Source organism: Amia ocellicauda, chromosome 13, assembly GCF_036373705.1.
Source record: "Amia ocellicauda isolate fAmiCal2 chromosome 13, fAmiCal2.hap1, whole genome shotgun sequence".
NCBI classification, from domain to species: Eukaryota; Metazoa; Chordata; class Actinopteri; order Amiiformes; family Amiidae; genus Amia; species Amia ocellicauda.
The window spans coordinates 12,726,492-12,798,580 of NC_089862.1; the positions used below are offsets into that span (position 1 = coordinate 12,726,492).

The window sequence follows — 72,089 nt, forward strand, 5'->3', positions numbered from 1 at the left end:
ATGTTACCTAAGTTCCTTTGAATAGCCTGTGCTGCTGAGATTGTATCTGCTGAACCACCTATTTTAGTATCATCTGCAAATTTGACAAGTTTGCTAACTATCCCAGAGTCCAGCTCATTAATATAGATTAGAAAAAGCAAAGGCCCTAGTACTGATCCCTGTGGAACTCCACTAACAACCTCACTCCAGTTAGAAGCAACTCCTCTAATCGACACCCTCTGTTTCCTATACATCAACCAGTTCATAATCCATCTACTTACATTACCCTGAATGCCTACAGCTTCCAATTTGAGGATCAGTCTTTGGTGTGGAACCTGATCAAAAGCTTTCTGGAAATCTAAGTATATCATATCATATGCTTTCACCTGATCTACAGCTGCAGATGCATGTTCACAAAACTCTAATAAATTAGTAAGACATGATCTGCCTCGTCTAAACCCATGTTGACTATCTCCAAGAATATGGTTTTCATTAAGATGTTCTACTTTCTGACTAATCGTTTTTTCCATTTCCAACAGTTTGTTCATATTCTCAGTAATGGTATTGTACATTCATAGAAACTTTCAGAAATGTTTTGCATTATTTTCCCATTGTTGCAGCATTTGAAAACAGAAATATCTGAAATATGTCCAGTTGAATTAGAAGCTCACAGTCCTGCAGAACTGACCAAAACATTCCAGTCAGTTTTTTGGCTCAACTCACAGACAGCTGTCTTAAGAATAGAGCCAGAGTGCACATACCAAGAGAAAGATAAGTGCTGTGGTTCAGCTAAGACTAAATGCAAAGAGGCTAAGTGAATTAGTTACGCAGCAGTCAGGTAATTATCTAGGCACTTGTAAAACAGCACCACACCTTTGTAAAGACCACTTATTACAAGAGGTCTCATTGAAAAGGACATTTAAAAGCATATTTAGCTCTCTGCACACTTTAAGACCTGTTCATTAGATCTGAGTTATAAGTCTCCTCGCCTGTTTATTATGTGTTGCTAGCAGTTCTTATGAACCTTAAAATGTCAATGTTACTGTAATGTTTATGTTCCAGCTGGGTGACCACATGAGTATCAGGTAAAGCAGGAAAGCAAGCATACAACAGTAAGTGAGTGGGACCTTCAGTTGTGACAAACACACTATAAAATCAAAAGTATTGGATAACATAAAATGATATCAACAGTTTCCTTCTTGAATCTCTCCCATCTTTGAAACTTGGCTAGATCAACAAACCCTCATCATAAAATGCCAGCAGTCTAAACTATCCACAAACAGTGGAGAATATTGTACCCTTCTTAGAAATATCCCTTTGTAAACCATGGGTCCTTTAATACAATCCAATATTGTCCCATTACTTTGTGTAATGCAATGTATAAATTCAGTTAGAAAGTGGTAATAGGTTTATTTGTCCTCTAGACTGTTTTCAAATTTGGTTTACAAGTTAAATGGTCCAGTTTTTTTTAAATAAAGGGTGTTGAGGTTTTATTGTTGTATTACATCAGTTTCTGTGGGAAAATGTTTGCATTGTTTCAGTCTAATCCCTTTTCTAGTCTAATGTGAATCCACTTCACGTTTTAAGTAACTTTTACATTAATCTTCCATTTAACACCCATGGTGGTTTTTCTGGCAAATCCTTTTATCCTGGGAGTGAATGTCCTGTTCATGCAATCATCCAGAGTTTAAATAATTTGAGAATAGATAAACAATATCCTTGTCCACATAGATCTTTCAAGCTCTCATTCTTCCTATGCATACTTGGAGTTCATTGCACACAAGGCTTATTCTATAAAGAAATGTAGTGATTTGTTTAGTTTTCTCAACATTAAATTTGATTAAATTTGAATCAACCGCCGCAGCTCAGACTTCACTCATTCTCCTATTGCATTGTCTGGCCAGCCTCGCTGACTGCACCTCAGCTTATAGGGGAAATATATTAGTGAACTGCTGAACCAAGTAGTACAGAGTTTAGTTCAACCAGTGCATTTTGTTCTTGACTGGTAGGGTTTAACTGTGAGGTTATAGCTATAGCACAGTTTACATTAAACAGAAATAGTCAAGGACAACACAAGACTGCAAGGATCACGTGACAGCTCAAAGACAATGAACACTCTTTATAAGGCTACATTTGTGGAGTACATCTGGACTCTGGTCATGTGAAAGAGTCAAGCAAAGATGGAGACAACAACCATTTATAAAAATACATTTTGTTAGTAGCCTGAAGCCACGTACTAGATCTAGGGTTATATGGAACTACTACAAAATAACACAATGGATAACTTTGTGTCAATGCTGTAGTTTGAAGGGTAATTTTATAATAACAATTTAGTAATGAATTTGCACATTTTTAAATGCTTAAGAAAACTTTGACTGAGAAAAGCAAAAACAACACAGGGGAAGAATATTTATCTAAAAGGAAATATATTGATTAACACTGTGTCCTTCATTTTGTTCTTATGTTTTTGTGATAATGTTCAGTAGTATCTTTCAAAATAAGATTTGTCAATTCTATTTAACTGATTGATTCAAATGGGGAGATTTTGGCACATACAAGTCTCATAAGCTATTTTAATTTCTGAAGAACAGACATGTGAAAATGTGAATATTGACCTACTTTGTGGTTGATTGATTATTTAGAGACAAGTTCAATAAGGGGTAATTTGTTTAAAAAAAAAAACAACACCATTGAGTTGACTTAAAGAGATAAGATTGAATTACAAAATGGATTAGGTTCCATGCTTCAGCAGCTGGGAAACTCTAATGCATCACATCTCGCGAGCAAGTATTTCAGTATAAGAAGGAAGAAGATGAGACATAAAATATGCAATACATTTGAACCTTTATTAAGAATGTAATCAATCTACATGTCTTAAAGCTGTACATGATAGTTGTTTACCTACTGAATAGCATGTTACTGAGCATGTTACCTGCATTTCTATCCTGGAGGAGTACTGTATCTAGAGCAGAACAATCGTCTAATGCTGTGAAAGAATCTCATCACCTGCAACAGAGACTGTGGCGTTCAGTTGCACCAGGTTCTGCTTTAATAATTTAGTCTGCATTCATTGAATACTTAACCTTCTCGTTATTTTTCTCATTAGGAGAGGTTAGAGGCAGGGGTGGGAGTTACACTTCACTCCTGAAAAACAAAAACAATTTGTATATTTGTAGATTATTTAGAACGGAGGAACAGAATGTGGAAAAATACATAATACACACAGGGATACACATACACACATATATACAGCACATGTGTGTTGGTGTGAATTTTAAAATACTATGCTTTGTTGTGTGAATGTTGTGTGAAACCAATGTCACCTTTATTATTTTTCTCTGTGCCAGTCTTCTTCACCCATGAAATAACACAGAGCACCTAAGCTAAGCAAACCCCTCACTCTCCAAAACCATTTGAAATTGTGATTGTAAGGCTATTTTTTGGCTAAAAAATTGTGTTGGTTTTGTGTGCATAGTAGACTCTGCAAAGAGAAGAACCTGACAATCAAGCTCCCTTTGTGTTCACAGCTGCTCCTTAGTATCAAAGCACTTTATTGATTAACAATTTGAAGATAAAATAATACAATTATGATCATTTAAAAAATCCTGGAGCAGGGAACTTATTTAAACAAAATTGTTACAGTTCACAGATTTGTATTTATTTATTATCGTTTGTGTATATCTCCACTATCACTGGTGTTTACTGTACCCTAAAATACTGTCTTTTTTAAGATCATGGTGTTAAAATGTTCCTTTTTTAATATTTTACATTTTTGGGGGTTAGCATTCCTTCATCTTTTGTGAAGCTGAAATAGACCTTTCATAAATGGTGAAAACAATATTTTTGGTTAGACACAAGCTCTCCCTAAATGCCTTTCACATCTATTGAACCACTTTCACAAAGTACATTTCTTGTTGGAAGGTAAGAAATGAACTTAGCAGCCACTTTCATATTTACCTTCATCAACAAGTTAATAAAAGAGGTAACAACAACATTCACATTTTTTCAAACATGCATTTTCTGTGTATGTTTGTATTTGTGTATTAATACATATCCACCCCCAGCTTTGTTTAACACTATTAACATACTATTTTAATACTACTACTACTACTACTAACAACAACAACAACAATAATAATAATAATAATAATAATAATAATAATAATAATAATAATATGTCGATTATGAACAGCAGCAATGTACTGCTACTACTACTACTACTACTACTACTAAATTCAGTGTTATTTCCAAGTCCCAACGCATATGACCTTTTTTATGTATGTTCATTCCTTTGTTTGTTTGTTGGGAGATGCAAACATCTCTGATGAATTTGTTTAGTTCTTGCGTCATCGTTCGCATAGTTCGCGTCCTTTTTGCGCAGACCTCCGCAGTTCTGCACAGATCCGAAGAATGCCGTCGATCCCATTGGTGGGGCGGCGCAGATGCAGGCAAAACTGCGCAACAGCAACGCGACCAGAGTGCGGCGTGCTGTGCCTTTAAAGCATTCAAATGAGCGCTGTTTGTAAGAGCGCAGCATCTCTAGCGGCGGACAGATCCGTGTCAGAGAGATACGCAGACACAGCTACATCAATGGCATGTTAACGATGGACTACAACTGGGTTTTGTGTATTACCTTGGTGCTGTCAAACTTCCAGCAAGGTAGGACACGTCATTTGTTTAGTACTGTGAGCTGCTGAAGTAGAGAATGCGGGTTTTCGCGGAATTCTGTGAGCTAAAGCATTGTGGCTTGACGTGAAAAACTACTAAGTAGGAGAAGCATCGCAGTGAGTTAAATACACTTCAGGTAAACTAGTTAAACGGGATGTAAAACTAACTGTCTGTTCACGTTAGCGTCAAAAGTGAATGTAGTAATTGGTGCTGTTTCAGGGGAAGATCGTCTGCAAGATCTTTATTTACAGTGCACATGTTCGTACGTTTTATGCAAAAGGTCAGTGCCGATCATAGTAGCATTAACATTGTATAACTACAGCATGCTTTCTTCTCTGTCACAATTGTCTGTTTAATATTGGCTCAGCTTGGAGAGGTAGTCAAGCCTACACGTGTCGCTAGGACTTGTTTGTCCGTTTTTTTTTATTTCCCAAAAGTGCGATTTGTATAGAACTGGTTTTGATGTATATCCAGTCAGACAGACAATAACGCAAAGTAATTAAAAAGGTAGACAATGAAAGAAACACCTGTAATACGAGCACAACTACAGACTGAGTCACACACACTCTGCCTTTTTGTGCAATATATCACGATGCTAAGCAAATACGGGAGTGTTGAGTTTGCAGATAACACTGGCTTCTTCTTCAGCTTCATATTTCATGTTTTTCAGCACCAGCCTTAAGTCGTCTGTGCTTATGGAGAAGTTATAATGCTCATCAACATAGGAAAAACAAGAAAGAGTAACCAACACCAAATAGCAAATCAACACACTGCAGTGTTTCATTTGTTTCTACACAGTGAGAGGCTTCATTTCTCCCTGGGTTATGGACACATATGTAACATGTTGACATATTTGGAACATGATTCCAGAATGTAGAATCCGAATCTTTAGGGGGAGTCGGGAGGAATGTGGGAATGTGTCTGCAGGGGGAATGAAAAGCCATAGAAAGCCAGGCAGTTTTATGTGTGTTTAATTGGGTTTTGTGTACCACACGTTTTTGCAATGGGGATTCTGTTTAAGACTAAATAATAACGATAATAACGGCAAATACAAGTTTTTGAGTCTCTGCAGGAAGTAAGTAAATAAATAATATAGAAACAGGACACCGAGTAGGACACGGCGCTTCTGTGTCACTGGCACCTGGAGGGGTAATTTGAGCTTAACGTAACGCATATATAACATGTCCTGCTCCCACCTGATCTGTGTTTATCATTTTCAAATATATAGTTTTAATAATTTTAAAAGTAATCGGGCTGACATTTCAGGCGACATGACCCATTAGAAAACACCAAGGTACATTCTCAAGGTATATTCTCAGTTTTCCTATGCTTTATATCAGTTTTACTAGGGCCTCACTATTAATTGACAGCCTTTCACTTCTAAAGATTGTGTAGGGAGGCTCGTTGTGTACATGAGCTGGTAGGGGTGAGTAGTCTTTCTGTGTGACCAGTAGGGTGCATAAACCTCTCATGCTGGGAGACAGGTATTGGTGTATAGGAGTTTTCACTCTACTGTGGTGGAACTGTGGACCTGCACCTGCTGCAATTACACCCATCCCATAGGACAGATGCAACCAAGACATTGTTGATGTGGGATGATGTCATTCTTAGCAGCCTTCCCTGGTGGATAGAAAAAGAGAAATAATTAACAGCGTTGTGTGCAATTCATAAGGGCTCTTATCTAATTAAGGATTATTGTAATGTAAACCTTCTAATGCAAGTAATGAATATTGGCAGATATATTATTTATTCTATGAAGTTACTGCGTGATTTGATTGTCTAAGAGATGGTTATCTGATGCTAGATTGTATCATGCCGCAGAAATCAAGTCAATAATTGCCACAGCCTTAGCTTTATCTTTTTTGTACCAAAGGTAAATACGTTTACTATTAATGAACAATATTGAACTATGCACATCACCAAATTAATGCTCAAGGTGAATAGTTTCAACTAGAACTGTATTTACATTAAAAGCAACCCACAGTTACCACAGTCTGCAGTAGGCGGGTGTATGACTTTTGAACATGCCATCTAGAACAGGGAGGCCAGAATTTATAAGACAAACTGGATGTGTGGCCTAATTGTATCATCCAGGTGTCTGCAAGAATGTCCCGTATACAGAACTGCAGATACAATGAAAATGTGCCGGGGCAGCTGCCTAAAACCCAAAGATCACATGAATGCACAGAGATGGCTACCGTAGTCCTAAAACCATGAAAACATTGTAAATGCATTCCTGTGTAGTGAAGAACACTTCCATGATCAATGGTATTTTATACTGGCTCCTGTACATGTGCCAGTGTAGCACTGCACACTGGCAGTGTAACACTTTGTTTGAAAAGAAGTCAATGCCTATCTCTGAACAACTCTGGGATGAACTAGAATAGTGAATCAGGAAGAGGTTGCAGACACCAATTTAACTCGCTGAGCTAGAAACTATCCCATAGGAGGGATGGCAAAATATTCCTCTAACAGTATATCAGACGAATTGAAGCAGTCATTAAGTACGGAAATGTTCTTCAGTACATTCGGTAATATAATGCATATTGCTGTGTTACCAAAAAAGTTACTTAATCTTCTAGTGGTTTTTCATCAGATGAAACATAAAACCAAGATCCTGTTGAGAATGACTCTGCAGCAGCAGTTGTTGATGCATGTGCTTTTTGTTCTTATAAAATGGCTATTGTAATGTTGATATTGTGGTCAGGAGATTCAATTTCAAATGAAAAATAAATGTTGTAGTTCAGACACTACTTTCAGCAGTGATTTGAATAGAAAAAATATATGAGTTCAATTTCAATTTTTCAAATCTATATTCTATCTATCAGTGATGGTCCCTTGATAATTTAATCATAAAAAGCATTTCCTAAAATCAGTCATGTACTATACATTCTCAGGACAATGTTCACTAACCAAAGGAAGTACTGCCGCTGTGCTATTTTGCGGTGGAGCTTTCATTGTATGAATGAAACAGTGATACTGTAGGAAAATAGAAATGAAATACTAACGAATACTACAAAATACTGTAAAACATAATATCGAATGTCTGAAAATATGAATGAAGCAGTAGCTATAAGGGTGATTGCTGCACCAAAGCCTTCACTTTGTCTGCTGGGATCGAGACACTTCACTTATGAGCGCACGACTTGCCAAACCAAAGATAGAGATGTACGCTGCTCTTTGCCCAGTAAATCCCAGTAAAGTCTCATATGGTCATTTGGATCACATACTGGGGCTAATGAAATGACTTGATCGCCACCAAAAACACAATACAGTAAATATTCTGTTATGAGGATCTTGAGCAATAAGGAAGGGAAGGGGAAGGCTGGCACTGCTCAGATGAGGGGCCCTCTTCATTGCTTGGCTCACCATAATGTGCACAAACCCCTCTCAGCTGTGTTGGCAGGCATGAGCATCGTTAGAGTTTTACCCTTTTGATTGGCTTCACTTCACTCCCTCAGCCACCACACTGCAAGTCATTCCTGGTGAGAACCCTGACTTCTGTTATGTGCTGTAGATGAATGAAATAATGACATATAAAGTGTTGTGTAGCTTTTTTGTTTTAATAATTTGAGTCACAATACTTTTTCTAAAATCCTCAGTGGAATAAACTACTTGTGTTTGTGTTCCATTTCCAGGCCTGACAAAGCCAGTGATTACACCTGACCAATCACAATTGGTGGTCCTAAAGGGTAACTCTGTCAAACTTTGTTGTCGTGATAATTCAAAGGTGAATTGGTATCTGGAAACCCCCCCAGGAAGTCGGCAAAGTCAAAGATCAACTCTAGAAGATGGCACTTATTGTCTAACTTTTTCCAGGGCAGACGCTATGCACAGGGGGAGGTATATTTGTGAAAATGAGACTTTGGCACAAAGCTCCATCTATGTTTTTGTAAAAGGTAAGTATTATTATTGTGATGATGATGATGATGATGATGATGATGATGATTATTATTATTATTGCTGTTCATTTTCTTATAGCCACTGCACCCCTGCCTTTAAGCACTATACTAGCCGCGTTCATCCTCAGCAAGACTAAGCGATTTGCTCATGGTGATGATTAAATCTTGAAAGTCTTGAAAACCAAAGCAGTACATTTATTACATTGCAATTATACCTCCAATAAGCCTGAGGATTTCCCAACATTTTCTTAAATGCTGTTTGCCCTAAGTTTAGTAATTCAGCCTGATACATGAGTGCAGTCTCCTTTACAAGTAGTCATTTGCAATCATTACATAGTTATCCCATTCATTTTCACCAGTAAGTGATTGAATCATTCCATAACTACAAAATACATATTAGAGGAATAATACACAGCATTTGTTTGATGGCTAAAGGCATTCAATTTGAATAGATTTTTTGTATCATTATTTCAGATACCTAAAGTATAAGTAAAATATGTTCCGTATTATTCAATTTAAAACATCATATATATATATATATATGTGGAACTAGATCTGATTAAGTGTGTCAAATTCACAACCACATTCCATGTGTTGAAATTCAGCTGTGTTCAGCATTTAGAGTTTGCATTTCTTTACTTTATAATACAGTAACTAATGTGTTCATGTTAGTTAATAGAGAAACAGACTATGGGAAGAACCTTCTCTGTATTATCAAAGCCAGAGTGGATTCACAAAATACAGAGTGCTGGGTCTCAAAAAATGTGACTTTAGAAATATATGTAACTATTTCTCAGAGATATGCTATTGATGCTTACAATATTGGTAAAAGTATTTACTTTTGTGTATTGGTATTGTTAAATACTGAGAATACACCTGGATTTTGTAGCTGAATTAAGTTTTGTTACACTTCAAATGTTACAGTACATTTGGAGGGAACTATAGATGAACATTACCAGTGTGAATTATCTGAATTTGTTAAAAAAACAATCCAGTTAATGTTAGGTCATTGTTCATTTTTTTAAGTTGTTATTATTTATACATGGAGTGAAAACTGAGACCGAAATCTCATTTACAGTTGAGCCCTGTTTTCAATACAAAAAACATAGATCTACACACATAGGCTAGATACATATTAAGAAAAAACATTCACAATTATTAACAAAAAACTTCCTTGTTCCGTGTATCGGGTGCAATATAACTAAAGGCACATTTCCTTTTTTGCGTCGAAACTGCAGGGGTCCAAAGTGATATATAATTAGTTGACCTTGTTTTAAAATACATTTTTGCATGGGAAATTAATACTGTCAAATACATTGGAAGTTTATGTATTTTTATATACAAACACAACAACCTGCTGCTCTCTTCTAGCATATAAGGAGGCCCAGCCTACCTATAACTACAAAGAACAGTGGTGAATTTAAAAGTAATGAACCATAGATATTATTATTATTATTATTATTATTATTTCTTTCCAGGGCGACTTACAAAATATAAGCGCAGTACGAAGTGCAAAAATACAGTGCAGTACAAGGCATAACTTATTACAAATTCAATTCACATTATACAGTGCAATTCAAAGCATAATACATTTTACAAATTCCAATTTACACAATATATGAGGTCTTACATCCTGGACTGTAACAGCTGATAAGTGCAGACAAGATGTTAGGTTGCAGTCAAGGGCCAGGGAAAGGGAGCATAGGGGAGATCAAAATAAACAATACGAGTACTAGTAAAGCAAGGAAAGTAGTATGATGAACGTTGTATAAGAGCTTTTGAAAGGTCCATAAACATAGTAGCACAATTTTCTCTATTATCCAAGGCGTTTACAATGTCATTCACAACAAGCATTGTGGCTGTTGTAGTACTATGTTTAGGTCTAAATCCAATTGATTTATATTAAGAATGTCTTTTTCACATAAAAACGAGCGTAATTGCTTGCTGACCAAAGACTTCGCAAGCCAAGGATGCCTAGAAATAAGAGGATAATGATCAAATCTCTAGTGTCACCTCCTCCACTTTTTCAGTAATAACATTACATTCATAGATTATCTGCTTAGGCAATCAGGATGAGGAATTACCCTTTTCCAATGATTTAAATATGTTGCAAAATTTAGTTGGGTTAGCATTACAGTCAGAGATGGTGTTTACATAGTACGAGGACTTCGCATTCCTTATCTTAGCAAGACATGCATGTCTTACGCAATGTAGTTGGCAATTTAGACATAAACCCACTAAAATGATTAAATTAAAAATACGTAAACAAATTTCACTATTTTCTATGTATTCATACAATCACACAATGTAGATGGAGAATACCAAGAAAACACAAAACATACTGACCACTGTAAACAAACTTTTAGGTAATGCTTAGGTTTAAAAAAAAAAAAAAAGGTTTTAAAACATCATTACTCTTCAGTTATTCTTCAACCTGTTCTTTACCATTTATTTAATAAAAAAAAAATCAGAAAACTTATTTCTACAGGAGTTTTTACTCCAGACTATACAAAAACTCATATTGATATAGTGATAGTCTCACCCAATAAATCATGGTGGAACCATTCCTCTAACTCAAATTGACGACAGTTGTGTTAATGACGTTATCCAAAATTTACTTTCCATGTGTTAACCTGTTCTTATAGCAATTTCCCATTGAGTTGTACTTTTATCTTTATCTGTGCAGACAATGAAAATCTTTTTCACAAATCAATGGTGAAGAAAATTGTGACTAAGGCTGGCCAAAACTCCAGTATTCGCTGCCTTGTGACGGACCCCGATGTTGTGGATTTGAAGCTCGAGACATGCGGGGGCCAGCCGCTACCCCCGGACCTGGACTTCAGTGCCAGTGTGGAGAAAGGCATCGTCATTAAGAACGTGCAAGTCGCCTTCCAAGGGTGCTACGTGTGCACGGCACAGCACGGAGGGAAGAGGGTCAGATCGGATGAGTACCAATTAACCGTAAGAAATGGTAAGAATGAGGGTTTGGCTCCATCGATAGGACTGTCAGACTCCTTCATAATAACTAAGTACAGTAATGATGTCTCTGCCTATGATGATGCTTGGGGGTTCAAGTGCATGTAAGTCTTTACACTAAGGGGAATTTTGCAAAGCATTAGGTGAAAAGAGATGTGCTTTCAGTTTCAGAAATGTATTTCTATGTTGAAAGTCTTACATTTTTAACCATTCAAAAACATGATTTCCTGTCATAAATGGAAGATCAGATATCCGTATTTCTTTTTCTTTTCCTGTGCATTTTATCCTCGTTTCCTGTTCTCAAAACTCAAATTGACATATTTATATAAGAACGTTTCTTTTTTTTTTTTCTGAGGGCGAGTATAGTATTGTATGCCCGAGGGAATAACACAGTTGTAACGGTGGATTATGCTGTTGCTGTGTGAGTGTTTTCCCAAGGTTGTCATGACAAGTTTTGATATCGAACGTATACACATGTAATTAGTATTACACATGATGTCGATTCCCTTTTGGCTGTCAGCATGCTCTGGAACAGGTTTCAGACTTCGCTTCCCTAAGGCATTCACAGCCATATGATACTATCAGTTGATGCAGACTCCTCAGCCCGCTCAGAATCTCTCAAAACCACGCAGATTCCCCAACCAGCTTTTCACTGACCCATTCACTGGTTCTTTTAGTTACTCTTGAAATTAATTTGAAATTCATATTGACAGTCTCCGTGTTTTCTATATTCACATAGCTGATGCAAGGCGTGGGGGATTTTGACAGTTACTAGTTCCATGGAAACAGCCCAAAATTCAAATGTAGCCAGGAGGTGAGAAGGCTATCTTTCAGCTTAAGAATTAATCAGACTTAATTTGTATGCAACTGACTAACATGACTTAGACTGCCGTAGATTTAAATAAGAGTCTAGTTTAAAGCAGTTTTAACCAGCCAGCCCCTTTTGATAATTTAATTCAAAAGCACAACTTTTGCACCACAACCCTTGTGCAAGTTATATTATTATTTATTTTAAGAATGAAAGTGAATAACTCCTACTGTAAACTAAGCAAAGCAGTTGGTATTAACTGAAGGATTTAATTAAAATTTAACAGTCACTGTATGCAGTTTTCAGCAGTAGTTCTGATGCTTTATCTGCCAGAAACCATTTGGCTGCTCAAAGGTGTGTTCTTGAACTCCTTGTTGTGTTACTGCAGGTGTGTTTCATAGGCAAATTTTATATTTAAATGAATATCAGTCCCTTGAGACAGGGATTTGAAGAGCAGAGTGTTGGTTGAACTCCGAGCTTTACATTATGCAAATATGTGTGCACCACACCACACTGTTTGCAACGCCCCTAAAAAAGCAGGCTTTTGTTTTTGGTTTTGTGCATTACAAAGTTAAGCCTAAAAATGCTTTGTCATATCTGATATAACATAACTCATATAAAATTAGCTGCATGTAAAATATTGTATTCATTTAGTGAATTGTATTTAAGAGTATTTCATTTCCTTTGCATTATTACTTAAAGGTACACCCTAGAAAAACAATTAGGCCAACTGACATAAGAACATAAGAAAGTTTACAAACGAGAGGAGGCCATTCAACCCATTGTGGTCGTTTGGTGTCCATTAATAACTGAGTGATCCAAGGATCCTATCCAGTCTAGTTTTAAATGTTCACAAATTTTCAGCTTCAACCACATCGCTGGGGAGTTTGTTCCAGATTGTGACGACTCTCTGTGTGAAAAAACAGAAAGGTATGCATGAAATAAGCTGGTTTAAAAATCTTGTCCTTCTTCTTTTCTAAAGTTCCTGCTCACCCTCCAGACATTTTTTTGGATACAAACAAAAAAGTGATTCTGACTAAAGGCCAGAAGTTTGAAGTCACTTGCAGGAGTGTCAATGTGAACCATAACTTAAGTTTGAAGTGGATTGCTCCTGTAAACATGGTAAGACATTAATTGAACTGATGTAGAACTAAAGTATTGATCAGGCAAGTTAAACTTTCCTCTAACAATGCCCTTACTGTATAAAGAGTACGAGCCCCTGCCAGAGAAGACAATTCACTGCTTGTAATTAGTAATGTAGCCTTCAAAATGATTGACCTACAAATGTTAGCCTATACATTATAGAACTATGATTGCAAAAATATCATGACAGTCAAAAGGAATTAATCATTGATTCTTTATTGGCTGCTCCATAAAGCATCCTGATACCCAACTCAGTATTTGAATCATTTTCAAGAATGTAAGTGTCACATCTCTAAATTAATCAACTCTGCTTTTATGTGTAAAGTGTTTTATTGTTTTATATTTATAGGCTCCTGTTATACCTGCTTCCACGTATACGCCAGGCCGTTTTGAGATGACGGCAGTCCTAAAGATTGATCAAGTAAAGGTTCAGGATTCAGGGATTTATCAATGTGAAGCCACAAATGAGAAGGGCATCTCTATGGCTTCCATTGAACTTGAGGTTTTCGGTAAGACTTTTTTTGAACATTAGAAAAATCTTAATTTGCATCCTTCTAAGTCATAGCTTTTTAATTTAATATGTTTCATCATCCTAAATATATTGTAGGCAAGGGTAGAGTTCTACTACTTTAGTTAGATAGTTTAAACTATGTAGCCTATATATATTTGGACAGATGTACTGTACATTGTAGAATTAGCTGCCTGTTGGGTTGTTCATTAGTTAGATCATTGTGTTTGTTTCATGGCTCAGCATCTCCTGTTTTCTTGTTTTCACTTTATTGTAGATGAAGGATTCATTAACAATGCAACATCAGGAAACAACACGGTATATGTGAAAGCTGGTGAAAGCCTAACTCTGAGTGTAGACTTCGAGGCATACCCAAGGCCTGAGAAGTTCTACTGGATGTACCTGAATGAAACTTTGCAGAACACCTCCGACCATGTCATTGTCACAGAAGACACTGGCTATAGGTAAGGTAATCCACCCTTAATACAGTGTGCTTGTAATAGTGTTCTACAGACACGCCTTTTCATGTCTTTTTCCCCATTAGCACTAAATGAATTAAGTGAATCCATGCTATTAGAGACCCACTGCTGATGAGTGCAACGATTAGCTGCACCTCCCTTTCTACTCCCTTTCCTCTTTCCATTAGTATGAGAAAAGAAAGATAAAAATGGCATTGAGGTCCCATCTGCACTTCGATGTGGAACAAGTGAACACGATTTTATTTAGGATGACATTGTGTATCTCAGTTTATGGCAAGTGCATTTCACAACCATTTGAAACTTTTTGGTCCGCCTCATTTCTGCACAGGCACGTCATTCTAACTAGAAAATTAAATAAAAACCGATGACCCATAAAAAATGTGCACATAGCAATGCTAGGCATTATTTCTGGTGGATTATTTCACCACCTGTTACTTGGGAAGATACAGCTGCCTTCTAAGGACTTTGAAATATTGAGGATTTTGTAGTTATTGTTCTGCGATGGCAGATTTTTGAGCAAAATACTTTTTATTTTGTGCAACATGTAAATGATCATCGGGCTTTGTGAGTTGAGCAGGTCCATACGTTTAATCCTCCCAGTAGTCTTTCTGGATATACAACAGGTTTGATAACCACGGTATATCATGGTATACTATGTTTTCTGTAGAGTTCTATCTGTTGATGTTTGGAAAGCTATCATTTGCATTGGCTTTTACATTGAATGTGAAAAAGAAAATGTTTTTTTTTTTAATTGGTTTGAACAGGTACACCAGCAAACTTAAACTTGTGCGCCTAAAGGGATCAGAAGGAGGGATTTACACATTTTGCACATCTAATTCATATGTCTCCTGGAATCAAATGTTTGCAGTTCACGTTCTTAGTAAGTTCAAAAAGGAAATGTGTAATTATATTATTATTTAAATATGTATATCTGTTTAATGTAAACTGATTGTACTTTGTGTTTGTGTTTGTGTTTGCTTCACTGTTCTAGTTAAACCAGAAATTATTTCTCAAGAAGGGCCAAACAATGGACAACTGCGCTGTGTGGCAGCAGGGTATCCTGCTCCTGAAATATCTTGGTATTATTGTGAGCAGCCGCATGTACGGTAAGTTGAACTGAACAAGGCAGTGAGTCACCCCAAGTACAATAACCTAAAGAACAATTGACAACGGTGTGTGATGATAACAGAGAGCACACAGATGTCTTAGATTGTCCTGTCAACATTGGCTGGCTGACTGCTACTTGAAGTTGAAGCTTTATTCACATTCCTTTGACTTGACCACTTTGCTTGAATCTAAATAAGGACTCCTCATTAATGTATTTAAAAGTTGTAATCTCTGTAGAAAGCATAGATTGTTTTGTTTGCTCTTTATTAAATAAATAACAAAGGTGATGATATTAATCTCATCATAGTGACAATTTAGTGACCTGTAGAAAAGTGTTCAGGCCTGCCAAAATAGATTGGGTATTATTTTTAAAATGGTTTGGTGCTCATTTAACCATTAAAATCTAGGACATCCTGAAATTAGCAATTAAAGGAAAAGATTAAAGGATTTCCCAGTAACTTTCCCTGTAAAGGTTTCATAGTAGCAAATCAATACAATATTGAGTACTATTTGCTTCTCATGAACCCCTTTGTGGTTGAATGTGATTCCATTATTTACCCCAAAATTACATTGTGAAGGAACATTCAAAACTACCTGTAAATGTAAACGTGCGCCTGTCTTTATGAAAGCGAAGCATGCTTTTCTTAGAAGTACCAGAAACTTAATACACATTTTCCTTTGGCAAATTTCAGTAAAATCGTTTTGCATTTTTTGTGAGAGAGCTCCTGCCATGGCTTGTATCGAAGGATCGCTAGATTCTATCCACAAATGTTTTTCCCCTGAATTTATAGTAAAGGAGATGAGTGTTTATTGAGGATACCAGATGCTGAAGTTAACCATTTTAAGAGTTCTGATTTAATTTGTCCCAGTGAGATGAATCAACACCGATGGATGCGTGGTGTAAATTACACATTCCCCTTTAACAGAAATGTAGCCTGTTTAGCTCAGTGCCAAACCAGAGCTCTTCCCAGTAGGCATACATACCATAATCACAATGACCTAATTAAACCATTCATGGCTTATAGAAAAACAATGTCAATAGACTGTATAACGAGACAATACAATGTGACTGGGTCTGAAAACCATTCAGGACAGTTTTAGATGTTTCATGGATTTTGCAATGGAGTACAACATGTTGTATATTTTGTGATTTGTAGTAATTATCATCTAGGAATAAACCTGAATTGGTGTCAGAAAGATTTTTATTGTTCGAAGTTTGTTTAAAACAATCCTAAATAGAAAACCAGATGTACAGCACATGGAGCCCAGAGATGTTGAATTTACTAAAGCATAATTTTTGGTGCCACACTAGTTTTGGTGACACAAAATTCATTCAACTAAGTATATTTAAAACCCTATGAGGTATTGGAAAATCTTTATGTATGAAGTGAAATTAGGGGTGTCTTACTGCAAGTAAAACATTTTCTTCACCACAAAAGAAAACTTTCTATTATCTGTATATCTACACTGAGTTCAGTTGTCAGGAAGTTTAGGTGATGGTGATGGTACTGGTTTTCTTTTCTCTGACGCAATGTTATGTTGGATTAGTCTTGATTGGCAAATCATGTGGATGCCTTGGGGATCACAAGGAAGATTGTATTACAAAAACAATCTTGCAGTATGTTTTAGAGCTGATGCATTTTCCTCCACTTAAATTAGTAGTTATTTATATTTTTGTAAACGAATCTTCTAATGAAAATGTGAATGGAGGACCCCAATCCTTCCGTGCACAATCCAGCTGACCTGCATACTGCCCACACTTTAAACCAAAACTTTCAGGGGTTGATCCCCTGGTGAATTTCGCCTGCGTTTTTGTGAGAAATATTTGCAGAGTCAATAAACTGTGTTCAGCAAAAACTAACAAGCAGTCACATCCTTGTGCGAAGAGGAAATAGCCTGAGGCAGAGGCTGACTTTATTTGACTGCATTTCTTATTGTGGAGATAAGAACAAAAGCCAAGGAGGGCACTGTTATAGTTATTTGCCAAAACTGTGATGTGATTGAATTTACAAGCTCTATTCTATAGGTTCAGAACCGAACTCAGTGAGGCAAGGATATTGATGATACAGGGAGTGCTGTTCACAACTCATGTGTATTTAGTTCATGCAAGGAAGGCAAATTAAATCATCTTGAGTTAGTTGTCATACTATAATCAGAAAAGCCATATATTAAGACAGTAGATGTCTACATCCCAGTTCCTGCAGAGCTCCAGTCCAACAGGTTTAATAGGCCACCCTCAAATCATAGCTTTATAAAGACATAGACCTGTTTAATTTTGATCACTTTAACATGTTTGAGTAAATTCTGTAATTCAGACAGCATGTGGAACAAACTCTTAAATAGCCTTCAGCTCAATGATGTGCCTTAAATGTATCAGTAACTTAAATCTCAGTCTTTAGAAATTGATGCCTTAGTGTGACCTATAAAACTAAGTAACTCTAACCCTCATTGGCCAGGGTTGGGTTGTTGAGATTAAATTCAGAAATTAAAACCGCAAAAAACATCAAAATTATGTAACGTCTACTGCTAAATAACAAATCAGTGCTTATGTCATTCTTAGCTTTAACGTTTTAAATGCATGCCTAAATTTATTCACTATTGTGATTTTAATGTAATGAAGCTTCCAAAATCAATGATGCATGTCCAATAAAATCTTGAATTGATTTAGAAAAGTCCACTTTTATCCTTGTAACAACGACAATGATTGTTGAGCGAGTGTGCTTTATATTGATAAAACAATGGGGGGGGAAATGCAAAGAGGTGGGAATACTGAATAGCCATAGCAACTCTTCAATCTCAGGCAGCTGTTGTGGGACAGTTTGGATAATCCAGATAATAACTGGATTAGCTGGATAAATAGGTTTCAGATAAGTGAGGTTCTACTGTAAAAGCATTGAAGGTTTATACATCTTACGAGATGGGTGTTAATTTAACACTAATATAATATAATATAATATAATATAATGGTATCTGGCAACACTGAAAGAAGTCCCATAAGAACTGTTGTGTGTAATTCACTGATCGCTGACACTTAAGAGCCATTCCTTCTAGAGAATGATGTCATTATTGGCTTCAAGTCATTACCCGTCATGCCTCCTGCAGCTTCAAAATACAGCTCCGACTACAGCTACAGCTGATGTTTTTTTATGATTTCATTATTGCCAAGTTGAATTAAATGGTAATAATGAGATAAAATGTCTCTTTTGCTTAATCAAGCTTGGGAGGAGGGCAACCCCATGCTTCACTTACCAAGCATGAGAATCTGGCAACAAATGCACTTTCCCAGCATCCATTACTTTGCATCACTCCTCCTAACCAAACACCGCCTTGGTTCATTATACCCCTATTATACAGCTGTTGGGCTTGTTGGGCTATTGGGCTCCTGAATTCTCCTTATGTCTTTAAAACCCTGAATCCAAACTATATTAAACCAAAAATCCACAAACAAACAGCGCCATGAAGTTTGCTTCTTTGAATACTTCTTTGATCTTTTCATTGTGTTTACATATCTTCAGTATTTAATCTTTGTTTTTGTACACTGTAACAACATGAAATATTACTATATGATTTGTAGTAATACCCGTACGTACTTATCTTGTCTATTTCTCAACTCTGGAATCCTTAGTGGAAGTGGAAACCTTAGTCAACAACTGTCTTAAATCTTGATGCATGAAACAAATGTACTTATTAACCCAATAACCATTTTCCTGTTTTTAAATGCACCAAAGCACTTGTTGCTACAAGTTAGTTCTCAGCAGAATAATTACTAGTTACTATTTATAAAGACATTCTGAAAACCTAACATGTGGTAATGGAAAACACAAGCATGATAATAACATGGGTAGTGTTGACTGAATCTTATGTGGAAGATTAATGCAGATCCTCTGGACTCGGCCAGTTAGTGCTTTTCACTTTTATCCCTTCACTTTGCAAAATTCAACTTATTTTGTGTCTGTCTCTGCCTTTCAGTTGGTTTATTTGCATAAATAATTGTATTAGTTCATTATGGGAAACAGTGCTTGGCTCCCATGGAACATAACCGTGCTGAAATGATTGTAAAAGCGGTAGTAATAATGAATGAAAAGTGTTGAACTCGCATTCTTTTTCACCAATAAATGCCACTTCAGGTTTTAAAATGAAAAATGGTCAGTTTTGTGGCAAGTCTTGTAATGAATGCTCTTATTGTTTTCCTACTGACCATTCAACATGTTTTTTTCTATTTTGACACCATTCACATTCTTTAAAATGCTGAGATTGTAATTGTTGTGACATTATATGTATTTAATCACAAGATAACACTGGTTAAAAAACATAAAAGGCAATCTACTTAGCATATACAATTATGGGAGTGTTTCCTGAATGAAAACCATATTATTATCTTTATTCTAGATGCTCTAAGCTGCCCAATGCCACAAAGGAAGATATGGAAGTTGGCACTCTCACTTTATCCCAGCCAGACTTTGGCAGGATAGAAATTGAAAGCACGCTGAACATTAGCAGACTGAATTTCCAAAATGTGGAATGCATGGCTCAGATTAGCGATGAGCAGGATTATCACATCTTCAGCGTTAACGGTAAGTGTTTGTTTGTTTAGTTTAGTAACATTAATAACTTGCTTAATTCAGGTTCAGACGGTGACCTTGATCTTTAAGCCATTCATAAAAGCACAATTTCTGCTGAGATGGAAAACAAAATCCATAAAGAAAGTCCTAAAATCTTTGATCACACAGGTAAATAACAGGACTATACAGTATAATTCAAGTGGAGCTGAATATGTTGTTTGACGAAGTATTTTTAAAAGTTTTAGACACTCACCAGAAGCTATATGGGTAGGGAAAAATGTTACTTCTTTGAAGAGCTCTTCTTAAGCATATTCACAGGGGAATGTACATGATTCAATACAGCTCAAATAGTGCATTTAAAGAGGCACTTTAAATCAATGATTTAATTTAGATCAGAATTAAAGCTATTACTGTGTGGAGTGGAGTGGTGTGTTGCTGTTAGACATATCCAGTGCAGCTCAACTTATTCAACTCCCAGACCACCCTCAACGTCCGTATTACCTCCTTTAAAGTGCAATAACAGTTTCCAAAAATAAGTACGTGGGGTTATGGGATTGGGGGAAATTGCTTAATTGGTAATTTACCTGCTCTATCGGATGTATTTACTTCTATGCTCCCATGCAAATCATATCTGTGACATTGTACTTTGAATCTGAAGCATTTTTTGAGAAATCAGCTGGAAAAGATCTTAAGAATTATTACATTATTAAAATAATAATACATTAATTAATTTCATTCAAAATGCTGGAACATAAAGACTAAAGGAGCCCAGCACCACAGCAGTCCACCTGTCACTGAGTCTGGGATTTCCTCTCTGAAGAATGATCTTATTCATGTCTTTTCAATCTAAATTTGAATTGCTTTTCAGTAAGAATTTAGGTGTAAGTGGCATTTATATGGTATGGCTTATGACATTGCCTTGATAGCCTGGAAAAGGCTTTATGGTGAACAAAGACAGACAGTTCTGGTATCAGCAGAATTGTAATAGAAATGCAAATTTTCGGTGGAGATAAGGGTTTGCTTGTAATTCTTTTGAAACGTCTCGAAATATCTCATCTACAATTTAAAGATTTAAGCTATTTGACTAAAATAACAATGAACAGATACAGAAAGTGCCAATATACACCGATCAGCCATAACATTATGACCACCTGCCTAATATTGTGTAGGTCCCCCTTTTGCCGCCAAAACAGCGCTGACCCGTCGAGGCATGGACTCCACTAGACCTCTGAAGGTGTGCTGTGGTATCTGGCACCAAGACGTTAGCAGCAGATCCTTTAAGTCCTGTAAGTTGCAAGGTGGGGCCTCCATGGATCGGACTTGTTTGTCCAGCACATCCCACAGATGCTCGATTGGATTGAGATCTGGGGAATTTGGAGGCCAAGTCAACACCTTGAACTCGTGATTCATCGGACCAGGCCACCTTCTTCCATTGCTCCGTGGTCCAGTTCTGATGCTCACGTGCCATTGTAGGCGCATTCGGCAGTGGACAGGGGTCAACATGGGCACCCTGACTGGTCTGCGGCTACACAGGCCCATACGCAACAAACTGTGATGCACTGTGTGTTCTGACACCTTTCTATCAGAACCAGCATTAACATTTTCAGCAATTTGAGCTACAGTAGCTCGTCTGTTGGATCGGACCACATGGGCCAGCCTTCGCTCCCCACGTGCATCAATGAGCCTTGGCCGCCCATGACCCTGACCGGTTCACCGCTTTTCCTTCCTTGAACCACTTTTGAGAGGTACTGACCACTGCAGACCGGGAACACCCCACAAGAGCTGCAGTTTTGGAGATGCTTTGACCCAGTCGTCTAGCCATCACAATTTGGCCCTTGTCAAAGTTACTCAGATCCCTCCGCTTGCCCATTTTTCTTGCTTCTTAAACATATACACTGAGGGAACAAAATGTTCACTTGCTGCCTAATATATCCCACCCACTGACAGGTGCCATGATAACGAGATTATCAGTGTTATTCACTTCACCTGTCAGTGGTCATAATGTTATGGCTGATCGGTGTATGTTTTCAGCAGGTAACCTATGAGCAGATAACACATTATTTATACTCTCTTCAGCTAATATTGAAATTTGTCACGTTGTGGAAAAACTGCAAGCAATTGGGCATCGTTTAAATGCCACGGCCTACATGAGCATTGTTTCTGACCATGTCCATCCCTTTATGACTACCATGTACCCATCCTCTGATGGCTACTTCCAGCAGGATAATGCACCATGTCACAAAGGTCGAATCATTTCAAATTGGTTTCTTGAACATGACAATGAGTTCACTGTACTAAAATGGCCCCCACAGTCACCAGATCTCAACCCAATAGAGCATCTTTGGGATGTGGTGGAACGGGAGCTTCGTGCCCTGGATGTGCATCCCACAAATCTCCATCAACTGCAAGATGCTATCCTATCAATATGGGCCAACATTTCTAAAGAATCCTTTCAGCACCTTGTTGAATCAATGCCACGTAGAATTAAGGCAGTTCTGAAGGAGAAAGGGGGTCAAACACAGTATTAGTATGGTGTTCCTAATAATCCTTTAGGTGAGTGTATTCTCACAGATTTTACTGAAAACCATTTAAATAAGGGAGCTGACAATTTTAAGATGAAGGTGAAAACTAAGACTGGACAGATGTTTGTGATCAAGTCTTGCTTGCAGAGAAAAACAACAGGTGCCTTTTGTACTCGGACAATGCAGCTGTTTCTGAATTAAGGAAGTTAGAAGTATAAATGTGCTATTCACCCACTATTTGTCTTTTCGTTAAAAGAACACAGCAGCCCTTTTCATTTTTCTTTTTTTTATGCTCTACGCTGTTTTTATCACTTAATTCAAAACTGAATAATGCAAATGTGAAGCTGAATAATGATTTAGGGAGAAAATAAGTAAGGGAGATGTGCCAAAACTGCCATTTATTTTTCAATTGTCTTTTGTTTAGTGTGCTACTAGGCTGTTACCTTGTTTGTTATTCACACAAGAGCCACATATGACCAGGCTTTAACAACTTTATTGAAGAGAACTGAGGAACTTTTTTCATCCCTTATTTGATACTATATATATTATTTATTTACTCTTCTTCCCTTAATTTTTTTGTGATCTGTTTCCTTCAAATTCCTGGGTAGATGAATCGGCTGGATTAATCTATGGTGCAAGTTCAGCAGTTTTTGGTGGCTAAGACATTATTTGTTGCATGATTTATTTTTTCTTCTTTAAGTAATTGTTTCCAAGCTCTTCTCCTTTCCTTGTGACCTATATGTTTGATATTAATTTATTATTCCAGAAAGTTGAATTGGGTCAGTAAATCAGGAAGAAACCAAATAGCCAAACATGAGAAATTGTGTTGAGGGAGGAGTAGCACAATATCCCTCAAGCCACTTGTTAAAAGCTGCTAGTAAGTGTACCTCCTAAGTTTAGGGTGGGTACATATATTGTGAAGCGTTCTTTTGTTGTTGTTGTCCCACAGTTTTTCGCAATAGAGCCTGTTCTTGCAGAGTTATTTTTGTTACGTGATCATCAGTAACCAGTGAAACAAACAAAATCCCACTTAATGTGCAATCAGCCGTTTTTTCTGGTTTTCTGTGTCTGTTTACTGTGGTCAGAAAAGGGACATTGAAGAGCCAATACAAATAACTCCTTAAGACCCCACACAGGAAAGTGCATTTTATTTTGATCTTCAGCAGTCCAACTGATGCTGCAACCACAAGACAAAAAGACAATTCTCAACAACCTTTACATACTCTGATGCAAACCAAAACATTGTAGTCATGTTAAAGCCACTAAACCATAGCTTTTGAAACAACCAAAACAACTAAAATGTCTCCTCTCTATGATAGTTGGATGACTGTTTAATATGGTTATGGTTATAGATTTTTCACCGTGTTGGCACATAAAATCAAATCAGTAGCGTAACATAACGTGTTGTTACACCCCGAAGCGTGCGAGATTTCAAGAAGGACATCTCCGTTAAAGTACAGCCTAATGCTCTTATAAGAACAGTACTGTAGAGTATTGAAGAAGGCAGGCTTAAAAAGCCATTGGCAGATATGCAAGGGATTTCTTCTTGCAGACGCTGCATTCTGAGATTTGAAATGGAGAGAAATCTTCTTAACACTCAAGAGCTTATTATACAAGGCTGGAGACAACAATAACAAGTGACAGACTTCTGTGCAGTCATGATACTAAAAAGAGACACTGAGTTCCATTTAAGTACTTTTTTTGTTTGTTTGTGTGTCCTGGTTATGAATATACAGATAACAAATTAGATGTTTCAGTAGTGCTGCACGTCCTATGATCGTATAGATAGCCAGCATGCACCTTGTTCTCGCACTAATTGTGACACAGAGTGGTAATCGAAGCAGCCTCTCTTGTTGCGCCTTTTCACGTGTGAAAAGACCTTAATCTTTTTACCTACAGTTTGCTGAAGCAAGCACTATCCATTGTAAATAGGGAGAAATCTCCTTAAGACTCAGGAGTTGATCATACAAGACTTGAGCAGCAGTAGGAAACAATAACAAGGTTGTTGTGTGTGGCTGTTTCTCCCTGCTCCTACACAGAGAGAAGAGTGGCCCATGAACTCTTCACCCCTTTACTGACTGGGTTTGTTGTGGCAGCAGCTGTGCTTTGTCTCATCCTGGTGGTCCTCGCTTACAAGTACATACAGGTAAATAAGCACAGTGAACAGCTTTTCCATGCAGCTCTCCAGTGTAGGAGAGTGGTCGAGTCCATGATGCAACACACAATCCTCTCTTTCTTTGCAGAAACCGAAATATCAGATTCAGTGGAAGGTTATAGAAGGCATAAATGGCAACAATTATGTATATATTGACCCATCACAGCTACCGTATGACCACAAATGGGAGTTCCCCAGGGATAAACTACGCTTCGGTGAGTTTGGAGATTTTTTTTAAATGTGATCTTAATGTAATTCCATCAGAATTCCTACTAAAGAAGGAAATAACCCTATTGGACCTTTGTGGGATTCTCTCACACAACACTCAATCTTTCTAAATATGTCATAGTCAGGAACTAGATATGAGCATATATCCCCACAACTGATTAAGTTAGCCACTCACAAATACACGGGCAAGCAAGGGTGTAATCATTACTAATCACTTAAAATAACCCTTTTGTTATTTTGGCATCACATTGGACAAGAAAAGTGGACAAGGGTTCGTGTCAAAGCACCATGATGCAAAGTTCCCACAGAATTAGGATTGAATTCTTTGTTGTTTTTGTTTTAAATACAATTAGTAGTTCTCAGTAGTGGTGTATTTGTACGACTTTTCAGGGTCACTTTATGTACATATCCAGTGATATCTGCGACAAGTTTGAAACGTGAAAGCAGAGGAAGCATAAACTTTTCACAGCCATGGCCTGTCTTATTTAGAAAGTGTTCACAGCATGCTCTCATTTTTTTGTCACAGTTGATCCAACTGGAACAAGTTTGTGCTGAAGAGTAAAGCCAACGGCATGCTACTATACAACATTTGTACTGGAAACGGGTCCAATAATAGTTGCGTGACAGGATTAATTTAAATTGCATTCCTGTCTAAAGCTGATCTTGTGGACAGTTCATGAAAATACAGAGTTTAATTGTTTGTTTGTTTCCTTAAGGTAAAATACTGGGCTCTGGGGCATTCGGAAAAGTGGTGGAGGCCACAGCATACGGAATGTCAAAAGCGGACACAGTGATGACTGTGGCAGTCAAAATGCTGAAACGTACGTTAAACCCATGACTTCTAAATGGGCCCTGTGGTCTTTTTAAACAAATTAAACAAGTTCTTAATCATTCGGACTGCAAAACTTCTGTTTTTACAGCAAGTGCCCATGCCACTGAGAAGGAGGCGCTGATGTCTGAACTCAAGGTCTTGAGCTACCTAGGACACCACATGAACATTGTCAATCTCTTGGGAGCCTGCACAGTTGGAGGTAGCCGCACGTTAATTGATGAAGTTTATCTAAATTATGCATCATGTTAATATATGCATCTGTAAAACCAATGGCCTAAGTATACACCTATTCATTATTTATTAATTCATTGACTGCTGTGTGCATGCAGTTGCCCCTTTAACCTGTTTATTAGTTGAGTGATCGTAACCGCTGATATACTGATGAGATGCACTCCGTTTGCAAATGCCTGAGGTTAGCAATAGTTTAACAGAAGCCATACAGAGAATTTAAAGGAACCCACGAGTCAGATAAGGTATGGTTAAAACGCAGTCTGAGTTTTTCAAGATAGAAGGCCGAACGATGGTGTGAAGTCATCTGATCTTTTGATCAGTCTAAATACATATCATTATATACCAGCAGCTATCTTAGCATCAGTGCTGTGCATTTAGCTGATGTATTGTTTTGCTTCTATAGTTTTTCTAATTTGTAGCAGAAACATCTTTTGCAAAAGCATTTATTCTGTTTGCTATCAATGTTATATTATGTTATTTTGGTTCAAACATCATCTTACATCTTCATTAAAAAGCGTTTTACTTTGGAGTAACATTGCGTTAACTAAGCTGATTTCAGAAAGATTATTTTCAGCTCACTGAAGAAAATTCCCACACTACAGGTTCTCCCTGGGCCTTTTCTTACATTTTGAAATTATGTAAATCTTTACCTTGGAAAGAAACCTGAATATGCGCTCTACTAACTGTGCCCAGGAAAGCAGTTTTTTGGTTCTGTGTAAATTAATGAATGTCTAATCTTGTAACAGCTTTTGTAGATTGCTTTGTTTTTGGTCCCTGTGGATCTTGGATAAAGTAAAAGGTCTCCAGGCAACAAATAATAAAAACTAAATATCTACTTTATAACTACTGGTTTGGGATCCAAAAACAGCTGAAATAAAAAGCAGCATTTTATCTCTGTACAAATGCTCAGAGCTACAAACTAATGGTTTAATTGATAACCCAAGACCCAATGATTCAAGCTGCTGTTGTTGTTGTTGTTGTTGTTGTTTTTAAAAGCCTTTTCTAATTATAATGCATTATCCTATTCTCAGGTCCAACATTAGTCATTACAGAGTATTGCTGTTTTGGTGACCTTTTAAACTTCCTGAGAAGAAAACGAGACATGTTTTTTTGCTCCAAATTCGGAGAAGACTCTCATTATAAGAATATCGTGAACCAAACCGAACCAACAAGGTAAGGACAACTTTTGCTGGAAGATATGTTTATTATGATGTTCTTCAATCACATGAATATCCCCAAGCAGCAGGATGTAGGTTTCATAGTTCAAGGCAGTGTGTCTGGGTTAATTACTTCAGACAGAATGATTAACTATGTGACCAGAGGACAAGTCCTTGCTCTGACTTTTCTTTTTTTCATGACCTCGGTTGGTTGTTGGTCTTCTTGAGTGCATTGTTAGCTGAAGTTGTACTACTGTGTGCTATGAACCTGCAGTTTAAAATGTAATTCATCTCCATTTGTGGAATTGCATGTCATAGTTTAACTAGTATGTTCCGAAATATTGAGCATGCTTGGCCCTGGAAACCTCTCGTTCCACTGCAAGAGCTTTTGCAAAGGCATGCTTTTCACATCATCTTACCACCTCAATGGTATGAGTAATTATTGCACAAAATTCACCGACAAGAGCCTACTTAAACATTAAATCACTAAAGTAATAAAACAGGAAAAGGCTGTTTGTGAGATCTGTTACTGCAGTTTGCACCACTGCCTAGTTCTATCCCGAAACTTCCTCTCTTTGCTTCAGTATGTCTCTGTGTCGCTTTGCACCCAAGGTTTCCCACCGTGAGCTCTTATTAGTACCGCATAAATGGTCTCGGATGCGTTGCGTGCTTTGCATACAAGGCGACCATTATTTCCATCAACAAGTGCCTATTTATTCATGAATGTAACATATATATATATATATATATATATATATATATATATGTAAAGAGCTCTGTAGACTGCTGTCATGCTCTTCGGCTCTCATTAGCTCAGTATTGCAACCACGGTCTCGAGCCGTAGCATGTGGGCAGGTCTTAGACTCTCACAAGCAAGTATTCCTCAGGTGAACACAAATGTGAGAATGAGGAAGAGAGACAGATGCATGGTAGTCCTTGCTCTTGCTTGGTGCTAGAGTGACACTTATAGTAATTGGGAACAGTGGTCTCAAATGTCTCCTCTCAGTGCTCAATTTAATAGAAAAAATAAAATATCAAATGAACAGAGGTATTATCCAAAGTTAACATCTCCCTGTTTTCTAAAGCACAGACAATTCCACATAAGAAGCCAGCATATCAAGGGATTTTATTATAAAATCTGATATGATGTGGAGTGATTTGCTTGAAAACATTTGTCGGCATGACTGAAAAATAAAAATTCCCCAATACAAGCCCTTAACCATAAACAGGAGATAAATTCAGCTTTATTTCACTTGTCTGTATGACTCAATATTTCCAGCATCATAAAAACTGTAAATACGCTGCCAGACTAAACCTAAACTATAAAAATAACATTGTATTTAACGTTTGGAGTGCTTTTCATTTAAAATTGCAAAGCTCTATGCAGCCCACTGTAAACACAGCAATAACGCAGAAGACTCTCCAGCACCCTGTTATTAATGTATTTGTCTGGTTTAAGCACAAGGACAGGAGTGCAAAAGATCCCTTAAATACACTGGGGCTAAATTGTATAACACTTTGTGAGTAATAGGATTTTAAAGTCAATCCTATACCTCACTGGCAGCAAATGAAGAAATGCCAAAACTGGGGACATGTGTTCAGACATTGAGATTTTGTTTAGAATCCGACAGAATGAATTCTGGGCCACCATGTCTGTGAATTAGCTGTGCAGGAACACCAGCTAAACGATGACAGCAGTCATTGCAAGATTAAATAATCAGAATGAACCAATTTCTCTATTTGTGGGAACAGATTGTAAAAAGTACAATGTTATGTAAATGTTTTTATGTTTTATGTTATTAAATAAGAGAGATCCATTGCCATTATCAACATTATAACCGTGGTATTGAGTCCAACCAACTATTTTGTTTTTGATCAAAGGGTAACATATAGTGATGATAAACAGCTAACAACAGTAAACTACCACAGAGGACAGCTGTCAAAACCAACATTGTACTAGACATTGTAAATGTGCTCGGGAAATTATTCATACTCAATTGACAACCTTTGTGTCACAGAATTATTAAAGCAGGGATTCAACAGCCCTGTTATCAGGGAATAGACTCTCAAAACATGTTTTATGCACAGTGTATAACATAAAATCATTTGTAAGGGAATTGGTTTGATCAAGAATTGAGGACTGCAGTTGACAAACCCAGATTATGGTCTTGGCAGCACAGACTGCAATAACGAACTTTGTTAAAGAAGGATTTAGGTTGTATTCTTGTATTAAGTGGCAAAGATATTTTTTTAGGTTCATCATATCCAATGTTATTTTCAAGCATTACGTTTTTTTAATTAAAATTAATTGTGAGAATAGATGGCATAGATTAAATATATGAAAGCGTGAATATGGGTGTATCCTCTCTTACTTCCTGTCAAACAGTAATCAGACTCAGAGAAAGAGACAGAAAGAATTGAGGGTTTATTTACTTCTGTGAGGTAACACTGCACCTTTAATTTAAGAAATGCAGGAAGCATTTGACATGAAATTTGAATCAAATACTGTTTAAAAAAACATATTTTGTTAGTTAAATAAATGAACAGATGTGTATTGATTGAAATTTGTGTGGACAGCCATTAGTTAATCAGTGTGGCCTTTTCTGCACAGAATACCTTACCAAATCAATTTGATAAAACTGCCTATGACATGGCTGATATGGAGCTTCAGCAAAGACCGTTTGAAGGTCGTGTGTAGTGTTTTTGATAATACGGCCTGTGGCAAGGAAACGGTCATTATATTAATAGCACCTCAAATTATTTGTGTTTATTTTCTTTCATAACCAAGGTTATATGCCGTTTATATATAGATGTAATTTGGTCTGTTTTGTGGGTGTTCATGTTCTTTTATTATAGTGCTAGTGTTAACCTTCATATAAGCTGAGACCAGGGGTGGCGCTAGACCATATTTTCTCTCAGCCCTCCTAAAAATAATGCAATTATGAAGTAAACGTCGTGGTCAAACAGTCCAACAAAACACCGCCAGCCGACCCTTGTGTTTTCTCTCAGCCACCCTATAAATAATACAACACAAGAATCAAAGAATGAAAAATGAACTCTGCAAAACACCATACCACCTCCCCCCCCCGTGTCGCCATTTCTAAAACCACAGTTTTATGCATGTTTCTGTGTTATAGTGTACAAGTTAGATAGATAACACTCTTCCAGATCAATTCGATCATATTAGCAACTTGAGAAACTGTACAATTTTAAACTTGCCAAATAAGGTGGGTGTCAAACTCCATGGGGAAGTTTTCCACTATCCAGGGAGACACACCACATCCGGACTACCTGAGAGAGCATACATGCTGAAGTTTGACATCCACCATTATTTGGTACGTTCTATATTTTAGCAAGCTGCTTATGATGTGTCGATCTGGAAGAGTGGTATGTATCTTACTTGTACACTATAACAATACCTAAAACCCATATTTTAGAAATGTCAGGGCCACTCCCTTTCATTCAGTTAAAGTAGGTGACATTTTTTTTCATCTTCTCCTTCCATGAATCCAGTGAAGACAGCAAAAATGGCTATATGATGATGCGACCCTCTGTTTCTGGTGTCACACCACATGGTTTCCCATCAGAGAAGAGAAGGACAGTGTGGAAAGGTGAGAAGAGTCTGGTTACACTGGACCAGAAATTCAAATTCAAATCTTGAAAATGACAGACTACACCTGGATTAGGTCATCCCATATTTATTATTTTCCTCATATAATACCTTAAACATAGAGCATTTTCTTTGAGTGTAAGTAAAATCCTAGTTTCCTAAGCCAGATTGTTTAACATGTGATTCAGAACCTGCTGTTTTAAATGCTGTTTGCTGGCAAAAAATATTTTTCAAACCACTTAGAGGTCCCTGACCCTAAATCCTGAAAATGATCTCCGATGTAGAACTGGGAATGCTCAATCCTGACTGGGAATGCTCTAACGGACCTTTAAGACAGCAGAGGTTTAGATGCACTGAATAACAGTTTGTCAATTAGTGTAAGAAATAAGAGGGGAGTTGGATTTATCTGGACATGCACTGCTCTGTATGCAAATTAAATACATAACACATCACTTTAGGGGCGTGGATTATCCAATAAAAATCACCCAGAAAGCATGAAATTGGATACAGATTTGCATACAACAGATGTCACCATCTAACAATTTTCAGCTATCATTTTTTATTTCCCTCTCTGATTAGGATCATATGGTGATAAAGACATCAGCAATGAAGTTTTACAAGATGACACAATGTCTCTGGACACCGAAGATCTCTTAAGCTTTTCTTACCAAGTTGCTAAGGGGATGAGCTTTCTTGCTTCAAAAAATGTAAGATTACCTTCCCTCAGTGATAAAGGTTCTAGTTCTGGATACCACTATTTTTAAATCTTAAGAGCATTAGAACATAAGAAAGTTTACAAACAAGAGGAGGCCATTCGACCCATCGTGCTTGTTTGGTGTCCATTAATAACTGAGTGAAACAAGGATCCTATCCAGTCTTATTTTTAAATGTTCCCAAACTTTCAGCATCTACCACATAGCTGGGGAGTTTGTTCCACATTGTGACAACACTCTGTGTGAAGAAGTGTCTCCTGATTTCCATTTTGAATGCCTTTAAGCCCAAATCTTATTTTAATGTAATTGCTGTAATAGCTTTGCTTAATATTTTAATTAATGTAAGTTTCATATGTATGTACCTTTGATAAGCAGCTTACCAGTTTTTTTGGTTCTTGACATATTTTTCATTATTGCCTGTTTTGCAGTGCATTCATAGAGACCTAGCAGCAAGGAACATTCTGCTGACACGAGGGCGGGTGGCAAAGATTTGTGATTTTGGCCTTGCCAGAGACATTAAGAATGATTCAAACTATGTTGTTAAAGGCAATGTAAGTATAAGTTGTATAGCATTTCATGGCAGCAAAAAGGGGAAAGTGTGCCGTAGTGGTGAGGGTTCTGTATCCATTATGAAAGGGTTATGACTTAAAGTCAGTAATTAGGCATTGAACCAACAACAAAACAGGGTTTGATACAAAATAGTCTGTAACTACAGGACATTTATTCCTACTTTAAAGGAGTGTAGCAGAAAAATATAGAAATCCTATCCTGCCTTTGTCCTTTGTGTGCTGTTACTCCTATCTTGGTTCACATTCCTTTCTTGCAACGTATTATCTGCAAATTACCTTCCAATGCAACTTGCTATTTAGAGATTCATGATTATTATTCATGAGTAATGATTATAATATTGATGAGATGGAAAGGCTTAGTTTAGAATGCCAATTAAATCACTGCTAGTAATTAGAAATGACCATTCAGACACTGATTATAATATGTTATAGCCCTTGAGGGTATGTCCCAGAGGGGGTATAAAAGCTTTGTTCTATCTTAAAACTTTTGGGGAACAGTGTCATTCTGGCCTAAAATCCTTTGAGTTTTGTGTTGCACTGTTCCTCCCGTGCACATAATAAATTCTGATTAGAACTCCCGACTCCAAAAATGTTTTCCACCACAGGAGCAACCATTTAGAGGCAATGCCACTGGGGGGTACCTGGATTTATTTTTGAGATTTGATTGATGATATAATAAATAAGATGAGTACAGTGTAGACATTTGAACTGCTTCTAACAGAAGACGAGGGTACTATTAGGAGAACCGATTGCCACCAGTGGTCTGACGGTTTTAAGAAAATACAGAAATGTGCAGAGTGTGTAATAATTTGTAGAAAATCCCATCTGTCAGTGCTGTTACTCTGCTATAGAGGCTCAAATAAGAATACAATAACTATTGTTCAAAAATTCCCAGACCACTAGACACAAATGTGTCATCTCAAATGGTGAGCTGGTATAGAGGAGGCAGAAGTGATCCTCCGGGTACAGATTCCTTGGGTTCCTTGGGTCTAAATGGTGAATAATTTTGAGAATTGAAGTGGTTAGAAACCACAGACAGCAACTGTCATAACTGACCACAAGCCAAGGTGACGTCTACACTGTGCCCAGATCTGCCAGGGCTGCAAAACTGAAATGGCTATGACATTTATTGGGAACATTCGGGTATGAATTAACTGTTAACCAGTCGTTATAGAGGCGTCAGCTAAAGACGAGTTCAATTATGAATATCATCAATATCACCATCACCATCAGACTATATCCACTGCTGGATGAAGGCTCCCCAAGATGTTTCCACTTGCTTTGATCTACAGCTTCTCTTTTCCACGTCACGTCTGCAAAGTTTATGATTTCATCTTCCCATCTTTTATGTGGTTCACCTCTTAGTATTCAATAGCTTCCTTTGTCCATCTTTGATCTGTTTCTCTTGCAATATGTCCGGCCTATTGCCATTTTTAATCAATTGTAAGCCGGATTCATTCATATATTTTTTTTCCTAATAATGTTTCACTTTCTTTTACTTTGTTTTCACTGGAGTTCCCATTATTTCAGTGCTCTTACTGTTCCAAGAAAATAATATCACATGGTCATATACTCAATTTGTACTCCCCGGGAGTAACTGTCACACCAAATGCATAGAACAGATCTCTCTTTCAGTGTTGTACAATGCATGTAGTTGAGCGTGTGGTAATGTTTGAGCTCAGCTTGGAAAAGTTTAACATGCACTAATGCACTAGCATGCGTTTTTGTGTATTTTCTCAGTCTTGTTGTGTCCAGTGTATGTATCTGTCTGTGTGAATGAGAACTCTTTACAACTGGTACCACCATTTTCAAAAAGCCAACACGTTTACCCAAGCTTGGAATTTAATTGGGTTGTGTTTTCATTTTATGTCTAATCAGTGAGTTTTGTATTAACCATAAGGATTCACAATTTTATGACAGTTGTATGAGTATTTCAATGGTAACTGTTTTTACTATGACTTTGGAAGTTGTTGTAATTGTAGTGCTTTCTTGTTTTTAGGCCCGACTTCCTGTGAAGTGGATGGCACCTGAAAGTATTTTCGACTGTGTTTATACTTTCGAGAGTGATGTCTGGTCATATGGCATATTACTGTGGGAAATATTCTCCTTGGGTATGTCTTGACTTATTCTTCTAAGATATTTGTTTTTCTAGGCTCTGTTTAAGGATTTCTGAAACTAAATAAGAACCTTTCAATTTTAACAGGAAGCAGCCCTTACCCTGGCATGCCTGTGGATTCCAAATTCTACAAAATGATTAAAGAGGGATACAGAATGATTGGACCTGAGTTTGCACCCCATGACATGTAAGGATACAAATGTTGGCAATGTTAACTATGAACTTGCAGATCTACATTTAGCAGTTTAAAAATATATATTGTAGTGTTGACAATCTTGTTTATCAATTCATGCCACTTTGGATTATTGTGGTGGTTATTCAGAGTATGCAGACAGGAGTTACACAAACAGGAGTACGCATACTTTGTATTATTATAGACTGCAGTTTCTTTCTGCCTCCTGGGAAGAACACCGTGAATAGGAACAAAACGCCACCAGGGCTTAAACAGAGCTTCACCCCACTGTAATGTTTCCTCCAGAGGACAGTGGTAAGAGTCAGCGCTACAATAATGAGACACGGAAAACCAGAACGGCAACCCTAGAATTTCTCGATTGCTGCAATTCTAATTATGCTTTTATAATTTTTAAATGCCAAGAACTACAACGGGATTTTTTTTTTTTTTTAATTATATATATTATACATATGTAAATGTACAGTGCCTTGCAACAGTATTCACCCACCTGTAAAGTTTCCACATTTTGTTGCCGTCTCAGTTTGCAATCATGAAACTATACACTAGGACTTTATATTTCGAATATACAGAATCTAATCTAAACTGATAAAGCAAAACAAAATGGAAAGATTGAGAAAATTGCCCACTTGCCAGAGAAAAGCCATGGTGAGAATTATCACAAACATACAACCAGATGATTCTCCGGCTTGCCCAACATTTTAGATAGTGAAAATTACTTGTCTATAAGTGTTCACAGTCATAGACTCAATATGTATTTTGCATGTGGTGGTGGTGGTGTTGTATCACTTATTTCCTGTTTAAAAAAAAGTGTCTCCTCAGTATTGATAGCTAGTTATTAATATTGCAATATGCTCTGTGCATTCTTGTAGTTATGGTCTGTGTGCGAATGTGAAACTATAACATATTTGTAGAACTCAGAAGTGCCACCACAGGTCTAAAAGTGAGGGGCCAGAATGTGTGACAGGGAGCAGACCTAGAGCCCAGAATACTTATTAGCAAATGCGACCTCATGCATCACATTTCTATGAAAATCAGATACCCTAAACACTATCTATTTATTTTACACAAAATGGAACAGTGATAGTACAGTTCTATGGAAGCTGAACTGGTTAGTGGGACACAGGGAGAAATGGACTCCCCCAGTGAGGGGGCCACCACTCCCATTGTCTCCTCCAGAGGTGGCGTAACCCTGTAACAAGTCTTTGTTAGATGCACAGGTGGTCATAATTATAAGTCCAGCTGAACAGTCATACTGAAATACAGCTAAGAAAGGATTTATCGTCTTCCGCTATTGGTGAATAAAACATTTCTTTACTTTCTCAAAATACAATAAACAGTAACATTTGTGGCTTTAATTATGCACAATACATTCCTTATTAAATCATTCCCCCTTGGTAGCCACTATACCATTGTTCAACCCAAAGAGGAAACCATATGTGACAAGAAAAACAGGGCAGATTGTGAAGAGTTTCTGTAGAGACAACAATGGTGGAGTTTACTTGTCTGTACTGTACTTCATGCAAATGAAGGGCAAAGGAACAAGTTAATATGCAAATGAGCTCTCACAGAATCCATGGCCGTCATGTGACAACTTGTTCAACGTAAAGAGTGTACAAGCCTTGTGCCTTGCATCCAGTTGTTTAATACTTTGTTTTACTAATCTTTCCAGAGTAGTTTTTCACATCACTGATGGAGCTAACAAACCGTGAATATAAGTGTTTACAATACGAAGTACAATACTAAACAGTGCACAACAGACACACAACAGTATAAAGCATAATGATAATAGGGGAACAAAAAAAAAAAACTGCTTTCCGCATTACCATTAATATGAAATACACCATTGTTAACCATGAAACATCCATCAGCAACTTTACCTTGAAAGCCACAATAAATGGACCAGTTATCTTGCACTTTTATGATGCGGTCATTTAAGGATGTATTGGATTATCTCAGTAGCATTTAAATGAGGGTTTGTATGTGGAAACGGGCGTGTTTTTCATAATCTTTACATCATTTACTTGAGCATCATCATTTCACGAGTTTAAAGACATATACTGCAGCAAAGTTAAATCAATTGTAGTTAAAGTTAAATTGTGTGTATATCTATACCAAAATTCGGGGTATGAAGATTTGCAATTGATTGCTCGAAACATGTTATTTTTCTGTTCTTTTTTAAGATTGACATACAATACAATTTAATGCATTTAAGTTACTTGAAACAAACTCCCTTTAGTATACACCGTAATCCAGTCTAACACATATATATAGAGATATTTTGCATGATTTATTGGTATATAACTTCATCAGTTCATCAGCGACTACATTATTTTCAATCTCCACTATTTTTACTGACTGGGTCATGTTATTTATTGTTATTGCACTAGATTTAACAAAGGCCTTTTTCAGGTATGAAATAATGAAGTCCTGCTGGGACACAGACCCCCTCCGGAGACCTTCATTCGGGAAGATTGTAGATATGATTGAATTACAGCTCTCAGACAGCACTAAACATGTAAGTTGGTTGATAAGTTTATTTTAGATTGAACACTCTGTAAAATACCAAATACTGGGCTGCAGTGACATGTAGGTTATTCTAAATCTTTTAACACATTGATGTAGCACAGTTGTTAACAGATTGACTTGAGGTTTACCTCTTTACAAAATTCTAATAAAACCCTGCATGTAGTTCTGTCCTTAGACATGAACTGGAAAAAGACTGAGGCCTTAGGGAGAATTGAGATATGTAACTAGGAACAGCGACTTCCCTTGCAATTTGGCATTTTAAGTAGAGTCAAATGCCCTTTACTGCTGGTCATTTCAAATGATCACTGACTTGAAAAACGGCAATAACAGAGTGAAGTATATTTCATATAAACACTATGTTGGTTGGTTTACCTGCCATGAACAGAGCTGTTTAAAATGGAAGGTGTTGGTTGAAGCCAGTTTACTGTTGCAACAAGGCTAGATGGTGTGATTTAATTTTTCTCTTAAATGAAATGGTGGCAATGCCAGGCTGCTAGTGCTTATATGTGTCACAGTTTATTTTGGGAAGGGCGTTGTTCTGTATACTTACAGCAAGGTCACGAGAGGAGCAGAATTGCCTCATCAAGCAATTACCATCATTTGGTCCCATTAAACAGAACTATGGTCACGTTTTTGACATATTCGCTTCAAAGCAGCCCTCAGAGATAATATTTTAAGCCGTCATTTGTTTTATTTAGTTACATAAACTGCAAGATTATTATTTTTTTGTATGGTGTGGCCAGGCCTCTTTGGTTGTGTAAAAACAGAAGCAGTCATGACAACCCAGACCTTGAATTATTAGTCTCTGTCTTTCTTTTGTGACAAATGCCATTTTGGTTTATCTTCCAGATCTATTTGAACTTCTCCAGTAAGTTCTCGCACAGAGAGGAGCTTCACTGTCACTCCCTGCGGCTCAACTCGGTTGGCAGCAGCACAGCCTCCACACAGCCGCTCCTGGTGGGCGATGACGTGTTCATTGAAGAAGAGCTGAGACAGCACAGAGCTTGAGCGCGGCACAGTGCTGCTGGGTGAAGATCAAAACCACTGGACGTCCCAGGAGACCATTTCAAAAGTGCCTAAGAGAAGGTGATTTGTACCCACTGAGAAAAGTACACTGTAAAGTTCAGGTAGTTTTTGACTGTCAACATGGGGGTATTGACCGTGCCGATTTATATTGTTATTATTATTATTTTCAATCCCCCATTTTGTTTATAAAGACAATCAATCAGCAACAGGCCTATTGGTGATATTTTATTTTGTGACATTTATAAAGCTGTATGCCTCACATAAGCTTATAGGAATTACTTTAACAAACTGGATTGTTTAGATTGTTTGTTTTGAAAAACACCCGTATTTCAAAACTAAAATACTAAAATATAATCTATTTTCAGTATCAAGTCCCAACCAAACATTCCCAGGACGTGCAGGAATGGTTTGAGTTAAGGAGTCATGTTGTACATATCAGGCTTTGTGGTGTGAAACAAGAATTTTGCAATAATGTGCATGTCCAATTTTGTAATTAATATTTCAGTTTGAATGTAGCAGAGCACTTTGGATTCATTAGCTGGACAATATCCTTCAGGTGTTGTAAAGTATATGTTGAATATGCATATGTTTATTTTAGTTTTTCATGTCTTATTTTTTAAATAACCATAGAATGGTACAAACATGAAGCACATGTTTTGAGAAGAATTTGATTTACTTTTTAATAGTTTGTTAAAATATTTAAATGGAGAAATTAAAGACATTTCTTCCTTTAAAACATACATTTCAGTTACCTATGTAAATGTTATTTTCTCATGCTTGGGATTATATATTTGTTGTTTTTAATGTTAATGACCAACCTACTTGATGTTTTTTTTTGTTAGCGATAGGAAGATGTTCCCAACTTATAGTGGATGCATATAATTGTGCATGCAGCTTCTGTTTATTCCCTCAAACCATCATCCTTCCATATTCTCATCCTCATCCCATACTCGCTCCATTGCAGCTCCTCCTTATTGGCTCAGCTTGCCTAGTGTGTTCCTGCTGGGATCTGAGTGACAGCTCCATTTTCATATCTGTGGGAAATGGAGCTGTCACTCAGCAGAAGAATGGTCTCCCCTGAACCTGAACTGTTACTCAAAGTCAAACTCAAGAATGCACAGAGCACCAGTAATGAGGAAAAACAATGATAAGCAGCCAATGGCACCCAAGTTTTTAACCTGTCTGGCAGAAGAGATAATAGAGAGAGAGGCTACCTGCACAACTTTCACGTATCAATAATTACCCTTTTTTTTAAGTTTTAAGGAAAAGAAAAATGTGTCAGTTAGATCTCAGAGAAAGCACCTTTTGTGTGTGTGAGGGTGAGGCTGTTTTTGGCCAGAGAGAATGAGCAATAGAGGTGGTGTCAGGGATGTTACCCGTACATACTTGTTTTCGGCAACATGAGGCAGCAATGTTGAACACAGGCATATTTGCATACTTGTGAATAATTAAAAGTACAACTCCACAATGTGAAAACTAGTCAAATAAATCAATAACTAAACCTAGATGAAGATTTCTGAACTAAATGAGGAAATGTGATGTTGTTTGGGAAAAATACCACACTAGGTATTGTGCTAAAATATATATCTTAATCTTCTAATTAGGTGTTTTGTATTACCTATTATTAAGTGAAATTTGAGACCAGTTGCAGGCATATTATACCAACATAACTGTATATGTTATTTTTGCATTAGAAGAAAAATAAGCTTCCCTTTTACATCTTGTCCTTTATTTTTTATCTTTACTAAATTGTTATATATGGTTACCCTCTTGAAAAATGCCCTTTTGTTTCTGCCTTCCAGAAGATATTTCCAGAATTGAAAGACATAATTGTTGTTAGTGGGGTTTTTTTTACTCATCAAATTAAAAACATAATTTTACAATGTGTTGTCTGTGTAAGATACAGCATATACAGTCATTATTGACAAGACAGTTCAAACATCTCTTGGAACTCCATTCACTTGAAGGATTTTATTATTTCTCAGTCAGCAATAAATAAAGCACTTGCAGAAGCAGTTATCAGTTATAACACCTTAACAGAAAGAAACAGAGAAAAATACTATAGATTATTTACAAGTAATTGGCATATAAAGTAAAGTAGAACAATCATGTTCTATACCGTTTCACATCTATACCATTGTCCAGTTGCCATCTTGACTCTTGAGCTGGATTTAAAATTGTCCCTTTTGGAAACTTAAAATTGAGTTCCACACATAAGAGGTCTTCTGTGCTTTGTTTCCAGTTGTTTCCTCTCCAGGAAGTTTCACTTCCATGCGTTCGTACGTGTGACTCATCACTGTAGAGCTTTTTTTTTTTTAAACTTCCTGAATCCTATTAAATAGCATTGTGTGTAAGCCTATTACAGACATCAAGTTTATAAACCTTACCGCACATTTTTGAAACACTGAGTTGTGTCACTCTGAATTCATCTTAAAGACAATAGACACTTGAAACATACTGTTTCTTGTGTAATAAAGTGCCTACACATTTACAAAGCTACATTGGTTGTATCCAATGTAAAAGGTTCGAATAATTATCCATATAACATTGTACCTGTAATCCCTTAAGGTAATAATATTGTTGCATTCCGTTCAGCCCATTCTGAGTTTTAATATTAGTTATTTTAAAACTTTGTTTTAAGAAACAAAATCTGAGAAATCTACCTTTTTGTAGCTGTTAAATTTGAAGTAACATTCAAGTAGTGTGTAAGCATTTTATCTTTTTATCATACCTAAAATATAAATACACTGTTAAAACTAATCCATCATAGTGTCTGAGTTACTTATTAAAGTAAACATGAAAATCTTGTTAATCTTGTTCAGACACGCCTTAGCTCCCCTGTATCCTGCACTGTTGTCTCCGTTCTACTTTGAGCACCTTGATCATCTGAAGTACTTCCCTTCTTGTTCATATTCATTGAGGCCTCCGTTAGTGCAATATATATATATACATTCTGTCAGCAAAGGACTGTCTGAGCAGCACTGCAGTATTTCCATCATTGTTTCAGTGCTTGGCTTGACCAAGGAGGGAAATGATGGTTGTGAGTGTACAGAAGGATGAGGGGAAATGTTTCTGTGGACTTATTAGAAATTCGTTCCCCCCCCCCATTTGTCTCAAATGTGTTTTGATTTTTTCTCCTCATTTGCTTGTTTTGTTTCGTTCCAGTTTTAGAAGTGATTGTGCATTACAGGACTACTACACAATTTGTAAACATAAAATTAATGATTGATTAGTGTTTCATATACATATTGTTGACCACTAAAGAATGGCTAAAACTCAATGACAATTGTCTTTCTCTATAAAATAAGACAAAACAAAGACAAAACTAATACACACATTTACATATTTATAGATTTACATTTATTGTATTTCCCTAACTTAATTCTTTACAATTAAATAAAATACATGCTTAATATGTAGCAATTTAAGGAAATGCTGTATTTCTGATAATAATTTTTATTTGAAAAACAAAACATATAAATGATTTTAAAAAATCACATTACATTTCTCTATTTCGGTACTTTATTTTCTATAAATGGGTGTTGTTCACATTTTCAAGAACATTGTTTTAGCCCATTATGTCTTTATTTGGAGTTAACTTTGCTGAGAGGAACATTTTTAAGCCATGTAGATTTACTTATGATGATTTGTTATTTTGTGTTTCTGTAAATAACATTATTTTATGTTACAGGAAAATATTGTAATCACTATTGTATATATTTTAAACTTATTGTCCTATTAATATGTCTGTATAGTTGGGTTGCATTGTTTTCCGTTCTTGTTATTAGTATTATTGTACTTGACAAGTCTATTTAATTGTTATGAGAGGTCACCAACATTTCGCCTTCAGCAGTGTCCCTTAGGAATTGTTTGTTTCCAATTGCATTCTATATTTTTGTTTTTATATATCAGTGACATTGACCCTACACTATATATATATATATATATATATATATATATTTGTGTGTGTGTGTGTACATATATATATGTATATATGGGTCAATAACGAATTACAATTATTATTATTAAATATGTACAGTTAAATTCTCAAATAAAATATATTTTAATTACAATTACAATGTATATTGGGGAAAGTTCCATTTGGGTGTCATTTTAAATGTTTTCTTTTTTGTATTCTTCTATTAAACTTTGTAAAACCATAAAAAAGATAAATTCTCTTTATTTAGTTTACTTTAGAGCAGACCTCTGTGACCCTGGCATGTTGTTCAACATGTCTGCCATCTACTCAACAGACTTTATAAATAAATAATAATAGAACTGTGGAATTATACAATAAAATGCCAGATTGACTGTGATTTGTTTGTTTATTATTATAAGCAGTCGTATATTTTTATATTTTTGTACTTCATAAGAGAAGACACTTAAACATTCTCCTGTTTGTATTTTGTCCCTGTAGTGATGTGTAGGGGATCCTTATGATAGACGATCATGAGACAGTCAACACAAAAGACACTTAAAGACATCTTGATCCCAGGGGGGAAACTCAATCTAGTAATTTACTGTTCACAATCCCGGCCTTCCTTTGCATACGCAAGAACACTGCTCATGTTGGAATCACTAATTAAACTGTTTTTCAATGTACCAGACATACAAAAACTTATTACAGCACATTATTTTAAAATTATTATTATTATTCAGGGCAACTTACAAAATATAAGTGCAATACACAGTGCAAAAATACCGTTCAGTTCAAAACATCAAACATCACAAATTCAGATTTTCATAATACAAAGCAATTCAAAGCATAATACATTACACAAGTGAATACAATAAATTAGGTCTTACATCCTGGGTAGTAAAAGCTAAGTGCAGACAAGATAAAAGGTCACAGTCAAGGGCTACGGGAAAGGGAGCAAAGGGGAAAACAAAATAATACGAGTACAAGTAAGGCAAGAAGCATGTAGAACGTAAAGTGCTATCCTACAGGAGAGTAAAGGACTAAGTACTGTCTGAAAAGATATGTTTTGAGTAAGTGCCGGAAGGAGATCAAGGACTCTACTGTTTTGACTTCGGTGGGCAGGTCGTTCTACCACTTAGGGGCCAGGGATGAGTAGGAGCGGCTCTGGAGGAAGGGGAGCGGAGAGGAGGCAGAGTTAGTCTTCTGGCACTGGAGGAGCGCAGTGGTCTGGAGGGGATGTATGGAGAGACGAGTGTCTGAAGGTAGCTTGGTGCAGTGTGGTCAAGACAGCGGTAGGTGAGGGTCAGTGTCTTGAACTGAATGCGTGCCGGTATCGGGAGCCAGTGGAGGGAGCAGAGCAGTGGAGTAGTGTGTGTGAATCGTGGCAGAGAGACACCAGACGACCCGCAGAGTTCCGGATGAGCTGGATCTGCGGGTAGTAGTTGCAGGCAGGCTGGCCAGGAGGGAGTTGCAGTTGTCCAGGTGGGAGAGGACCAGTGACTGGACGAGCAGCTGAGTTGAGTAGTTGTTGAGGAAGGGATGGATTCGGCGTATGTTGCTCAGGAAGAATCTGCAGGTGCGTGTCAGCATGGTGATGTGCTGGGTGTAGGAGAGCGCAGGATCGAGGGTGACTCCTAGGTTTTTAGCAGAAGAAGAAGGCGAGAGTGTGGTGGATTTCAAGGGGATTGAGATGGAGAGATCAGCAGAAGGTGAAGAAGAGTGGTGAAAAAAGAGGAGATCCGATTTGGAGATGTTGAGCTTGAGGAGGTGCGAGTGCATCCAGACATTAGCAGACAAGCAGGAAGAGATACGAGAGGGGATGAGAGGGTTAGAAGAGGGAAAAGACAGGAAGATCTGGGCATCATCTGCGTCGAAGTGGTAGGAGAAACCCGGGGCGTCACTAGACTTCAGGATTTAACCAGGCTTGAGCCCGGTCACCTGGGGCTGACAGTGATCTCTCCGGTACGAGAGGGGGAGGGTGGGAGGGGTGCTGACGGTGATTTCTCCGGTAAGACCAGGGGGGTTGACAGTGTTTTCATATTTAGTTTTTGCACGTCAGTATAGTATAATCGCGCAGAAATGCCGTGGGAAATAATCTGAATTGGAAGCCCGGGTCTAACGACGTCGATGAGAGAAACCATGGGATGCGATGACGGGGCTCAGGGATGGAGTGTGGAGAGAGAACAGGAGGGGGCCCAGGATGGAGCCTTGAGGTGAGCCTGTGAGGAGAGGTTGCGGGTGGATGATGAAAATTACTATTGAATCAATTGAAGGTTATTTTATTCTTTGTGCAATTCTGAGCCCAAGTCATATTAAAGCTTATATCCCTTCTCCTATGCGCAGCATTTTCTTTTCACTTCATTCAGCATGGTTTGTGGAAGACATACTACACACACAAGTTTATGAGTTCATGACAGCTTAGGTGGTCACAGGTGAGTGCTAATTGTTTTCAGTGGTATCTTGATCATTTCTATGCAATTAAAGCACTGGGCCTTAGTATACAGCTGGACAGAAAGTGAACAATACAATACTCTTAGTTCATTGCGAGTCACATACTTCTCTAATCTAATTGACAGTTACATTCTGGTATTCTTATCACACAGTGTTTGTTCTCCACAAGGTTGGTGCAAAGAAATTACAACACACAATTGCGGCTTTATTTTCGTCTTTTAAGCGTAGATAAATACACACGCAGACACACACATACAAATTATCATCATCATCAGCAGCCTTTATCAATCCACTGCTGGATGACGGCCTCCCAGAAGTATTTCCACTTCTATGGTGTCTCTTTTCCAGGTCACGCCAGCAAAGCTTCTGATTTAATCTTCTCATCTTTTATCTGCTCTACCTCGGAAAACAGATTAGCGCAGATGGAGGTATGATCAAAAGAAGAGTGAAAATGAGTGCATTTGGAAGAAGCAGCATGCTGTTGATAGGACATCTGCCCATTTGCCTGAAAAGAAAGGTATTTGATCAATGCATACTATCAGTGCTCACTTATACTCTAATACCTGGTCACTTAATGCAAACATGTTAAAGAAACTGCAAACTGCATAAATAAATAAATGAATGGATCTGAGAACAAACTGAAATATTTGACATCATTGAGAGTGAAAATGTTAAAATAGCAATGGGCCGGACACACTGTAAGAAGAACAGGTCACAGATGGACAAAGGAAGCTTTTCCATGTCAAGCCTGTGAAGTTTATTTCATCTTCCCATCTTTTATGTGGTCATTTTTTGGTATTTTTTCATCTCTTGGGATCAAATGGATCCCAAGAGATGAAAAAATACCCAAATATTACCACATAAAGGATGGGAAGATGAAATAATAAATTTTGCAGGCTTGTCATTGGAAAAGAGAAGCTGTAGATTGGACAGTGGAAACATCTTGGGGAGGCCTTCATCCAGCCATGGATTGATATGGACTTATACTATTTTCAGCAGTGACCAAACAATGAACTCTTGTTTATATACATTGTTTGATATATTTTTGTCACACTGTTTTGCCGCTTAGGTTGGCTTCCCTTTGAAATAAATAATTACAAACGCAATTAATAATTTTGAATATTATGTGTGTATGTATGTATTTGTTTGTTTTTCAAACAAATTCTACTTGATCCACCCTCCTTATTTCCATTTATTACACAGCTTCTTGTTTTGCATACCTCTGGGGTAGTTGATGGCATCTGAAAGTTAATGTGGTCAGACCTTAGATTCATATCACCATTACAGGTGCCCCTCCCAGCAGCCAAACTGCACGGATCAAACAAACACCATATCCACTACGTTAAAAACCTCTGTGCACTCTAAAGTCTAGTGGACTGACCTCAACATAACAGGCTGGGGTACAATACGAGCCTTATAACACCACCTACTTTGAGTGTATTCAAATTGGTGAGTGTTCTGGTATCAATGGCCTCCTTCAGATGGCTCCATAAAGGGTGAGTGGTCACGATCAACCCAATGTGCATTTTTCTGAATTTGCTGTACATGTATAACACAGTGGCCTGGGTAAGAAAAATGGCCTTTGGGACATGAAGAAAAGCAATTGCAATTGTCACAGCAATAGTCTGACACAGTACCTGATCGCTGACTCTTGCCCAACTCTCTGCACTTTTCTGTTATGTTTTATGAGCATGTCAGAGGTCCCTGTGGTTTCCGTGGCAGCAGGGACGGTTCATTCCCTCTTCTCTTGATGGAGGGCCCCAGCAACAGGGGCCAGGCCGCTTGAGCTGCAGCTGCTGTGGTAAATTAGGCTAGAAAAGAGAACCAACCGTACAGAGCTTTAAATACTTCTGAGGAGGGGAAGCTGCTTGACCTCCCAGCTGCCTTTCATCACTGGGACTTGATTGATATTGTGATATTGATTATTGACCTCCCTAATATTGTATCAATCCTAAGATATGACTTAGTACCAAAGTAGTAGGTTTGGCGTTTCAATGACCTCACTGACTGTGATTGTTTTCTACTGGGACAAGACACTTCCTGTTTCGATTCGGAAAGTAACAAAAGGTTTGGACCAGAATGCCGGCTGGGTTTGAGTTATTTATTTGGATGTGTTTTTACACATTCCACTCCAGATAAACACAAGTTACTTTTTGGGAAGAACTTTTACTAGATATACCTCTCTGCTGGTACCACCAAACGGGATGGGATGGTTTAGCTTGGTGCAGCAGCTACAGCAACATACATACAGTAAGGGAAAAAAGTATTTGATCCCCTGCTGATTTTGTACGTTTGCCCAATGATAAAGAAATGATCAGTCTATAATTTTAATGGTAGGTATATTTTAACAGTGAGAGACAGAATAACAACAACAAAATCCAGAAAAAAAACGCATTTCAAAAAAGTTATAAATTGATTTGCATGTTAATGAGGGAAATAAGTATTTGACCCCTTCGACTTAGTACTTGGTGGCAAAACCCTTGTTGGCAATCACAGAGGTCAGACGTTTCTTGTAGTTGGCCACCAGGTTTGCACACATCTCAGGAGGGATTTTGTCCCACTCCTCTTTGCAGATCCTCTCCAAGTCATTAAGGTTTCGAGGCTGACGTTTGGCAACTCAAACCTTCAGCTCCCTCCACAGATTTTCTATGGGATTAAGGTCTGGAGACTGGCTAGGCCACTCCAGGACCTTATTGTGCTTTTTCTTGAGCCACTCCTTTGTTGCCTTGGCTGTGTGTTTTGGGTCATTGTCATGCTGGAATACCCATCCACGACCCATTTTCAATGCCCTGGCTGAGGGAAGGAGGTTCTCACCCAAGATTTGACGGTACATGGCCCCGTCCATCGTCCCTTTGATGCAGTGCAGTTGTCCTGACCCCTTAGCAGAAAAACACCCCCAAAGCATAATGTTTCCACCTCCATGTTTGACGGTGGGGATGGTGTTCTTGGGGTCATTCCTCCTCCTCCAAACACAGCGAGTTGAGTTGATGCCAAAGGGCTCGATTTTGGTCTCATCTGACCACAACACTTTCACCCAGTTCTCCTCTGAATCATTCAGATGTTCATTGGCAAACTTCAGACGGGCCTGTACATGTGCTTTCTTGAGCAGGGGGACCTTGCGGGCGCTGCAGGATTTCAGTCCTTCACGGCGTAGTGTGTTACCAATTGTTTTCCTGGTGACTATGGTAGTTCTGGGCTGATTCCTCACCGTTCTCATGATCATTGAAATTCCACGAGGTGAGATCTTGCATGGAGCCCCAGACCGAGGGAGACTGACAGTTATTTTGTGTTTCTTCCATTTATGAATAATCGCACCAACTGTTGTCACCTTCTCACCAAGCTGCTTGGCGATGGTCTTGTAGCCCATTCCAGCCTTGTGTAGGTCTACAATCTTGTCCCTGACTTCCTTGGACAGCTCTTTGGTCTTGGCCATGGTGGAGAGTTTGGAATCTGATTGATTGATTGCTTCTGTGGACAGGTGTCTTTTATACAGGTAACGAGCTGAGATTAGGAGCACTCCCTTTAAGAGACTGCTCCTAATCTCAGCTCGTTACCTGTATAAAAGACACCTGGGAGCCAGAAATCTTGCTGATTGATAGGGGATCAAATACTTATTTCCCTCATTAACATGCAAATCAATTTGTAACTTTTTTGAAATGCGTTTTTCTGGATTTTTTTGTTGTTATTCTGTCTCTCACTGTTAAAATACACCTACCATTAAAATTATAGACTGATCATTTCTTTGTCAGTGGGAAAACATACAAAATCAGCAGGGGATCAAATACTTTTTTCCCTCACTGTATCAACCTACCAGGATTGATGATATACATTTACATATTATTAGTACATAATGATACCAAATAACAATAATACAGTATCATAGTATTAATCAAATAAATAAACTAGTTTGATAAAATTCATAGACTATTGAGCTTTGAAAAATATATTTAATCAATAATATATTGTTGCATAGCTTAAATTCCTGTGTGGGGACTATGCCTTCTGCATTGTAGAGCCATAAAGATCCCAGTTAATTGAACTGAATTAAGACAAGTGTTGTGTTCCTATCATTAGCAACAATGAAATAACAGCATTCAAGCCCTATATACTGCTAGCTATATATAGAGGATGTTCTTTCCTATGAACCACCAGATACACACCTGCATGTTTAATTTTGATACCGCTGAATGAGTTTGGTTTAGCGGAAAGACAATGGAATGTGCCTATGAACAGCCCTTAACAGAGACCTTTTAAGGGTAGAAAGGATAAGGCCAAATAGAAATTAATGTGATCCTCTTATCACCCGTGAACTGACAAAGACAAAGAGATGATGGTGATGAAAGTGAAGTAATAGTGAACATTTTTTTCTTTCAAAGGTGCACCCAGCTCTGTCGAGTGTCCTTTCTTGAAAGACATGCTCCGAACAGTTGAGAAGGGGAAACATGGGGCACACAAGAGTGTAAAGATTGTAACTACCAACTTCCCATGAACCAACAGATGCTCAGGAAACTGGCACATTTGTTAGAAAATGGAGAACCAGTCTCCCACAGTTTACCTCAGAGTGACATGAAGTGTTTTTAGCAATTCTCTCGAACCTAAAAACCACAATAACAATCAAGAATAACTACAGAATTTATCTAAGGTACAGCCAGCTTCCTTATACCCTGTACTGCGATTTAGCAAGACTCCCTGCCCCTGCACCCCCCGCACCCCCCCCACACACACACACACAACTAAATTGACTTTACTATAAACCAACTTTATAAACAAATCCTGAGATAAAAATAAATCATGAGCTTTACACCACAGTTATTTTTTCATCTTAGACAGAACATAGGTTATGATTTTTATGCTGCTTGCATGTATCAAATTTACAAAGAAAAAAGCTAAAACAATGTATACTTTGACAGGCCAAGAAAAGTCAGGTCAGTGCATTGCTGAAGATCTAAAACTTTTAATAACCCACTACATATAATTTGTAACTTAATGTCAACAAATAACATATTTCAGTCTCTGTCCTTTGTTACTGAAACCAGAACAACCGCAGGAATGTCTGTGCTTTTTTCCCCCTTGCTTGTCTACAACAGTCTGGATTCATTGAACAGAGCTGTAAAGTGTAGACTGTTTTGACAAAGTCCAATTAATGCCAGGACCCAGTTCCTTATTATATTCCTTCAGTACAGGCTGTTGAAATCAATAGGGGGGAAATTCCCAGCTGACTCCACTAGTGAAAGCCTCTTGCTAGATTGCTGGACAAGCCATTCCACCTTTACCTTGCAAGTCCAAGTCCTTAGGTTTAATCACCTTGAAGAGTGCATCACAAAATACAGGACTACTTCCTTTTCTTCTTCACTATATACATCTATATCTATATCTATATCTATATCTATCTATATCTATCTCTCTCTCTCTCTCTCTCTCTCTCTCTCTATCTCTCTATATATATATATATATATATACACCGATAAGCCATAACATTATGACCACTGACAGGTGAAGAGAATAACACTGATAATCTCGTTATCATGGCACCTGTCAGTGGGTGGGATATATTAGGCAGCAAGTTAACATTTTGTCCTCAAAGTTGTTGTGTTAGAAGCAGGAAAAATGGGCAAGAGTAAGGATCTGAGCGACTTTGACAAGGGCCAAATTGTGATGGCTAGACGACTGGGTCAGAGCATCTCCAAAACTGCAGCTCTGGTGGGGTGTTACCGGTCTGCAGTGGTCAGTACCTATCAAAAGTGGTCCAAGGAAGGAAAAGCGGTGAACCAGCGACAGGGTCATGGGCGGCCAAGGCTCATTGATGCACGTGGGGAGCGAAGGCTGGCCCGTGTGGTCCGATCCAACAGACGAGCTACTGTGGCTCAAATTGCTGAAAAAGTGAATGCTGGTTCTGATAGAAAGGTGTCAGAACACACAGTGCATCGCAGTTTGTTGCGTATGGGGCTGCGTAGCCGCAGACCAGTCAGGGTGTCCATGCTGACCCCTGTCCACTGCCGAAAGTGCCTACAATGGGCACGTGAGCATCAGAACTGGACCACGGAGCAATGGAAGAAGGTGGCCTGGTCTGATGAATCACGAGTTTGGCCTCCAAATTCCCCAGATCTCAATCCAATCGAGCATCGAGTATATATATATATATACAGTACTGTGCAAATGTTTTAGGCAGGTGTGAAAAAATAGACATGTTAATAGATTACATTTATCAATTAACTAAATGAAAAATGAGTGAACAGAATAAAAATCTAAATCAATTCCATATTTATGTGTGTGACCACCCTTTGCCTTCAAAACAGCATCAATTCTTCTAGGTACACTTGCACAAGTCAGGGATTTTGTAGGCATATAGTCAGGTGTATGATTAAACAATTATACCAAACAGGTGCTAATGATCATCAATTCAATATGCAGGATGAAACACAATCATTAACTGAAACAGAAACAGCTGTGTAGGAGGAATAAAACTGGGTGAGGAACAGCCAAACTCAGCCAACAAGGTGAGGCTGCTGAAGACAGTTTACGGTCAAAAGTTATACACCATGGCAAGACTGAGCACAGCAACAAGACATGAGGTAGTTATACTGCATCAGCAAGGTCCCTCCCAGGCAGACATTTCAAAGCAGACAGGGGTTTCCAGATGTGCTGTACAAGCTCTTTTGAAGAAGCACAAAGAAACAGGCAACGTTGAGGACCTTAGACACAGTGGTCGGCCAAGGAAACTTACTGCAGCAGATGAAAGACATATCATGCTTACTTCCCTTGACAATCGGAAGATGTCCAGCAGTGCCATCAGCTCAGAATTGTCAGAAAACAGTGGGACCTTGGTACACCATCTACAGTCCGGAGAAGTCTGGTCAGAAGTGGCCTTCATGGAAGACTTGCAGCCAAAAAGCCATACCTCCGACGTGGCAACAAGGCCAAGTGACTCAACTATGCATGAAAACACAGGAACTGGGGTGCAGAAAAATGGCAGCAGGTGCTCTGGACTGATGAGTCAATATCTGAAATATTTGGCTCTAGCAGAAGGCAGTTTGTTCGCCGAAGGGCTGGAGAGCGGTACACAAATGAGTGTCTGCAGGCAACAGTGAAGCATGGTGGAGGTTCCTTGCAAGTTTGGGGCTGCATTTCTGCAAATGGAGTTGGGGATTTGGTCAGAATGAATGGTCTCCATCAAGCAATACCATCAGGTAGGCATCTGATTGGCCCAAAATGTATTCTGCAGCATGACAACAACCCCAAACATACAGCTGAAGTCATTAAGAACTATCTTCAGTGTAAAGAAGAACAAGGAGTCCTGGAAGTGATGGTATGGCCCCCACAGAGCCCTGATCTCAACATTATCGAGTCTGTCTGGGATTGCATGAAGAGAGAAGGAACTGAGGCTGTTAACATTTAGTTAATTGATAAATATAATCTATTAACATGTCTATTTTTGAAAGCATTTTTACTTTACAGCATTTTCACACCTGCCTAAAACTTTTGCACAGTACTGTATATATGTGTATGTGTGTGTGTATATATATATATATATATATATATATATATATATATATATATATATATATATAACTCGGCAAAAAAAAAAATGTCCTCTCACTTTCAACTGATTTTATTTTCAGGAAATTTAACATGTGTAAATATTTGTATGAACATAAAAAGATTCAACAACTAAGACATAAACTGAACCAGTTTCACAGACATGTGATTAACAGAAATGGAATAATGTGTCCCTGAACAAAAGGGGGGTCAAAATCAAAAGTAACAGTCAGTTAGTCAGCCAGCGAAGGTGGGTTTGTGCCCCTAGGCGACATTGTTGCCGGTGATGTCTGGTAAGGACCTGCCTTACAAAAGGTTTACAAGCCCTCAGTCCAGCCTCTCTCAGCCGATTGCGGACAGTCTGAGCACTGATGGAGGGATTGTGTGTTCCTGGTGTAACTCGGGTGGTTGTTGTTGCCATCCTGCTGTCCCGCAGGTGTGATATTCGGATGAACCGATCCTGTGCAGGTGTTGTTACACGTGGTCTGCCACTGCGAGGACGATCAGCTGTCCTTCCTGTCTCCCTGTAGCGCTGTCTTAGGTGTCTCACCGTACGAACATTGCAATTTATTGCCCTGGCCACATCTGCAGTTGTCATGCCTCCTTGCAGCATGCCTAAGGCACATTCACGCAGATGAGCAGGGACCCTGGGCATCTTTCTTTTGGTGTTTTTCAGAGTCAATAGAAAGGTCTCTTTAGTGTCCCAAGTTTTTATAACTGTGACCTTAATTGCCTACTGTCTGTAAACTGTTAGTGTCTTAACGACCGTTCCACAGGTGCATGCTCATGAATTGTTTATGGTTCATTGAACAAGCATGGAAAACATTGTTTAAACCCTTTACAATAAAGATCTGTAAAGTTATTTGGATTTTTACAAAATTATCTTTGAAATACAGTGTCCTGAAAAAGGAACGTTTCTTTTTTTGCTGAGTATATACACACACACACACACACACACACCTCCTGCTGTCTCATGACTCTTGTGTATCATATTTCTGTTGTTGTAATGTTTGCCTTTATCTTAATTGCTTTTATTTTAGGATATGAGAAGAGTTTATTTGCTAAATTAAATCTAAATTAACCACACAAAATCCAAAAGGGATCTACAGTTCTTATAGGGCTAATAAAAGAAAGGCTGTTTGGGTTGTATTGCACGAGAAACCCAAAGAAGTACCTGGTATTAATTTTGTCTCTACAAACTACAAATGTCGCAGCTATAAGAACGGTGCCTGCTGTCCTCTGCCTCATAAAATGTTATATCGCTATACTGAAATGCAAAAGCAAGGAAAGTAAACGAACAATCATACTGAATATGGCTAGAATTATTACCTTCCATGTTTGGGCTCCATTTAATCTGAGCCCGAAAAATACTCAAACCTTTCCCTATCCAACAATAAATATATTTAAAATTCGTACATTAACACAATCAGGAAGATACCCATCATTTGGTCTACCACTGTCCCTTACTGGGATAAAGTCCTATAGTTACACTCTCCATGTGGATAGGTATACATTTTACAGATGGTATGAAGCTAGGTGAAAACACAACAGAAAAAAGTCACAGTATGTTCACAGTTTGTTTGGTTGGTGTCACTGTGTTGCACCTTCAGGGCTTAATTCGTATATGCTTAAGCCTGCTATGACAGATTGTACTTCACAAAACATTGCACATTTTGATCTGGTCCAAAATGCAGATTTTTGTTTTGGATAACTGTATCATGAACTTCTTCTTCTCCTTTTGACCTTAAGAAAGGGGAATTTGGTTGAAATAAACTTTTTTTTGATAAAAGATAAAGCCCTCTTGATAAGAAAAGGGAACTTCTTTTGTTTTCAGAAAGGCATAGGCCCCAGGACAAGTGCTCTTAAAACTCACCTTGTTTAAGTCTTTCTTTTTTTCAAAGTGTTAATTTTGGTCTAGAAATATTAAAAATGCTCTTAAGATTCTTCAGATATTCACAAGTTCCATCAAATGAGTGATAATATTCACAAAATCAATCATTCATCTATTAAGATCAGAAATTGGGTCTTAAATGGAAGTAAGATTGTCATATTTACCTGGAATTTGAGCATAGAGAGAATATATGGGGGTAATTGGAGCACAGTAAAGATCAGTGATCAATGCAGCTAGCCAGGGGAGGAAGTGTTGAAGTTTGAAATGTGGTAGAGGAGCGTTTGCAGGTCGGAGTCCCAGCATTAATTTGAACCACACTGTCACAAGCGTACCTTTGAGGGCTACTCACCTCACAGATCCACTCAGTAAAGTGGCAAACCTCCACGCCAAAGACCACTGTGGGACTTTATACACTTTACTGCATTCAGATGGATTGCATCACTGTGACGACCTCATGCACACAATGACCCCCGATACTGTAGCAGATTGACGTTCAACAATTATTTGTGTTTTTGTAAGCATATAACAATAACACTGAGGTCCTGCTCACGTCCAGACTTCAACCAGCCTGCTGATCACGAATTACAAACCATGAACTGAATATTTCCCTTTACCAAGAAACCTCTGGAACACGGACATGCATCATTGAATACTGGGTTAGCAGTTTTGCATAGGGTGGCTGGACTAAGGTTTGGATATAATCCAGGCGTAAATAATCTTAACAGTGATCTATTTTACAGAAATGTATAATGGGATGACTACCAGACAAGCCCCAGGAGGTTTCCATTTATTTTATACATACACTGCCCTAAAGATTCATTTATACCCCTGAGAAAATATTTACAGATTATATAATGTGTCCTGCAGAAAAAAGTAAAATAAATATTATCTTGTTAGCACTACACAGAGCAAAGTCATATTTGTCATAAATAACTTAATTCCAGAAAACACTCTTTATGAAGGATACATTCAAGTCACAAGTGTGCAATAATCATGTACTTAACTAATATCACATTGTGGCTTCTGGGGGATGCAGTGCCATTCTTGGGGGCTAATTTGTGACACTCCCACCACTGCACCACATAACTAATTAGAAATTGAAATAGTTTTTAATTACTATCAAATATTCAGCATTTGTCCAGTTACAGAAAAGGGATGGATGGCCTTAGTTTCTGCAGCCTCTTGAAAACCTAGCAGAGTCCTTGGCAGCCAGCCAGCTTAACGGCACAAATGGACTTTCTCTCTTCCTGTAGTCTTTCCATTGTCTTTGTTCTTTTTGATCTTTTAAACGTTAAACTGACCCAACATCATCGCGTGACATTAGCCTGCCCTTCTCCAAGACACTGGAGACATGAAGTCATCTTTAAAGTTTTGTTTTAATTATTATGATTATTAAACTTTCAATGAGGTTTAAATCATTTTAATTACAACAATAAAAATATATATTAAATGGATGGATTGATGTAGTCTCTAAAACTGAATAAACCCATTGATTTGTTTTCGAAACGAATCTCGTTTTTATTACAGTGCTTGTTAATATAACTACATTTTCTATAAAACAAAGCAATACATCTGTATAAATTCTGTCACAAGCGAGTGACGTTTTGTGTTTTATTTGTTGTATCACGTTACATACTGTATTGCAATCTGTGTACGTATAGCATTGCATGAATCTAAAGTTACACAGAACAATAGGAACTGACACACACTTTCGGACAAGGACTGGTAAGAGGAGCCTCAACCTCTACTGACAGGAATCATGAGGGAGAATGAGTTTATGCATTGCATCAGTGGCTTGATCTGCCTTTTAGTTTCCAGCACACAGGGAATCATTACAACTAGATTATAGGGAGACATCGTAGTCAGAGCATATACAATGCTGGGGCACAACAGGTCTTGAGATCGATCATATTTCACTTAATTTATGTTTTTTCTTGCAGTGGCTTTGTGCTGACTTATTTATTGATTGAACCTTACATTCTAAGTATGGTCTTGAGAAATTAAATGACGTGAAGTGGATCAGATGGCCAACCCATTTAAAAGGCATTAAATACAATTGAAGAAACACTTTCACTGTACCCACATGATGCAATTAAATGTAGCCTAACCCATGCAGCAAAAACCCATCCCTTTAAGTAGCTATAATAACTTAAATGATAACTGACTAACAGCCACATCAAATTAATGGCCAGGATCTACTCTTGCTTTATATTTAAATGCTTCTCTGTAACAACCTCCACTAGGATTTTGGTGTTGCTTTTGATAATGGGGCTATATATAACCCTTGCCCCGGGCTGCTAGAAAAGAACAAGATACTTTATACTAAGATACCATTCCATATCAATGCATTACAATACATATTCGTAGTCATGTGTTTTACACCATTATATCATTACTGAATAATCCTTTCTTATCGCTAGATTTTTGCTTTGATAGTTTCAACAAAAGTGGAGAACAGTTCCCACACACTCAGACATGCCAGATTAAAACACAATCTACGCCAGTCCACCTGCAAGCAGTCATGTTGCTCTCCGCCTATTATTAAAGCTTTCCAGACAAGCGGGTCATACCACCAATTTGTTGAATGGAATAGCTCAGTAGGCTTGAAAGTCCAGATGTTGAAGGAAGGCCCGGAGGAGGGCTTGTTCACACTATTGTTTTGTCTCCTTGTTTTTCCTCTGCCTCCGTGTTTGGGAAGTGCATCTGCAGCTCCTCTGTAGTAATCGGAGGCTTGCAGCTCAAATATGGCACATCCATCAGATGAGACTGTTGACTTTCCTTTTCCTGCCCAGCTGTTGTTTTCTAATCAGATAATTGAAGTGAATTTATTTACACAACATTTTTTTTTGTATTATTCTTTTGCATGATGAATTTTACTGCAGTGGTTGTTCATTGTGTTAGGAGAGATAACCTTGATCCAGTATTGGAATGATTAAGAAAACATAATCAGGCCAAGCACATAGAGTCTTAATATCACCCAAAGTATTATTCATAATAATATTCATATTATTATTATTATTATTATTATTATTATTATTATTATTATTATTATTATGAAAGTTGTAAAATACTGTGTTGTACTATAGTGAAATGATTATTTTGTCACGTTCGTTTAAAGCTTGTCTATTTCACTGGTGGAAATCATTACATGACTGTCGTTACTGAATAATACTGAAACCATACATGACACCAAACATCCTTTAACGTAGTGTGTGTCCCCCGTAAATAAACATTTCTTTTTATTTTCCTTCTTAGGAATTCTGCTACTGACAAAGCTTCCATCCGTCCTTCCTTCCCAGACTTTAGCTGTTTATGTCTGCGGATATCCAGAAGGAAATCTGAAATAAATCCTCTGTCAAGTGCACAATTTTTAAGAGACAGAGGTTGACATTAAATGATTTTTAGGGTGCAATTCTCTATACGCCCCTTCTCAATACCTAGGCCTTTACAAATCTATTTTAAATTTTTTAAACCAAATTAAAAAAACAAAAAAAACCTGACATTTCCCACCCTTTTTTTACCAAACATCATAAGGTTTTATCTTGTACCCTATGAACATTGTTATTGTGGCCATTTCTTTAAGATAATGCACTACTGCAGAAACAGAATTTAATTGTTTTCTCATCCCTGCGGTCGATCGCGTTTCTCTTTTTTCATTTGAATACAGACACGTTAATTGAATTTGCAATGATATTTTTTTGCATATTGCTTAGATATCAAATTACTTTTATATAAAAATGAACCTAATTCAACTTCTCTGTATTAAGAAATGTCCTCTGGGGCTTCAGCTATAATTGAATTCAAGGACTGTTGCGCTCTTAGTGCCACAGTGATTATCAGTGTATGTACATAAAAGTGAAGACATGATCAGTATCACATGCTGTTTCACTCGGGTTTGATAAACCCCTAAAGAAAATGTCACTTATAATTTTAGAATACCTCTCAATATTTAGTTAAAATATGATTGAATCTCCCTTTCCCCTGCTTCTAATGGTCTCTAAAACAGAAGTAACCTTTAAAGACTAAGAGTAGCCTACTCCCAAGACTTGTTCTGAATGGCTTTGTAAAGGGGAGATGTTTGTGTGATTGATCACCTAACTGGCAGATGTTACCAATGTGACTGCTGGATTGTACTTGACATCCTCAGTGTTACGTTCATTGTTTAGTAAGGCAATTTGCCAGCAGGGTCAGCGCAATCTTGACATCTGTAGCCACTTCAAGAAACAGTTCGATGTAATTATTGGGTCAGTTCATTATTAGCATATGCCCAAATAAGCTAGAATGGCCTTTTCCTGTTTCCTCTGGTTATGAGCACAATAGGGGTTTGACACCAGCACAACCCACTGCCCTGTTTAAAGTAAAATATTATCATCCATTTCTCTTGCATGCAGGTGTGATTTGTTTGACTTTCCAAGCAATGCCAGAAAACTGTGGACAATATTCTTGGGTTTGGAATTGAATGGCTACCAAATGGAAACCAAAGTGTTCAGTTTTCCTGTTCTTGTCCGTACTCTTGACCTATTGTCTCGGCTCTCAGGTATCCAGCTGCTCCCTGTTGACTTTTTACTCTGTTGCCAAATTCACATCCGCTGACCACTCATAGATAAATAAATAGATACGGACATGTAAAATGGAGTCCCATATTATTCAAATAGCTCCTCTCTTACATTTGATGGGATTTGAATATGTTAGAAGTATATCATGATTGATTTCACATATTGGTAAATGATCCATACTATATATCGTGTTGAATTGTTTTTGAGAGGCATTGCCCGAGAGAAATTACTTCTCCGGTCTCGAGTGCTTCTCTTTGCAGCTTCAAGCTTTTGCAAACAATTCCGAGAAGCCTCTTTGTCACCCCTTGATCTGTATTTAGTTTTATACACATCCCTTCCATAAATAATGCTGATAAGGCGTTAAATAGATTCATCCTGAAGGCAGACCATTGTCAAGAACAAACACATTCATAGAAAGTGTAAATAATCAACAGCCTCCATCTCATCATCTGACTCTGGAAAAGAAACATCATCTGAAAGCGTTTCCTAGGGCCATTTGGAGGCAAAAGGCATAGATGGAGATATAAAGAACAATGGTTATGTCTATGTAACAGCGAATTAACAAACAGGCAAATTGAAGGTAGGTTGGCTAAGTGAAATAGAGTTGAATTTCTCTTGCTGATGGAACTGCAGAGATGTTCTCCATCTGTATCAAGGAAGACTCCAGATTAAATGGATTGAGTTTTACAATGATCCATTTCCTGATCAAAACTCCCATTACAATCTAGCAAGCAGTACTGCCAAACAGAGGTTATTGGCGTCAACAGTAATAACATTTTCTCAATTAGTTTGGCACTTCAGGGTGGTTTCAGAGGCCAAACATCAGGTGATTGGTCATAAGAGTTTCCACATCACCATCTCTGTGGAGTCCAAGTCAATCATAATTTGATGAAAATTGCACTTAGGAAAGGGCAGTCATTTTCCAGTAGCCTTTGGTATTTAAGTTTTATTTAGGTTTCTCTGTGGTACTGCTAAGTAATGTTCTAATTAATGCTGCGATGCTTTCAATATATTCATAATTTCTCCCAATATCTCCCAATTAAAGCTGGTCAAATATAGGATGTAGTGATAACAAAACATATCGAGAGTCGGCCTTCCCTTCAAATTGTTGATTCAGCTTGGATTTTTCATTACACTTATGACATATTTCGTGTTTAATTATTTTCTCTTCCCTAATTGAAAATGAAAAGGGGTAGAAAATGACTGGCATGTCAGCTAAAGTTCACTTACTAATTTCGCGTGTCTTTTCCTTTCCTTAACTCTGCCTCCCAAATGATTTTGGCTAAAGTGATTAGTTAGAATTCCAAATTATTTCCCAAGCAAAATTACAGTGAATTATTATACAGGGCATGTAAATGTTATGCACTACCAAGGATGTGAAACTGCAGAAAAGGTGAAGTCAGATACTGTTCTGGAATCGATTGCAACCAATAGGCAAATTTACAAAATCTAGTAAGACTGGAGCATTTGGGGAGAAACCACACATACCAATGTTAAGCAATGCAAAACATATTAAAAAACATACACACAGGCCTACAATACATACATTACATATTTTTTTATGTTACACTTCCAAAAGCTCAGAATCACTTAGACTAGCAGTCTGTGCTGAGCCCTTTGTAAAGACAAATTGTTGACCTTAAACCTAAAGCCAATGCCAGTGTATTTGATTCAGATTTTATACACTGCTGCACGGCACTGCTGGGTGTTTCATCCTTTCCAACAACACAAGGTTGCTGAGCAAAGCACTGTCACTCCACCTAGAGGCACGCGGTTATACTGCTATGTATATTCAGAACCTCTAGAATGTATGTTGAATGTCATGTTTCTATTCTAGGCTGTGGTAATTTAATTCACAAGTTCAGAGGGTTTATATGCTTGGCCAAAATGTAACACCCACCACGGATGTTGCTATAGTAGCATGGTGACCCAAACCATAAATATGTGTTACCATTCTCTCGGAGATTAACAAAAATAACTTAATACATAAACAAGTGTTAATAATTCTGTTTCTCAAAAATCTCTAGTTAAGTTGGCTGGGTAGCGCTGGAAGGTTAATTTCCTTACGTATGTTTTTCTTTTCTTTTTGTTTTCTTGATGAGTTGCCAAACAAGTCGCTGTATTTAAGTCAGGTCTATGTATGTGATCAATATCCACCATTTCCATCATTAGTACAACACACAAATTGTGCTCAGTAAACCAACTGCTGCCTAAACAATGCTAATGCCTTACATAGACCTATTTGCAAAGCTTTTGTGCTTTCTCGTGGTCAGCTGAAAAACCTTACCAGATGTACAGTAATGTATTTAATAATGGTTACATTTGTGCCACAATAATTTCACATTTCTTGTGCTACTCTGAAACAATAAAATGTAATGTAATATATCCAAATGGGTTGAGAGGTATAGATTTATATGTATATTTCCTTTTTAGAGAAATGTTCTTCAATCTAATCTAATCTCAATTTAATATACATTTAAATGCATAATACAAATACCTGATACATTTACCATATTAAAGTTATGAATGCATTTGAACTCAACAGAAACACTCAGATATGTCAAGATTATTATTATTTTGAAATACTTGCAATGTAGTTACACATGACTGATAAATAAGGGCCAAGGATAATGTTCTCAGATGGCTCAACCTAAGTTAAATCTAATTAATCATCAGTTTGAAAACTATATAACAATTAAGGAATTACACTAGAGCTTCTGTTACCAATTAACATTTGGTCATTCAGCCTGGAAGTGTCTAAGCAGTAAGTCAAGTGGATTGAATGCTATGAAATATAAAATCATGTTTTCTATCTAACACAAAAAGTAAGGGGGACTCTTATCATTTTGGCAGGCACTAAAGGTCAATGACATGAATCACCCCCACGACCTGACTGCTCTCAAATTTATATTACTAGAATGGTAAAACTCTCAAACATTCCAGTTCATTACGATTACTGTAGATTTGGACCTCGGACTGCAGTGTTTACTCATTCCTTGAAAACCTTTCGAAGGACTAGATCCTTTACACATGTTTTCGATGACTGGGCCTCGCATTATCCAGAAGCTTTCCATCTGTTCTCCATAGGTACACTGGAGCTTAAGTTTTCTGGCAGTTGACATTGCCAAGAATATCTTTACAAAACAGGCAGGACATTCTATCTCAGTTTCCAAAATAGTTTAACATCTTGGTAGAAGTAATAGGTATTAAAATTGCAATCTATCACTGAAAAACTCAGCCAAGCACTGAAAACAACAACACAAAACATCAGGGAGATAGGTCGCCAGCAGACTCATGATACTACATGGAGCATTTTACAGTGAGCCATTTATGTAACATCAATGATTTTTCAGAAAATACTCTTCTACTACTTCAGGTTAAGGATAAATTACGAAGGTCAGAGAGGACTGATATGTTTGTACTCTGACTTTCCCTTTCAGCTTGGTCAGAGTGATGATACTGCTCTTCTACACACGGGTTAGAGCTCTACACAATATACAAAAAGACTTGATGGACAAAATGCAATATTTTGTTTGCATGGTAATAACTTTCAGGAGAAGGTTTTCCAGATGTGAGACTGGGAAAGAATACACAAAACACAAAAAGTGCTGACAGTGTGTGAAACATCTGAAGAGGAGGAAATGAAGATTCTTTTCCATGGCACAAAGCAGGTATCCATCTTTTCATTTCACCGGTGCCAAGAAATAAACAGCTGCAAGAGCTTTAAAGCAGTGCCCCTGTTTATTTTAATATTTTTAAGGGAATAAACAAAAGACAAACATGACACAGTTTACAAGTGGTTTTAGGTACAGTGAGAGATCTTGCCAATAGAATGTATAAAGATGATTTTGACAATAAAAAGGGAAAGCAGAATGCAGTTATTATTATTTTTTTAAATGTCTGTGTATTTCAATTTAGGTTGTAAAGCCCTGAAAATATTTTACTAACTCTTAAGTCAGAATTCTTATCCTGAGCTTCCTTTCAGTAGTGATAACTGTGAATTCTTTGAATTCCTTGAGATTCCAAGAAAAAATTAATATATATATATATATATATATATACAGTGAGGGAAAAAAGTATTTGATCCCCTGCTGATTTTGTACGTTTGCCCACTTACAGAGAAATGATCAGTCTATAATTTTAATGGTAGGTGTATTTTAACAGTGAGAGACAGAATAACAACAACAAAATCCAGAAAAAAAACACATTTCAAAAAAGTTATAAATTGATTTGCATGTTAATGAGGGAAATAAGTATTTGACCCCTTCGACTTAGTACTTGGTGGCAAAACCCTTGTTGACTATCGCAGAGGTCAGACGTTTCTTGTAGTTGGCCACCAGGTTTGCACACATCTCAGGAGGGATTTTGTCCCACTCCTCTTTGCAGATCCTCTCCAAGTCATTAAGGTTTCGAGGCTGACGTTTGGCAACTCGAACCTTCAGCTCCCTCCACAGATTTTCTATGGGATTAAGGTCTGGAGACTGGCTAGGCCACTCCAGGACCTTATTGTGCTTCTTCTTGAGCCACTCCTTTGTTGCCTTGGCTGTGTGTTTTGGGTCATTGTCATGCTGGAATACCCATCCACGACCCATTTTCAATGCCCTGGCTGAGGGAAGGAGGTTCTCACCCAAGATTTGACGGTACATGGCCCCGTCCATCGTCCCTTTGATGCGGTGCAGTTGTCCTGTCCCCTTAGCAGAAAAACACCCCCAAAGCATAATGTTTCCACCTACATGTTTGACGGTGGGGATGGTGTTCTTGGGGTCATTCCTCCTCCTCCAAACACGGCGAGTTGAGTTGATGCCAAAGAGCTTGATTTTGGTCTCATCTGACCACAACACTTTCACCCAGTTCTCCTCTGAATCATTCAGATGTTCATTGGCAAACTTCAGACGGGCCTGTACATGTGCTTTCTTGAGCAGGGGGACCTTGCGGGCGCTGCAAGATTTCAGTCCTTCACGGCGTAGTGTGTTACCAATTGTTTTCTTGGTGACTATTGTCCCAGCTGCCTTGAGATCATTAACAAGATCCTCCCATGTAGTTCTGGGCTGATTCCTCACCGTTCTCATGATCATTGAAACTCCACGAGGTGAGATCTTGCATGGAGCCCCAGATCGAGGGAGACTGACAGTTATTTTGTGTTTCTTCTCACCTTCTCACCAAGCTGCTTGGCGATGGTCTTGTAGCCCATTCCAGCCTTGTGTAGGTCTACAATCTTGTCCTTGACATCCTTGGACAGCTCTTTGGTCTTGGCCATGGTGGAGAGTTTGGAATCTGATTGATTGATTGCTTCTGTGGACAGGTGTCTTTTATACAGGTAACGAGCTGAGATTAGGAGCAGTCCCTTTAAGAGAGTGCTCCTAATCTCAGCTCGTTACCTGTATAAAAGACACCTGGGAGCCAGAAATCTTGCTGATTGATAGGGGATCAAATACTTATTTCCCTCATTAACATGCAAATCAATTTATAACTTTTTTGAAATGCGTTTTTCTGGATTTTTTTGTTGTTATTCTGTTTCTCACTGTTAAAATACACCTACCATTAAAATTATAGACTGATCATTTCTTTGTCAGTGGGCAAACGTACAAAATCAGCAGGGGATCAAATACTTTTTTCCCTCACTGTATATATATATGTATATGTATAGTACTACCATGCGAGGAGATGTTCACAGTGGATTACCAAACTGGACTGACTACTGCGTACACCCTATAAAAGATCCAGAGTGACTCTAACTGTGGCATGGTTCACAGCCCACACCATGCTACTATATATAGATACCTATACCTATACATTGCTCTCTCTCTCGCTGTATATATATATAGCCTAAAGATGCTATAGAACAGTTCCCAAGAGAGGAAAAGCAAAGACGAACAAGACAACATAATAGATGACTTCTGGACTTCATCCAGCAGTGGATATAGACATATAGACAAGGTTGCTTCTGATATATATTTGGCAAAAATATTTTTTTTACATAAGGTATTATATAAAACATCAATATTCAGCATACTGGTCAAGTGATTTCAAAACATAGAATTATTAACTCTAAAAAAGGCACCTAAAAGAACACATTGTTAGAAAGACCAGCTGTCTTGAAATAACCCCTCTACAGTTTTTGTTACATTTCGGGTTAAACCGGTTTAATCGTAGATCCTACCTCTGATAATAGGCTCAGTCACAAGAAAAACAAGATGTAAGAAGAAAAATAAGGTTCATTCTTCATGGAGTGGCCTGCAGCTGCAAGAGAGAGATTAATGACCTGTCATAGAAAAAAAAACCAGAAAAGTACACATACTAAACGTATTAGTAACCTTGATAAAGATGAGCGAAAAACGCTTTTTAAAAGTGCCAACACAGGTAGAGAGCTATATTCTAATTTTCCAATGTGGAATTTATTTTACTTTATGAATGATTCAAGGGAATCAACCAAAATTACACATTTCTCAAATTATAAGTGTCACAATTATTGGCAATGCACTGACCTTTTGTATACTTCGTTATGAGATCGGAGAACACAATGGAAGGGATCTTTGACATCCTTCAGTCTGTTCAGTTCTGTAATTCTCCAACTGTGGCCCCTGGTCTTTTCTTTGCCTCACAAACCATGCACTTGCTGGTTTACCATTGTTCCACTGGTTTTTAAATTCTTAACTATTGCCCTAGTAGTGGTTAATGGTAAATTTACATTCTTAGCTATTTTTTTGTGCCCATTGTCTGATTTATAAAGGCCAACAAGTCGCTGACTCTGTTCATTTGTGACTTCTTTGCCATTCTCCATGGTAAAATAAAATAGATTTTATATGCATGTTATGTTATTTTATACCCCAGTGAAACAGAAAGCCATGGAAGTGCACATACAGTTCCTTATAACTGAGATGTACTTTAAAATGTAGAAAGTTATTGCAGATTTAATTGTGTTTAATTGTATTTATAAATATAAAATAAACTTTATCAAGAATGCCAATACTTTTGGAGGTGACTTTTTTAATTAATAGAACTATATAAAAATATATACATTCTATCTATTCTAACAAAATAGAGAATAATTGCTCTATGTTCAAGAATAAGCTGTAGTGCCTTTACTTATAATTTCTTCATAGAATGAAAAGAGGTGTCCACCTAGTGGACAAATACTGAAAGAAAAGCTTCTGAAAATGGCAACTGCAATGGCATCCCCTTTTCTTTGTGGCCAGCCCACTGAACTGACCTCTGCCTTTTTCGATGACACACACACACACACACACACACACACACACACACACACACACACACACACACACACACACACACACACACACACACAGTACTAGTAGTAGCAAATGTAATGATTTCAATGTGTGTTTATTTGTCTGTTAGTTATTTAAAATGAAATACTTGTTTATACAGCTGAACATTTTGTCAGTTAATTGGCTGGTGTGATCTGTTTAACATTCTATAGCAATACATTAATTAGTTATATTAATAATAACAACAACAACAACAACACAGATTAAAATGATTACATTGTAATTATATTTGTCCTTGTCAAAATGTACAGTTTCCTGTAGCAAAGTACACAAAGTAAATGCATATGGCATCCTGCAGTGGCCACATCCATGTTATTTCAGGTAGTTTGTTGGTGATTTGGGAATGCAATTAGCCACAGCTGAGAGCACTCCACTGCATTTTTAGCAATCAGCGTTCCAGCTGTGGCACCTTCAATAAAACCCCAAGGGAACTGATGGAAGAGTGTGTGTGTGTGTGTGTGTGTGTGTGTGTGTGTGTGTGTGTGTGTGTGTGTGTGTGTGTGTGTGTGTGTGTGTGTGTGTGTGTGTGTGTGTGTGTGTGTGTGTGTGTGTGTGTGCGTGTGCGTGCGTGCGTGCGTGCGTGCGTGCGTGCGTGCGCAAGCAAGCAAGCAAGCAAGCAAGCAAGCAAGCAAGCGCAGAGTATAATAGTGTTACATGGACTATACATTTCTGTAAAATCTGTAAAATGTTCCACAGACTGAATGTTCAGAATATTTTTTTATTTTATGTGGGCATGTTCATATATATATATAATGGGCTCATTTCAATAGTCATTCATTATGCAGAACTGCAGGCATGCTTGTTTTTCTTAAAGTATTACATTTTTTTTTTTTTCCAAGTCACAAGTTAATAATAAAACGTTTCTTTGCCTTGTAGCCATTTGTGAACTGGGTGGAGTACATGTGGCTAACGACACCGGTCATACTTGACTTCAGCACAGCATCGCCTGAAGGGGGTTTTGGTGTGTTTGCCTTGGTGATGCAAGCTGTATCTCACTGTTAGTTCTGTAAACAGCAACAACTGAGAAAAATGTTTAATCAGCCAGATCTTAAAATAAATACTCACGTTTTGCAGCTAATGCATGTATTTGCTTTATGTCAGAAACAAGTACATTCTTGATACAACAAGTTTCCAAGTCTTAAAAAAAGTCAACAGCAATCGTAAATAGGCGATGCAGGCTTAGTTGATTTTAGCAGTTTAATGCAAGTTTGTTTCTATTGTTATGCGTGAATGTTTTATATTAGACAACTCTTTTCCATATACATATAAGCCATGTGTTGTTATCATGGTTTAATCTTTATATACTATTTCTTAAAGTTATGCATATCATATTACAATATATGTGTTTATTGTGGAATTGATCGGTGCTTCTGTTGATAATTTACCAATCTAAGACTTCCAGAGGAAAATACAAAATAAAACTGCTTCCCAATAATTCTACAATTTGGAATATGTCAATGCTGCACAGGATGTAATGCATCATCAAGAGATTTTAGAAACTTGGGCAACATTTTTCAGAACACTCAACTTTTTTTAGCAGTTGTTGATTGAATACAATATTGTTTATTCAATTGTTATTGTGGAATGTAATTTACAAAGACACCAGAATAGATATTCACACTGAACCCAGACAATAAGATTTGCTAAGAAACTAAGAAATTACATGACACAAAAATTCAGCTGGACAACATCTTAAATTAAAAGAATGTGTTTGTTTGTTTGATTGATTTAATTAACGTCTAGTGATCTTCCTTGGCATTTGTTCTTTGTGTGCTTGCATTGTTCAGGTTTTTAGTAAATGTGAGTTCCAAATTAAAACGAGAGAGCTATTAGTTTCGAATCTATGGCTGTACTGTATACTGTATTTGGCCTCTACAAAGTATTTCATTAAACACATAATATATGGAGTCAAAGGTCATACAAAGCTATATGTGTTTTGTATATGTGACTTTGTAATGTACGTATACATTTCAATGCAAGTAATAATGTAGTAATGTTAGGTGACAAGTTTGGATTTGGACAAAGAAGAAAAATTGAGGTAAATATCCCATCGAGTTATTATATGTAGTTCTGACAATATCACAATATAAAGCTTTAGGAACCCAGTGTGACATATATACTCACCTAAAGGATTATTAGGAACACCTGTTCAATTTCTCATTAATGCAATTATCTAACCAACCAATCACATGGCAGTTGCTTCAATGCATTTAGGGGTGTGGTCCTGGTCAAGACAATCTCCTGAACTCCAAACTGAATGTCTGAATGGGAAAGAAAGGTGATTTAAGCAATTTTGAGCGTGGCATGGTAGTTGGTGCCAGACGGGCCGGTCTGAGTATTTCACAATCTGCTCAGTTACTGGGATTTTCACGCACAACCATTTCTAGGGTTTACAAAGAATGGTGTGAAAAGGGAAAAACATCCAGTATGCGGCCGTCCTGTGGGCAAAAACATCCAGTATGCGGCCGTCCTGTGGGCGAAAATGCCTTGTTGATGCTAGAGGTCAGAGGAGAATGGGCCGACTGATTCAAGCTGATAGAAGAGCAACTTTGACTGAAATAACCACTCGTTACAACCGAGGTATGCAGCAAAGCATTTGTGAAGCCACAACACGTACAACCTTGAGGCGGATGGGCTACAACAGCAGAAGACCCCACCGGGTACCACTCATCTCCACTACAAATAGGAAAAAGAGGCTACAATTTGCACAAACTCACCAAAATTGGACAGTTGAAGACTGGAAAAATGTAGCCTGGTCTGATGAGTCTCGATTTCTGTTGAGACATTCAGATGGTAGAGTCAGAATTTGGCGTAAACAGAATGAGAACATGGATCTATCATGCCTTGTTACCACTGTGCAGGCTGGTGGTGGTGGTGTAATGGTGTGGGGGATGTTTTCTTGGCACACTTTAGGCCCCTTAGTGCCAACTGGGCATCGTTTAAATGCCACGGCCTACCTGAGCATTGTTTCTGACCATGTCCATCCCTTTATGACCACCATGTACCCATCCTCTGATGGCTACTTCCAGCAGGATAATGCACCATGTCACAAAGGTCGAATCATTTCAAATTGGTTTCTTGAACATGACAATGAGTTCACTGTACTAAACTGGCCCCCACAGTCACCAGATCTCAACCCAATAGAGCATCTTTGGGATGTGGTGGAACGGGAGCTTCGTGCCCTGGATGTGCATCCCACAAATCTCCATCAACTGCAAGATGCTATCCTATCAATATGGGCCAACATTTCTAAAGAATGCTTTCAGCACCTTGTTGAATCAATGCCACGTAGAATTAAGGCAGTTCTGAAGGCGAAAGGGGGTCAAACACAGTATTAGTATGGTGTTCCTAATAATCCTTTAGGTGAGTGTATGTGATAAACATTGAAATGTATTGTTTGTAACATATATGTGTAACGGTTGTTACATGTGCTTCTGATGTTGCATTCTTTTATGGAAACATTACCATTCAGATGTATTTGTAAATGTTTCACATCCTGGTACACATTGTTTAAAAAGTTAAACTTATTAAACTTTTTATGTAAATTGGAATCTGCACTGTATTTTTGCACTTTGTATTGCGCTTATATTTTGTAAGTCGCCCTGGATAAGGGCGTCTGCTAATAAATACATAATATTAATAATTATAACTTAAAGAGTAAGTAACAAGTAAGTCCGCTGTATGTTTTCACTACTATTACAGTTCACTACTGCTACTAATAGTAATAACTAAAAATCTGTAAGGAAGTTACTGCCAGCCAGTATGGAGGTATGATGCTGTAGAACTGCCTGTATTAGGTGAAGGAAAATAATTGGAGGATACTACGTAAAACACCAGGTGGCGCTCTTGCACTCTTAATCCCTGTTTCACAAGTATTTATAGAATTCAGGATTAACGAGTTGAAACACAGACAGGCAGTTCACATTTAACACAAGTATTTTAAAACATGTTTTTGAGGTTATTATTATTCCTCCAGCAAGAATAATATATTCTTGTGGATCAAGGGAAGGCTAATGCTGAAGAGTAACTGTTTCCCCTTCCATCTATTCTCAACCAGGGTGATATATAAAGGCAAGCAGCTATCAACAGCAGGATGCTACTTCACACTGTTTCAGATCAATTAATACAAAATAAATAAACCTTGTTGTATTGCTTTCTGATGTAATCTGCATTAAAACAGTGCTCAACAGATATTGGATCTCACATATTAAGCACATTTTTTGGTAAAAGTAATTGTTTTAAGTAAATGTGTATCTACATATTAACATATGTAACTTTACCAACAGAACTAGTTACTCAGCATTGTTGGATCTTCTATAAATAGCTATATACCGATTCTGTGATACAAAAACCTGATACAATCCTGGTGATCAGTAACTGCAATATGGGACACTATACCGTGCTTTGGATTCAGTACATACAGTTTTTTTTTTAGATTTTTCCTTAAAAACAATTCCTCACTTATGCCTTCCCAAAGACACTTGCCTTGCTTTACAGTGTCTTGATGGTATGCTGCTTTTATGATCTTACTGTAAAGTATGCTGCCCAGCGGCAGTAATACCAAAGGAAATGAACATTAGACTGGTTTATTTCCAGAGTTATTTAAGGATGTCCTTTTATCTAAACTAACACTTTATATTCCCTATAGTCTTAGAGAAAAAGGATGTCTCTATAACCTTTATGAAAAGTGATAAAAATGTTATTGTCATTTCTTTTTAAACTCAATTAAATTATTCAGGTTAAGATTGGGCATATTAATCATAAGAATGCACCTTTAACTAATTTGAGTAGAAATCTATAAGGCATACTACTCTTTCACTTAATAATGCAATGGACTGGCTAATTCAAGATTTGAAACTAATCACAACCCCATTAAGTTTGAACAATCTACATTATTGTTTTACATCAAATTTCAACTGTCAGATATTTAAAGAGCTTTAAAAAGTAATATTTTTTAAACTACAGCTGTGTAGATAAGAACTGTGCTCAAACGTTTTTGTCATTTTACCAGACTTAAAAATATCAGATAATACAGTTATTAAAATTTGACACCGTAACTTTCAAACATTCTGATATTTTTCATTTATCTGCTGTTCTTCGTGTTGTAATGACAGGAATTGAGGAAATGCAAGTTGACCAAAATTACCAAAAGGAACCAAAAAGGGATAAAAACAAAGACCTGTTGATATGCTTGATTATGCATTTCTCCAGTGCAGCAGGGGTTGTTCTAAATACTTCAGGCATACTTGTTATTGTTATTTTTATTACATATTCATTTGGCAGACGTTGTACACTACAATAAATCAGACATATTTAGTGTATTGAGCTACATAGGAAGTGAGTTCAGGGACCTTGCCAGAAGACTAACACAAGGCTGCAGACACTTGAACAAGATTACATGGTCAACAAGTAAATTGTGTCGTACAGAGACCTAATTAAACAGACTGCGTGCCATAGTCACGCACGGAGCCATATGGGTACCTGTGCTGACTCATAGCAAAGCTGCCTCAGTAAAATGGTTAGTTTAAAACGCAAACTGAAATTTCTCTAGCAAATTATTCATTCATAGTTGATGTTATGTAAGATAACAAAGTCACTTCCAGTTGACATAATGGTGTACATTCAAAGAGCACAATAATGCTTTAGAGATGCACCAATGTGAAGGCAAATGCAAAGTGTCTGGGCAGAAAAGGGTTAACATTAAAACTGTATAAATCTTTGTTCTTAAATTAGTCCAAAACTGTGACCTAACACTATAAACTTAGTTTCATTTGAATGTAAAATTACATAAGATTTGATGGGTCAGATTTCGTATACGACTACGCATAGAAGACAATTGTAAGAAATGCAATAGAAAATCTATTTACAATGATTTTCGTTCCTCAGAGATTGCTGGGATACACATGCTAGTGCATCCCTAAACTTCACAGTAAATAACTATTTCCTTATGACCTTCCTTCAGTGGAACCAGGAAACTAGTCAACCTTGTTTCTTTTTGGCATGCCTATATTTAGGGACTAGATATGCATGTGGATGTGGGAAACAAAGATTTTTAAGGCTGCAACCCATTTCCTTTTCAGTTCTATAATTAAAGTATATTGTTCTTGATTAGTGATACAGTAGACGCAAAACAAAAGAAACATTGTGTTGAAAAGCATAGGTCAAGTGATATTTTTCATCCTAAATCTGTCAAATATAGATGTTTGAAATTAATGACTACATAAACACATGCATAAATCAATAAATTAATTAATAAAAAGTCTTAAATTACTTTTTATATTTCTTCCCTTTGGAAGTCGCCACTTTGAAATTGCCTGCAACGGAAACATACAATTCAAAGCTTAATACTACAAAGCCTTAGCTTTTTGGCAAGCTAGGTGTAAACACAAAATAATAATAATGAAAGATAAAAATAGTGAGTACAAATATTTTGGTGA

General features: G+C 37.5%; 1 protein-coding gene across 1 annotated transcript; it reads left to right on the forward strand.

The window, feature by feature from the left end:
• The first annotated feature begins 4,497 nt into the window (after positions 1–4,497).
• On the forward strand, positions 4,498–42,326 carry LOC136766453 (mast/stem cell growth factor receptor kita). The gene is made up of 21 exons (XM_066719895.1): positions 4,498–4,638; positions 8,286–8,546; positions 11,236–11,520; positions 13,316–13,455; positions 13,826–13,985; positions 14,262–14,448; positions 15,228–15,343; positions 15,455–15,569; positions 19,960–20,144; positions 24,694–24,800; positions 24,898–25,024; positions 25,754–25,858; positions 25,958–26,068; positions 27,132–27,273; positions 30,771–30,868; positions 31,447–31,574; positions 32,009–32,131; positions 34,149–34,260; positions 34,353–34,452; positions 36,868–36,973; positions 37,834–42,326. The coding sequence occupies exons 1-21, from the start codon at positions 4,575–4,577 to the stop codon at positions 37,990–37,992; spliced, it is 2,931 nt and encodes a 976-aa protein (XP_066575992.1). The 5' UTR covers positions 4,498–4,574; the 3' UTR covers positions 37,993–42,326.
• The last annotated feature ends 29,763 nt before the right edge of the window (positions 42,327–72,089 follow it).

Excerpts from the sequence above, each read along its gene's own strand:
- LOC136766453 (XM_066719895.1), top strand. The coding sequence starts at position 4,575 with ATGTTAACGATGGACTACAACTGGGTTTTGTGTATTACCTTGGTGCTG. Across the intron at positions 27,274-30,770 it reads AACCAAACCGAACCAACAAG|TGAAGACAGCAAAAATGGCT; the intron begins GTAAGGACAACT and ends CCATGAATCCAG. Across the intron at positions 34,261-34,352 it reads GTGGGAAATATTCTCCTTGG|GAAGCAGCCCTTACCCTGGC; the intron begins GTATGTCTTGAC and ends CAATTTTAACAG.